At 36.7% G+C, this 72,089-nt stretch overlaps 1 pseudogene; it reads right to left on the minus strand.

The window, feature by feature from the left end:
* Positions 1 to 4,680: 4,680 nt before the first annotated feature.
* On the minus strand, positions 4,681 to 46,951 carry LOC122675204 (annotated as a pseudogene).
* Between the last annotated feature and the right edge of the window lie 25,138 nt (positions 46,952 to 72,089).

Genomic DNA, 72,089 nt, shown 5'->3' on the forward strand with positions numbered 1-72,089 from the left:
GCTCCAGTGGATACCTAAAATCAGGGATAGTACCAAACTTTATATGTCGTACAGTTTTGTCTATACATACTAACAAGGCAAGGATCCTGTACAACTTAAATACTCTGAATAAAGGGATGATTTCATCCTAGTCCTGAGCAGGAAGGAGAAGGATAATGTGAGATTCCCTCATGCTACTCAGAATGGCAGACAATTTAAAATGCATGCATTTTTTATATCTGAAATTTTTTATTCAGTAGTTTTGGATCATGGGTTGATTGTGGGTAACTGCAATCGCTGTAGTGAAATGGAGACTAAGCGGGGAACTACTACAACTTAAAATTTCTAAAAGTGGTCTGATAACATTATAATCTTTAAAGAATAAAATTCAGGTGTCTTTTCAATAATGGGGTGAGGTTTTCCACTTATGCCTTTAAATATAGTTCATCTCCTGCTCCTTTTTTTCTTCTTTCATTGTTCTATCAAATTAAGTCATGCTTTGATTGTTTCACCAAAATCTATTTTTGGCTCTTAAAAATATCCAAAAATTATTACAGGTGTATGCAGCCTCAGGGAAGACAGACCAACATATTTCTGCAAGGAAAGATGAACTTTGTATATTATAGCCACTGAGAGATAAAGTGGGCTGTCAGAGTTAGCCAAGTACTGCAAAGGGTAGTGATATCAACATTCAAGTTGATATTTCTTTAATTCCCTGAGATAAGATCTAGCTTATTTGTTTAATATACATAATGGTACTTTATGTACTCTGAAGAAATATCTTAGCTGTGGATTATTACTGGTGTCAGACACATATATTTCCATTCAAAATAATTATAATTTTTATAAGGTTGAAAGTAACTCAATATACTATTATCACCTAGAATGGGAGAATAATGTGATCAGTCTTTATTACAAGATTAGGAACCTGAATTCAGACTGGTTTTTACATTCTTCATTTGGGGAAATTAGGTCTTTAAAACAGGCAAGAGCATGTCAAAGTCTTATTTGTATGTGTGTGCCTTAGCCATGTCTGACTGTTTGCAAATCCATGGACTACAGCCCATAAGGCTCCTTTGTCCATGGTATTTCCCATGCAAGAATATTGGAGTGAGTTGCCATTTCCTCCTCCAGGGGATCGCCCCAACCCAGGGAGTAAACACAAGTTTCCTGCATGGGCATGCAGATTCTTTAACGCTTATGTGGCCACCTGGGAGCCACAAAAGTCTTATTTCTTTTAAAATAAATGTTTAACTACATCCCAGACTATAATAAAAATTTATATTTACAAATAGTTCAGTTCAGTCACTCAGTTGTGTCCAACTCTTTGTGACCCCATGGACTGCAACACTCCAGGCATCCCTGTCCATCACCAACTCCCAGAGCTTACTCAAACTCCTACTCATTGAATCGGTGATGCCATTCAACCATCTCATCCTCTTTCATCCCCTTCTTCTCACGCCTTCAGTCTTTCAAAGCATCAGAGTCTTTTCAAATGAGTCAGCTCTTCACATCACGTAGCCAAAGTATTGGAGTTTCAGCTTTAACATCAGTCCTTTCAATGAACACTCAGGACTGATCTTTAGGATGGACTGGTTGGATCTCCTTGTAGTCCAAGGGACTCTCAAGAGTCTTCTGCAACACCGCAGTTCAAAAGCATCAATTCTTTGGTGCTCAGCTTTCTTTATAGTCCAACTATTACATCCATAAATGACTATTTTAAAAACCATAGTTTTGACTGAATGGACCTTTGTTGGCAAAGTAATGTCTCTGCTTTTTAATATGCTATCCAGGTTGGTCATAACTTTTCTTCTAAGGAGCAAGTGCCTTTTAATTTCATGGCTGCAGTCACCATATGCAGTGATTTTGGAGCCCCCCAAAATAAACTCTGTCACTATTTCCCCATCTATTTGCCATGAAGTGATAGGACCAGATGCCATGATCTTAGTTTTCTGAATGTTGAGCTTTAAGCCAACTTTTTCACTCTCCTCTTTCACTTTCAAGAGGCTCTTTAGTTCTTCACTTTCTGCCATAAGGATGGTGTCATCTGCATATCTGAGGTTATTGTTATTTCTCCCAGCAATCTTGATTCTAGCTTGTGTTTCATCCAGCCCAGCATTTCTCATGATGTACTCTGCATACAAGTTAAATAAGCAGGGTGACAATACACAGCCTTGATGTATTCCTTTTCCTATTTGGAACCAGTCTGTTGTTCCACGTCCAGTTCTAACTGTTGCTTCTTGACCTGCACACAGATCTCTCAGGAGGCAAGTCAAGTGGTCTGGTATTCCCATCTCTTGAAGAATTTTCCATTGTTTGTTGTGATCCACACAGTCAAAAGCTTTGATGTAGTCAATAAAGCAGAAGTTTTTCTAGAACTCTCTTGCTTTTTCAATGATCCAATGGATGTTGGCAATGTGATCTCTGGTTTTTCTGCCTTTTCTAAGTCCTGCTTGAACATCTGGAAGTTTATGGTTCACATACTCCTATATAGAAGTATATCTGTATTGTTATATATATATATATATATATATGATCATTTCACATATTTATGTTATGCATTTATTATATAGCAAAATATTGTATACCACATATAAACATTTACATATATTTTTAACAATTATATATATTTATATAGCATTTATTCATCTGTAACTCTTGAAAATGCATTGGAGGTGACAAGTTAACTGCTTCTAAAAACTGTACCTATCTTAATAAAGAGGTTTTGATCTTTGCATGTGTGTCTTTAAACATCTTTAGGCTGGAGATCTTCTCTATTTTGTTCACTTTGGAATCCCTAGTGCCTTCAACCTAATAGACGCTTAATAAAAATCTACTGTATAAAAAGTAAATCAACAATGGGTACCTTTGTTGAACTTTGGAGGGAATAATTATTGGTTTGCCTATTATTGTAGCTTATTTATTTACACTTATTATTTTATTTGGTATTTTAACTTGGTACATCCACTAATTACATAATATTATTATTATGAAAACAAAAAGGAAGAAGTCACAAAGAGGGAGAAGGAGGAGAAAGCAATAGGAAAGAAGCAAAAGATAGATAAGGGGAATGGCTGTAAAAGGGAAGGTGGAGGAATGGTATGGACTTGAGAAGAGAAGAGAAAGTATGTAAGAAAAGGAAATAGAATAGGAAGTGGTGAAAATTTCAATAAATAGTGTTGTAATAATTAGCTATCCATATGGAAAAATAAAATTAGACTGCTTTATCACACCTCATAAAAAATAAATTCCAGATGGATTAAAGATTAAATCGTTTTTTAAAAGAACCTATGGAAGATTATTTTATAGCCTCAGAGTAGGAAAAATGTCTTTTAAAAACAAATGAACATGTTTATAAGCAAAAAGAAAATCCTTTCGTCTGTGTCAAATAAAAAATAAAACTGTAGAGCAAGGTATCACAAGAAAATTTTAAATGAAGTGAAAAACACAGAAAACATATTTGCAACATATATGATAGAGAAAAGCATTAGATATTTGATTAATTATGATACCCACACATCAACAGGAAAAAGACATTTTAAAAAATGCTCAGTGAGAAACAGGTAGAGAAAAAGAGAACATCAAACAAAGATAGATACACATATTTTCATATACAAGATACATAATGGAAAAGATCTTGATGCTGGAAAGATTGAGGGCAAGAGAAGAAGGGGACAACAGAGGATGAGATGATTGGATGGTATCACCAACTCAATGGACATGAGTTTGCACAAATTCCAGGAGATAGGAGGCTTGGTGTGCGGGGTCTCAATGTGTTGGACACAACTTAGTGACTGAACAACAACATATATAAGATACATAGGTATACATGCAAAATAAGTCTCAAAATACATAATAGGCTATATACAAATCATAATAGCTATATACAAATCACAATAGCTGGCTAAAGGAGTATAAAAGGAACTCAATTTTGCAGTCTCTTTTTATTTGTTCAAGGGGATTGATAAGATCAAATTTAAATAGAAAAAGAGTGTTATTATTGTTAGTGGTGGGTGTATGAGTGTTTATTGTATACATCTATATATGTTTTTTAAAAATTAATACTGTCCTTAAAAGGAAAAATACTTGCTTTTAGACTACACTGCTAGTAAAAGAGATTGACCTGGAATCCCAAATGATACTTTTCCAATTCTAAAATTGATGTCCATCTTGATGCTATACAATTTTGTTTCAAACTGTATTATTTGCTACATTACAGTCTAAAACAGTTGAAAATCTCTTATGTAAGTGTGTCCTACTCTTTGGTTATTTTGTGTTTACCTCTGTCTTTGCTAATTGTGAAAACTGACACAATTAAACTTGTTCAAGTTCTTCAATTTAAACATTTGCTTTAGCAGATAGAAAAAAACACATGGATGTATTTTCTAAAACTTTAATAAAGAAACTTCTAAAAGCTTCTATTTACAAGCATGCTGTGTGCTAAGTCACTTTAGTTGTGTCCGACTCTCTGTGACCCCTGGACTGTAGCCCTCCAGGCTCCTCTCTCCATGGGGTTTTCCAGGCAAGAATACTGGAGTGGGTTGCCACTTCCTCCTCCAGGGGAACCTCCCAACCCAGGGATCAAACCCACATCTCTTAGTTCTCCTGCATTGGCAGACTGATTCTTTATCACTAGCACCTCCTGGGAAGTTGAAGGCTGAGAGACTGGGAGAGCAATATGTTTTAACACCCAGGGAATGTTTACATGTTCATTTGCTTTATAGTCAGAGAATTTCCAGGGTATAAGTCATACAGCAGAAGGCAGGGTGCAGAGGAAAAGAGGCTGAGACTGGGCGCTCAAACAGAGGCTTCGCTGGATCAGCCACAGAATAAATGGCAAGCTTTCCCTCCCCGAGGTCTAGCCAGATGTCCACCACACTAGGTCTGTGTGAGCTGAGGACAGTTTCCTTGACTGTGCCCCATGCAGAGAGCTGGCTGGTCCCTTTCCACTCTATACATCAAGAGTCTGTGGTCCTTCCCAGGATCTGGCTTTGCTTCATCCCTCCACAAGGTCACCCCAACTGTCCAGTGGCTACAATGCTGAGTGTCCACTTCCCAGTACTGCTGCCCAGAAGACAGGGCCTGGAAACATAAGGCTTGGCTGGAGGCAAGCCTCTCAGGACTCCAGGGTCAGGAGTGTGGGAAGTGAGATACAGTGACTGTCCGGTGATCTGTGGACACCTTCAGATTATAAGAGACGCTCCCAAGGTCAAAGTTTGGACTGATGGTCTATCAAGCAGATGAGGAAACCCTTTTGGGTGCAAGGTGGCTCTGGTCAGGCAGTGAGCATGAGGAAGAAGATGGAGCTTCCGGGAGTTCAATCTGCATTTGTTCTTCAAGGGCCCCTTGCTGCATGAAATTTTCTTGTAACTTTCCCTGGATCTCTTCTAGGTCATAGAGAATATCTTTCATTTTTTGGCTCAGGTGGACATGAAGTCACTAGTTTGGGAGAAGCCAAGGAAAGGTCACCCCATCTGACAAAGCTCCTTTGTCTGATTCAGATTCTGGGAGGTGTCTGATCAAATAATTATTTTATTTAATCTACAAGTATAGATTAAATGATTATTCCATTATTTAAAATACTTGAGCATTTAATGACATTTATTTCAACATGCCTTATACCTAACCTGGTTTCAGACAATACCTCTTAAATCTTGTTGCCTGCATATTTTAACATTAGAGTTTGTTCATTGTTCTCTAGCATACATTCTTATCTCTTTCTTTTAAAGAAAGGTCCCTCCAAGTTTTAGCTCGGCACATGGCCTACCAGTTGGGAACACATTCTCTCAGACTCATACGCGTGTTTGCCTGTGGCCAAGCCCTGGCCAGTGGGGAAGAAATAACAACACTGATTGTATATTCCAGGCAACAAACTCAGCAGAGAAGCTGCTTACCCTCACTCTCCCTTCACCTTCCACTGACTAGAAATGATGATCACCAGCCTTAACCCTAGCCTCGCAATAGAAGCCATGTGTTAAAGTTTACAAAGCCTCCTCATCAGTCCTGGACTGTTTTCATGAGAGAGAAATAAATTTCTCACTTAAGTCATCATGTTTCTGTATCTCTTTGTGACAGCACACTAACTTTAGCTTGTTCTCTATCTAAAATAATTAACATTAACCCATACGTATCACAGAAGAATACACTTGCATTCAGAGAAATTGATGACTTTGTCCATGATGGTAGACATAGAAAGTGGCAAAGGGATGTGTGGAGAGTGGGATTTCTGACTCCAAAGCCTGTGGATTCTATGCCTGATTCCCAGGCAGGAAAAGTCTGATCCAAGTGCCCCGTTCTCAAACGTGATTATAAATGCTGACCTCAGAGTTACTGCTGATTAAAGCCTAGGGTACATATTAACACTAATTAGGGAATATTTGGCTCTTTCATATTTGTTTTAAAAAGTGGTAGATAATGTGCTAGGAAGGACATCTCTAGGGTCAAGTTTGGGACTTTAATCTTGCTCACAGGGGATGAAGGCCTTCTTTCCACCACATCCACCCTGACAAGAAACAGAAAATATTTTGTTCCCTTAATGGGAAGTTAGTTCTTAGAAGTTACAGTTAAATTTCCTCACTCTCAGCCCATAGTCCATAAAATATCACCAGAATGTTAGGAAAGAGACTGATAGAATCTATTTAATTTTCTCAGTAGCCTAATGAGAAGAGTGTCAGTGAAAGAGTTCAGCAGCCAATGTCCCAAGGAAGACTGACTATAAAATTCTTCCACATGGAGGTAGAAATACAATAAATCGAGACCAAGAAGAGCTATTTGGTTACAAAGCAATGAATTGGAACCAAGGCAGCAATTCTCACTCAATCTAAAAAAGTATTTTGTTCTTGCGGCTGATTCAATTAAAATAAAGCACATGAAAATATTACATTCTCTTCTTCTTGGCACCAGAGTTGCAGGAAGACTAAAGAGATACTTAACACAAGCAATACTTCAGTCATAGAAACTAATCTGTTCTGTTTGTGATGTGTTCAGGGGAAAATTCAAACCCACCAAGTACGTTACAGTGGCTCAAATGCATGGTAGATTCAAAAAGCACTATAAAAACAGGAGCTTTCATTAGAGATTTCCTCACTGTGAGAACCACGGTCATCAAGTAAAGACAGCAAATATTTGAGGGGAAGCCAAAGGGTGAAAAAGAAAAACTGAACACTTCTTTTTGCCATTATATTTACAAGCAAAGAATGTAGGCAAAATAAAAACTAAATAAAAACTAATTTTAAAATTTAGTTTCTTTTTGAAAATTAGATCTGTTTTGTAACATAAATGTGTGTGAATACATATATAAATGTGTGTGTGTGTGTGTGGGTGGGTGTGTGCATGCTTAATCACTCAATCATGTCTGACTCTGTATTCCCACAGACTGCAGCCCTCCAGGCTCCTCTGTCCATGGAATTCTCCAGGCAAGAATACTGGAGTGGGTTGCCATTCCCTTTTCCAGGATATACATGTGTATGTGTGTGTGTGTATAAATATATAGTAACATGTGCATATATGTGTATAGATATACAGGTGTCTATTTATATCTATATGCATATGTACATACATGTGTATATAATATGCATGTGTTTGTCCATTTGTATCTTATCTACACACAAACACACACACATATATATATACACACACAAATACATTTAAGGAAATTGGAGGTTAAGTGGAAGTTCTTTTATTTGTTAGTCATAATGATAAAGTAAAAAGAAAACAGATTTTTCTTCTTAAATTTTTAAGTTGAAAAATAATGTTTTTCAGATTCTCATTTGAAACAAAATCATGAATTTATACTTATTCACTCAATCATGGCATTTACCACATAAGGTTTTTAAATCCAAGTGAACCACAGAACAACCCAAACATAGCTCTGTCAGAGTATTGGAGCATCATGTAAGAAAACAAATTCTTTATATGTTCCGAGCTTTGGCAGAACTCTAAATATTTCTCTAGCATAGGATTTTGAAGTTAAGAAGAACTAATATGAAATAAATACTGTGGTCTCTTAATAACTTTACTGAGGTATAATCAACATACAACTAGCTGCATATATTTAAAATGCACAGTGTAAAATATGATGTATATTGTTGATGTTGTTTAATTGCTGAGTCATGGTTGGCTTTTGTGACCCCATGGACTATCGCATGCCAGGCTCCTCTGTCCATGGGATTTTCCAGGCAGTAATACTGGCGATGTGTAGTAGAGGCAGTAGACATATTAAACCTATTACTGTTTTCAAAGATTTTTTTTTCTAAACTTCCATATGAAGTTTAGAGTTAGCTTGTCAATTTAATGATGATTAAATTGAATATACTCAGAATTTTAACCATATTGCATTCAACCTTTACATAAATTTATAGAGAACTGACAAATTAGCAACATTGAATTTTGGGTCCCAAAACACACATTCTCCATTTATTGTGGTCTTTTAAATTCAAAAATATTTTGTAGTTTTCAATGTAGAGCTCTTATAAGTTTGGGTTAAATTTTATCCCTCAGTACTTATTTTTTTTTTTATTTTGGTATAAATGGTAACTTCAAAAAATTTTGATTTCTTGGGAATTTCCCTGGCAATCCAGTGTTTAAGGTTCTAATCTTCCACTGCAGGGGCCATAGTTTCAACCCCTGGTCAGGGAACTATAAATAAACAAAATACAAAAAAATTAATTTTGTATTATTCTTTGCTACTATTAACACTATTGTGTGTTGATCTTATATCCTATAACATTTGCTAAACTCACTTTAATTCTTCTGCTTCTTTGCAGCTTCCGTCATATTTGACACATATGACTGGCAATTTGCTATTAAATATAATTTTGTTTCTTCCTTCTAAATCTCTATGCCTTTCATTATTTTCCTGGCATATTACATTGGTTAAAGTTTTCAATGCAATGTTGAATAGCAGTGTGAGAGCAGAAATTCTTGCTATTTTATTTTATTTTATTTTTACTTTACAGGGAAAACATTCATTCTTTCAGTCTTAAGTATGATATTGGGCATAAGTTTTTTATAAATTACTTTTATTAAGATAGGAAAGTTCTCTTATATTTTTACTTCCTGAAAACTTTTCATTAAATATATTTTCTATATATTTGAAATTTTCATAAAACTTCTATTTTTTAATATGTTATGCAGTGAATTAGTACATTGATTTTGGAATAATTAGCCATGCATTCTTAGGATAAATCCAACTTAGTCTCATCATGTATTATCTTTCTATGCATTATTGTGCTTAGTCTGTTAATATTTGTTAAAATATTTTCTCATCTAGATTCATTATGGATATTGTTCAGTAGTTTTCTCTTAATATCCTCTTCTGGTTTTGGTATCAAAATAATACTAGACCCATAGAATGATATGAGAAGAATTTCCTCTTCTTCAACTTCTGGGAGAGCTTATTCAGTGTTAGTATTATTATTATTTTTTTTTTTCATAAATATTTGGTAGAATGTACTAATGAAGCCTTCTGGGCCTGGAGTTTTCCTTTGTGGAAGGCTTTTAACTACAAATTCTTTTTCATTTTTTAATAGATATAGGGCTTTGGGACTTTATTTCTTCTTAAGTCACCCTTGTCTTTTTCAAGAAATTTAGCCATTTAATCTTAATTGTGGGATTTTGTTACTATTGTTGTTGTTTAGTTGCTAAATCATGTCTGACTCTTTTGTGACCCCATGCACTGTATACCACAGGCTCCTCTGCCTGGGATTTCCCAGGCAAGAATACTGGAGTGGGTTGCCATTTCCTTTTCCAGAAAATCTTCTGGACCCAGGGATCGAATCTGCATCTCCTGCATTGGCAGAAGGATTCTTTACCACTGAGCCACCAGGAAAGCCCAAGTTGTGGGATATATTGGTATAAAATTGCTTATAATATTACCTTTTTTTTTTTTAGCATACATGAAATCTAGAGTGATTTTGCTTCATTCATTCCTGATACTGCTTTCTTATATATATTTTTTCCCAAATTAGTCCAGCTAGAAGTTCACCAAAATTTGTTAATCTTCCCAAAAAGTCAGCCTTTGATTTCTGTTAATTTTCACTCTTTTTTCCCCTCATTTTCTCTCTCCTTCTGATTTCTTTTTTTGTTTGTTTTCTTTCTTCTGCTTCCCTTGGATTTTATTTGTTGTACTCTTTCTGATTGCTTAATGCTGAGGTAATCAATTTGAGACTTTCTTCTTTTCTAATATAGACATCTAGTGTTATATATTTCCTGTAAGTGCTATATTAGCTGCATTCCAAAAATCTTGACACATTTAGTTTTTAAATTTTCTCAGTTCAATGTATTTTCTGATTTTTTCCCCTCAGAAGTATGCTATTTAGTTTCCAACTACTTGAGAATTTTCCAGATATATTTTTTGATTTCTAATTTCATCTCATTTTTTTAATTTTATTAAAGAAAACACATTCTATGACTAAATGCTTTTAAATGTGCTGATCTTCTTTTGAGGACAAAAAAAATGCTTTATGTTAAAAAATGATTCCTGCATATTTGAATGTTTTAATGTCATTGGGTGGAGGGTTCAAGTGCTGTCTATCCAAAGTGATTTTCTTTTTCTTTCTTTTTTTTTTTTTTTAGTGATTTTCTGTTGACCAGTCTATTAATTTGCATTAAGAATTCTTTCCTCTTTTTTCCTCTCTGGCTGCTTGTAAGATTATATCTTAAAAGTTTGATTACAGTATACCTTGGGTACTTTCATTTTTTTTTTTTTTCTTGTGTTTTAGGGATCTGTGGTTGTATAATTTATATCAGATTTGGGAAATTTTCAGAAAATATTTAAATATTTTTATGTACTACTTCTCATATTTAAGGTCTCCAGTTACATATATATTAGCATGTTTGAAATATTCCCACAGTTCACTCTTTTTCCTTTAATTGTTCTTTTTTTTATTTTTGCTGTGTCACTGACAGGTAAATTTAGTTGTTGGCAAAGAGAAAGAGAGAATGCCTGTTAGCTGTGGAGAACAGGAGAGTCAAGGGCTTAATTTGAAAACAATAAGCTCAGAAAAATCTTTTGCCTCTTGCTAGGGAGTGTCCTCTTGCTCCCTTCCTGCTGATAAAAATGTCTGAGGGGGTTAGGGGTGAAGATCCTCAGACTCTCAGGGAATCCTTTCCTCCACCTCTGTGTACTTACAAAAGACAGGGCTAGGACAAGAGCTCCTTCCTGAGGCCTGGCCAATCCTAAGGTTTAGAGAAGTCTACTATACCCATATGGAGGAGGAAATGGCAACCCACTCCAGTATTCTTGCCTGGAGAATCCCATGGACAAAGGAGCCTGGCGGGCTACAGTCCATGGGGTCTCAAAGAGGTGGACACGACTGAGCAGCTAACACTGTACCCACCAACTCATTTTCTTATCCTACGTCTAACCTGCTGTTCATCCTGTTCAGTGTCATTTTTTAGAAATTTTTATTGTCACTTCAAAAAGTTCAAATGGAGTCTATTTTTACAGCTTCAATTTGTTTACTTTTTGAACATATGGAAGTTATAACACATTTTTTCAGTGTCCTTGTCTGCTAATTCTAACATCTATATCAGTTTTCAAACAAAGGAATGATTATTCTCCTCCTTCTGAGTCATGTTTTACTGCTTCTTTGCATGCCTGATTGTCTTTCATTGGATGTACAGAACTGTGAACTTTACCTTGTTGGGTTCTGGCTGTTTTTGTATCTCTACCATTCTTTAGCTTTGTTCTGACATGTGGATACAATCTGATAGGTTTGGATCTTGCTTTTATTTTTCTTTCGACTGATTAGAAGTAGAGGTCAATCTAGGGCTAACTACCCTCCACTACTGAGGTTAGGCATTCCTGAGTACTTTACTCAATGCTCCATATTTTAATAAGTTTTTCCAGTCTGACTGGTTGAAATAGGCACTGTTCTTGGTATTTTAAAATCCTGAACAATATTCCTTCTTATAATTTAGATGGTTCTTTTCCTAGCCTTAGCTAGTTTCCTCAGACATATTCAGTAATCATTACTCTACTGAGTACTTAAAGAAGATTCTATACAGACTGCCTCTTTGATACATTGTCCTGCAAAATCCAGACATCATGATCTCCCTTGAAATTTTTGTTTGACAGAGATTTAAGAAACTTACATGATACAGGACAGGGGTTAAATAACATAAATAAAATTACTTAGACATAACAAGAAGATTAGACTTTGTTATTCCTGAATCACTAAATTCTTATGTATATTAACATTCATTATTGTTTAGCTGATTTTTCCTAATTATCCAAACTCATAAGTTGTTTTAGCACTAATTTTCTTTCTATATAGCTTTTTCATTTAATTTGTTCATTTCTACTCTCCAAACATGGCTGTTTCTTGATATGTGGAAGAAAAAGTGTAACTTTTTTTGACCCTGTATATTAATTTCCCCCACACTGAATGCCAAAATATTTTCCATAGACTTCTGCCAGAAATACTACATTGATTAAATACTACAGTGCCACTTCTGTGGGTTGACAGACATACCTCTATATATTGAATTTATCTTGTCATTTAATGAGAAACTTCTTGCTAACCAGGGGGTGTCAAATTGGTTTCAATCATGCTAAAGATGGGTAGATGTAAGACCAGTCTTTAGTTCTACAGCTCAGTCTATAGAACTGGCTAAGAAAAGAGAAATTTCCTACTGAAACCATTTGGAGTGCCTTGGCATGATTTCAGTAAAAGTTATTCAGTAAAATAATCCCGCATGTAGAAAGAATATGCTCAGGGGAAATTCTAAGTTATTAGCATAGGAATCAGGGCTGTCTCTGTGTCAAACATTCCCACTTCCTAGCAAAAATGGGGACAGAAAACAGCAGCAACATAGAAACAGCAACAACAATGAAATCTGATTGTAAGAGAGATGGTGGATATCCTTTCAAAGTGTTTTGTTTGTGTTTAAAATGCCAAGAAAATAGTGAATTTTTAAAAGATATACAGCAGAAATCAAGCCATAAGGCCCTGAAAGACAGTATGAGAACTACAAAATATATATATGTTATACACTGAATATGGATTTTCAACAAATATTTTATGAAATCTGATAACAATGGAAAGAAGAATAATTTCAGCTGAAGAGAGCAAGTGAAATGCATATAAATGGCATTTTTTTCTTGACTGGTAAGTAGAGCTTTACATAATTCATCATGAGAGCCACTTTTATAATCCACATAAATGAGTTTTATGATGATGGCAAATCAGAGGTATGTGAGAAATATAATCTGAGTCAAAATAATTTTACCATTAACGTCTGGTTTAGTTTACTGATAACATAAATTTACTGTACTGTAGATTCAGAGAGATGAGGAACATATGCCATTCAATAAACATTATGAAGAATAAAAGAAAAACTAAGCTGGAAGTCACTGGAGAATAGTTCTTTGATTGTTTGCTTGGAGTAGGTATAAAACTCAGTGTAATGAATCTCATGAGGGCAGAGAGAGAACAAAAATAAAAAGGGATCATATTTTACCAAACAGCACCTTGGGAAGTTCCAACATGAGACCTTTTTTGGTTTAATAAGGTTATCATTACTTTGAAAGTTTACAGTTTAGGGCAGGCCAGTTGATACTGAGTTATGAGAAGAAAACTGATGAGAAAATCCTAAGGAAATCAAAAGAGTAACAGCAATAATTGGATTGCTCTCATTGACTATAAAGTTAGAAGGTATTTTGAAAGCATAATAAACATATGAATTATGTTTTAAGAAATTCAGGCTGGGAGTTAAAACACAAACAGAGTTAGGTAAAAAAAATAAAAGGAGAAGAATTTGGGGTTGAAATTAGTAAAAATTGGCCAACGTTTTCTGGCCTGGTTTTTATTTTGTGTTATCAAGAATTTTCATTCACACCTTAATATTAAAGTTGATGACAGAGTTTTAATTAGGTCAAATTATATTAATCCTTAGTTTTGGTTCTTCTTATTAGTTTCTTGAATAGGAAGCAAAAGAAAACACATGAGAGTAATTGAAGGATCTGCTTTATATAGTAATCATTTTAATATTGATAATTGCATTGTGAAAACTAAGGTAATGTAATCATTAATTGTCACATTTGAACCCAAGCTATTGCAATTTGCTAATCTGAATACTTGAATTACATTTTTATAATAAGAATCTATATTGGTCTTCCATTTTTATTCATCATATCATCTTAAATTGTAAGCAACTAATGATGGGGATAAAAGAATAGCATTGAACCTTGATTGAGCAATAAATGCTAACTCTTTCCTTATGTTCATAAACAGATGCCTTAGAAGGAGTAGCTTATCTCAATCATTTTTCCAGGGGAAGGGGACAACAAACAAAGGAAGCTTCTTGAGAGAGACATGCATCACCATCCTTGTATATTACTAGCTAGCACATAATTTGAAAGTAGGGGTCAAGCCCTTAATTAAATAATTCAATAAATAAGCATTCTTCTAGACAATAATAGTATATCAGTAAAAGCATACAAAATCTGTAAGCACTTAATGGGGCTTACATTCTACCTTGCAAAAAGATTGAATAAAAAGAAAAAGAGCTGTATATAGGGATGCATATAATAAGTTGTAAGGAGCAGAACAAAATTGAAAAGAGGGCGAGAAATTGTTGACATGGGGACTTCCCTGGGGGTGCAGTAGATAAGAATCCACCTGCCCACGCAGGGGACACAAGTTTGATCCGTCATCTGGGAAGATTCCACGTGCGGTGAAGCCGCATGTCTTAGAGCCCCTGCTATGCAACAAGAGAAGCCCGGGCACTGCAGCTAGAGAGCAACCCATGCTTGCTGCAACTAGAGAGAGAGTAACCCGTGCTTGCCGCAACTAGAGAGCAACCGGTGCTTGCTGCAACTAGAGAGTAACCCGTGCTTGCCGCAACTAGAGAGAGAGTAACCCGTGCTTGCCGCAACTAGAGAGCAACCGGTGCTTGCTGCAACTGGAGAGTAACCCGTGCTTGTTGCAACTAGAGAGAGAGTAACCCGTGCTTGCCGCAACTAGAGAGAGAGTAACCCGTGCTTGCCGCAACTAGAGAGAGAGTAACCCGTGCTTGCCGCAACTAGAGAGCAACCGGTGCTTGCTGCAACTGGAGAGTAACCCGTGCTTGTTGCAACTAGAGAGAGAGTAACCCGTGCTTGCCGCAACTAGAGAGAGAGTAACCCGTGCTTGCCGCAACTAGAGAGAGAGTAACCCGTGCTTGCCGCAACTAGAGAGTAACCCATGCTTGCCGCAACTAGAGAGAGAGTAACCCGTGCTTGCCGCAACTAGAGAGTAACCCGTGCTTGCCGCAACTAGAGAGAGAGTAACCCGTGCTTGCCGCAACTAGAGAGCAACCGGTGCTTGCTGCAACTGGAGAGTAACCCGTGCTTGCCGCAACTAGAGAGAGAGCAACCCGTGCTTGCCGCAACTAGAGAGTAACCCATGCTTGTTGCAACTAGAGAGAGAGCAACCCGTGCCTGCTGCAACTAGAGAGCAACCCGTGCTTGCTGCAACTAGAGAAAGCCCACACAAAGCAATGAAGACCCTTTAATGCTTTAACCTCTGAGCCACCAGGGAAGCCCATAATGAAGACCCAGTGCAGCCAAAATTAAAAATTAATTAATTTAAAAAATTGTTGATGTGGGAATGGAGATTCTTATACAGATGAAGTAATGAGGCAGGTCTCACTGAAAAGATCACATTTACTTAAAGGAATACAATTAATGAAGGGTAGATTACACAAATATCAGAGAAGAGCATTCCCAAAAGAGACAACAGAAAATGCAAAGGTATTCTCTGAGGCAGGAGGTACCTGGGATGGTTTTTGAACAGAGACAATGAGGCCCAGACAACTAAAATGAAACAAACAAGACAGAGTGAGTAGTAGAAAATAAAATAACTCAGGTTCAAAGTTGTCAACTATATACAGCTTTACACATCACTGTGGGCTTAGATTTTCAATGTGAATGATATAAGAAGTCATTCACGGTTTTTCGAGCAGAAATATAACATGATCTAAGTTACTCTGGCAGCTGAATTAAAAATAGACTTTAGGAGGCATAGCAGAATCAGAAATGCCGGTTAGGAAGCTATTGCTTAAAAGCAAACAATATATAAGAAAAGTGTGGACTCAGGTAGAATATTGGAAGCAGTGTAGACACGATTGGATTTTGGATGTATTTTAGCAATAGAGGAAAAATTATTTAATGATAGATTGGACGTGGAGTATGTACAAAATAAAACAGTCAAGAATGGCATCAAGTTCTTCAGGCTACACATCAAGAGAAATGGAGTTGTTATTAACTAAGATGTGAAAGACTGATAGAGCAGCAGGCTGTGGGAGGGTAATCAGGTTACACTGACAAGAACACTTTTGCAGGATTGGACCAGGTTCAAAAAAAGAAAGGATGAGGAGCAGCTGGAATAGACTACTTCTTCAAGGAGTTTTGCTTTACAAGGAAGGAGATGAGCAGGACTACAACCAGAAGTAGAAAGGTAGTTGAGATTGCATTTTATCGTATTTTAAGATGGGGGTATAACTGGGTATATATCTGAAAATAGAATGTTCAGAGTTAAAAATGATCATTCAGGAGAGGAAAGGGAAACTTGCTGGAACACCATGACTGATTCAGCCTTTGGGTTAACCCACAAACTAAAGCGGCCACACACTACATTCATTACCTTTAATCTGTTACATTAAACTCTATTTTTCACAAAAACTTGGATAATAATATTAATACTCATGTAATAGTCTAATACCAATATAAAATTAACAAAGAACTCAGAGGGACTAGAAAATTTTCAATCACTACTTACCCCCCTATTAGCTTTTAGGAAGCAACCTCAGGCAAGTAACTTAGTGGCTAACTATTTGCCTAAAATCTTTCTTAGGTTCTGAGTCGAAAACAAAAACATCAACAAAAATGTTTGCCAAACAAACACGCTTTCATTTGGACTAATGGAGCCAATTTAACCTCTGGCATAAATTAGTCTGAGTAAACCTGGTTATGCTACAGTAACAACATGAATTGTTGGTCTTTTATCACAAAATTAATTCATGTTTTGCTCTCACAATATGTCTGTTATGAGTTAACAATGATAATTGTCCACTGCAGTCATTCAAGGAGCCAGGTAACTAGAAGCAGCTCCCTCTTACATATGTTTCCATGATCTGAGTTCTAACACGTATTCTAACTCCAAACAGGAGAAGGAAATGGCAACCCACTCCAGTGTTCTTGCCTGGAGAATCCCAGGGACGGGGGAGCCTGGTGGGCTGCCCTCTATGGGGTCGCACTAAGCCGGACAGGACTGAAGCGACTTAGCAGCAAAACCAGAAACTCCAAACAATATTGAATTTATGAATTGCCAATACCAAAGGCATTTTTCTCTTCTGAATTGTAATCAATTAGTAATCATTTATCCTTTCTTGGAAAAGCACCAAGAGCATAATTAGCACCTGGCAATTCATTCCTTTCTGTTCTCAATGAGAATGTGGGTCAACAGTTCACTCCCTGTGAACTGTTCCCTTGTAGCTTCCCTTGTGGCTAAGCTGGTGAAGAATCCGCCTGCAGTGCGGGAGACCTGGGTTTGATCTCTGGGTTGGGAAGATCCCCTGGAGCAGGGCATGGCAACCCACTCTAGTATTCTGGCCTGGAGAGTTCCATCAACTGTATAGTCCATGGGGTCTCAAAGAGTCAGACATGATTGAGTGACTTTCACTTTTATGTGTGTGTGTGTATGTATATATATATATATATATTCCCCCCCCCCCAAGCAGTACTCCATAACACTTTCTGCTTATTCCCTTAGCATCAGCGTGTTCTTTAACCTTGAGGCTAGTTGTTTTGAGAGTTTGCATCTGTGTGTAAATGCCCTATTTTGCAATGCAGAGGTGGTACTACAATATCTTGCTCTAAAGAGCACATTAATTTTCAGTGAAAATGACAATACTGTTTTATACCTCTCCCATAAACTCTGTGAAGGATCATATTGGATACTATAATTTCTTTCTAAAACTAGGCAGTCATCAAAGCAGAGGACATGTTTTTTAACTAAGAATCACAATGCAATTTAAAAAATTGTCTAACTATATGTTATACACACATTGGGAGAAGAAGTAGTACTTCTGTACACATCAAAAGTGCATATACATGTGGAAAAATTCTCTTTGAAAACCAACTGGAAAATGGCAAAAGGACCCCTGGACAACCAACGCTATAAGAAAAACACCCAGAAAAAAAAAAAAAAAAGAAAAGAAAAACACCCAGGTAATTGGGTAGGAAGGGAAGAAAGCTATTGGGTCAGGACTTGTGCCCCTGGGAGGGGACTCAGAGGAAAAGGGAGATAACATGGCTGGGAGGGATGGATATACACCCGCTCTGGGGAAGGAGTGGTAAAAACCACAAATTGGATGCCCCATTTCTGAGATCCTACACAGGGGACCTGCCACTAAATAAAGATCAATAAACATTGATAGAATATTTCACTAAATGATGATGATTTAAGTAATTAATATCATAGGCACTGTTCATCATTTTAGGGAAGAAAGGCACATCCATTTCACTGATTGTAAAAATCACTGTTGCTTAAAGAGATAGAAAGAGATAGAAAAATTGAGAGTGGCATGGGGAATATTCCAAATGTTTCACTTGGAATTTCTTACTTTTATGAAGAATAACAGAGACAAATGCAAACAAAGTAGAAGACATTCCAGCTTTATGGAACCAACTCTTGATAAAAGACTCAGAGATATTCGGTACATAATAAAGGAATCCTTAAGAGAAATAGAAGCTGCTCTTAAAGTGGCCTGGACAAAATGCAGAGTCACATTTGTCAGATGTGGTGAAATTTGCTGTGGTCTCAGCATCTCTGTAGTCCAGGGAACTGAAGTTTATGGAGAAATTGAAGTTAGATTGTCAGGATATTAGGGATGAGGGAAGAAGCTAGGGATGAGGAAAACCTCAGAAGAAAAAAAGAAAGGGAGAGAGAGAAAGATCTTTATTTCTCCATCTTCCTGTCTTTCTCTTTCATACTAAACTCTTATTCATTTTTTCCCAACTTTATTGAGGTATAATTGACTTAAAATTTTGTAAGTTCATGATATACAATGTGATGATCTCAAATAAAAAATACTGCAAAATGATTACCAAAATAAAGTTAACACATTCATTACCTCACTTAGTTACTTTATGGGATGGCACAAGCTGAATATATTTAAAATCTACTCTCTTAGCAAGGTATACAATGTAGTATTGTTAACTATAGTCACCAGGCTATACATTAGATCTTTTAACTTACTCATTTTATAGCTAACTGGAAGTTTGACCCCCGTCATTTTTCCCCCCACCCCTAGCTCCTGACAACCTTCAATCTATTCTCTGTTTCTAAAGATCCGTTTTTGAATTCCACATGTAAGTGAGATCATATATTATTTGTCTTTCTTCACTTAGCATAACACTCTCAAGCTTTATCCACGTTGTTACAAATGGCAGGATTTCTTTCTTTTGAATGACTAAATAATATTTCATTATATGTATATCTATCACATTTTCTTTATCCATCCATCAAAAGACACAGGTTAAGGGTTTGGCTCAAGTTAGCGGAGTAAAAGACTATGGAGCTCACCTCCAACCATGAACACATCAAAAGTACATATACATGTGGAAAAAGTACATATACATGTGGAAACTCGCAAAAGGACTCGGACAACCAAGGCTGTAAGAAAAATACACAGGCAATTGGGTAGTAAGGGGAGGAAGTGATTGGGTCAGGACCTGTGCCCCTGGGAGGGGACTCAGAAGAAAAGGGAGATAATGTGGAGTGGGGAGGGATGGATATACACCTGCTCTGGGGAAGGAGCGGTAAAAGCCACAAATTGGATGCCCCAGTCCTGAGGTCCTACACAGGGGAGACCAGCCCCTCTGCTGTTCAGAGGACAGCTGAGACCAACAGAAGGGCTGTAGGAAGCCTGGACTGTGCATGTGAGGAGAGCTCAAGTCAGGTTTGCACTTGAGGGAGGGTGCAGAGAGCTCTGCTGCAGGGTCTGCTGGGTTTCCTGTGGCTCCTTGCCCTGCTCTGCAGCCTAAGCTGAGAGACTGTGCTGGCCCTCTCATAGTGCAGCTCTGGATCTGGGGTGGCCCCAACCAGTAAAAAGACCTGACCATGCATGCAGAGGCCACCCAGTCTAGAGGAAGAGCCTCTAGAGGAAGAGCATGAGGCAGCAATGCTCTTTGAAAGAAAATCTGTATCTTAAAGAGAAGATTTTCTTAAGATTATTATTCTTGGGGTTAAATAAGGGTAGGGGGCAAGATACAAAATGGATATCACTTTCTGGAAAACAGTCCCATTTGTTCTATCTTTATCAACTAATTAGCTTTAAAATAGAAAAATGGCCCATTTACCCTCCACATGTTGCCAGGAATGTATGGGTTGAGCTAAATGAAATGGTTGTTTTATAAATCAAAAAGAGTCAAATGTCAGCCATTTCATAATTTACCTAATAGAATTAAGCCTATTGGGTTTCTCAGTTCAGTTCAGTTCAGTAGCTTAATTGTGTCTGACTCTTTGTGACCCCATGGACTACAGCTGCCAAGCCTCCCTGTCCATCACCAACTCCCAGAGTTTACTAAAACTCATGTCCATTGAGTCAGTGATGCCATCCAACCATCTCTTCCTCTGTTGTCCCCTTCTCCTCCCACCTTCAACCTTTCCCAGCATCAGGGTCATTTCAAATGAGTTGGTTCTTCCCATCAGATGGCCAAAGTATTGGAGTTTTAGCTTATATCAGTCCTTCCAGTGAATATGCAGGACTGATGTCCTTTAGGATGGACTGGCTGGATCTCCTTGCAGTCCAAGAGACTCTCAAGAGTCTTCTCTAACACCACAAAATCAAAAGCATCAATTCTTTGGTGCTCAGCATTCTTTAGAGTCCAACTCTCACAACCATACATGACTAGTGGAAAAACCACAGCTTTGACTTGGCAGACCTTTGTGGCAAAGTAATGTACTGTTTTTTAAATATGCTATCTAGGATGGTCATAGCTTTTCTTCCAGGGAGTAAGCATCTTTCAATTTCATGGCTACAGTCAACAGCTTCAGTGATTTAGGAGCCCAGAAAAATAAAGACTGTCAGTGTTTCCCCTCTTTCCCCATCTATTTGGCGTGAAGTGATGGGACCAGATGCCATGATCTTAGTTTTCTGAATGTTCAGTTTTAAGCAAACTTTTTCACTCTCCTCTTTCATTTTGTTCAAGAGTTATTTCATCTTTAGTTCTTCACTTTCTGCCATAAGTGTTGTGTCATCTGCATATCTGAGGTTACTGATATTTCTCATGGCAATCTTAATTCCAGTTTGTGCTTCATACAGCCTGGCATTTCACATGATGCCCTCTGCATGTAAGTTAAATAAGCAGGGTAAAAATATAAGACTTGATATACTCCTTTCCCATTTCAAAAACAGTCTGTTGTTCCATGTTCAGTTCTAACTGTTGCTTCCTAACCTGCATACAGATTTCTCAAGAGGCAGGTCAGGTGGTCTGGAATTCCCATCTGTTTAAGAATTCTCCACACATTGTTGTAATCCACACAGTAAGAGGCTTTAATGCTTTATTGAAATAGATATTTCTGGAAATAGATGTTTTTCTGGAAAACTCTGCATTTTCAATGAGCCATTGGATGTTGGCAATTTGATCTGTGGTTCCTCTGCCTTTTCTAAATCCAGCTTGAACATCTGGAAGTTCACAGTTAATGTACTATTGAAGCCTGGCTTGGAGAATTTTGAGCATTATTTTACTAGCATGAGAGATGAGTGCAATTGTGCAGTAGTTTGAGCATTCTTCGGCATTGCTTTTCCTTGGGATTTGAATGAAAACTGACCTTTTCCAGTCCTGTGGCCACTGCTGAATTTTCCAAGTTTGCTGGAATATTGAGTGTGGCTTTTTCACAGCATCATCTTTTAGGATTTGAAATAGCTCAGCTGGAATTCCATCACTTCCACTAACTTTGTTCGTAGTGATGCTTCCTAAGGCCCACTTGACTTCACATTCCAGGATGTCTGGCTCAAGGTGAATGATCATAACACTGTGATTATCTGGGTCATGAAGAGTTTTTAGTATAGTTACTCTGTGTATTCTTGCAACCTCTTCTTAATAACTTCTGCTTCTGTTAGGTTGATAACATTTCTGTCCTTTATTGTCCTCATCTTTGCATGAAATGTTCTTGGTATCTCTAATTTTCCTGAAGAGATCTCTAGTCTGAAGAAGCTGAAGTTGAACAGTTCTATGAAGACCTACAAGACCTTCTAGAACCAACATCCAAAAAAGATGCCCTTTTCACTATAAGGGACTGGAATGCAAAAGTAGGAAGTCAAGAAACACCTGGAGTAACAGGCAAATTTGGGCTTGGGGTAGAGAATGAAGCAGGGAAAAGGCTAATAGAGTTCTGCCAAGAGAATGCAGTGGTCATAGCAAACACCCTCTTCCAACAACACAAGAGAAGACTCTACACATGGACATCACCAGATGGTCAACACCAAAATCAGATCGATTATATTATTTGCACCCAAAGATGGAGAAGTTCTATACAGTCACCAAAAACAAAACCAGGAGTTGACTGTGGCTCAGATTATGAACTCCTTATTGCCAAATTTAGACTGAAGTTGAAGAAAGTGTAGAAAACCACAGGACCATTTAGGTATGACCTAAATCAAATCCATTATGACAATACAGTGGAAGTGTGAAGTAGATTTAAGACACTAGATCAGATAGACAGAGTGCCTGATGAACTATGAACGGAGGTTCCTGACAATGTACAGGAGACAGGAATCAAGAACATCCCTAAGAATAAGAAATGGAAAAAAGCAAAATGGTTGTCTGAGGAGGCCTTACAAATAGCTATGAAAAGAAGAGAAGTGAAAAGCAAAGGAGAAAAGGAAAGATATTCCCATTTGAATGCAGAATTCCAAAGAATAGCAAGGAGAGATAAGAAAGCCTTCCTCATCAATCAGTGCAAAGAAAGAGAGGAAAACAATAGAATGGGAAAGACTAGAGATCTCTTCAAGAAAATTAGAGATTCCAAGGGAACATTTTATCTAAAAATGGATTCAATAAAGAACAGAAATGGTATGGACCTAACAGAACCAGAAGATATTAGGAAGAGGTGGCAAGAATACACAGAAGAACTGTACAAAAAAGATCTTCATGACCCAGATAAACACGATGGTGTGATGACTCACCTAGAACCAGACATCAAGGATAGTGAAGTCAAGTGGGCCTTAGGAAACATCACTACGAACAAAGCTATTGGAGGTGGTGGATTTCCAGCTGAGCTATTTCAAATCCTAAAAGATGATGCTGTGAAAGTACTGCGCTCAATATGCCAGCAAATTTGGAAAACTCAGCAGTAGCCACAAGACTGGAAAAGGTCAGTTTTCATTCCAATCCCAAAGAAAGGCAATGCCAAAGAATGCTTAAACTACCGCACAATTGCACTCATCTCACACGCTAGTAAAATAATGCTCAAAATTCTCCAAGCCAGTCCTCAGAAATAAGTGAACTGAGAACTTCCAGATGTTCAAGCTGGTTTTAGAAAAGGCAGAGGAACCACAGATCAAATTGCCAACATCTGCTGGATCATTGAAAAAGCAAGAGAGTTCCAGAAAAACATCTATTTCTGCTTTATTGACTATGCCAATGCCTTTGACTTTGTGGACCACAATAAACTGGAAAATTCTGAAAGAGATGGGAATACCAGAACCCTGACCTGCCTCTTGAGAAACCTATATGCAGGTCAGGAAGCAACAGTTAGAACTGGACATGGAACAACAGACTGGTTCCAAATAGGAAAAGGAGTACATCAAGGCTGTATATTGTCACCCTGCTTATTTAACTTATATTCAGAGTACATCATGAGAAACCCTGGGCTGGAAGAAACACAAGCTGGAATCAAGATTGCTGGGAGAATTATCAATACCCTCAGATATGCAGATGACATCACACTTATGGCAGAAAGTGAAGAGGAACTAAAAAGCCTCTTGATGAAAGTGAAAGAGGAGAGTGAAAAAGTTGGCTTAAAGCTCAACATTCAGAAAACTAAGATCATGGCAATTGGTCCCATCACCTCATGGGAAATAGACGGGGAAACAGTGGAAGCAGTGTCAGACTTTATTTTTTGGGGCTCCAAAATCACTGCAGATGGTGATTGTAGCCTTGAAATTAAAAGATGCTTACTCCTTGGAAGGAAAGTTATGACCAACCTGGATAGCATATTAAAAAGCAGAGACATCACTTTGCCAACAAAGGTCGATCTAGTCAAGGCTATGGTTTTTCCAGTGGTCATGTATGGATGTGAGAGTTGGACTAGAAAGAAAGCTGAGCACAGACCAATTGATGCTTTTGAACTGTGGTGTTGGAGAAGACTGTTGAGATCCCTTGGACTGCAAGGGGATCCAGCCAGTCCATCCTAAAGGAGATCAGTCCTGGGTATTCATTGGAAGGGCTGATGTTAAAGCTGAAACTCCAATACTTTCGCCACCTGATGTGAAGAGTTGACTCATTGGAAAAAACCCTGATGCTGGGAGGGATTGAGGGCATGAGGAGAAGGGGACGACTGAGGATGAGATGGCTGGATGACATTACCGACTCGATGGACATGAGTCTGAGTAAACTCCGGGAGTTGGTGATGGACAGGGAGGCCTGGCGTGCTGCGATTCATGGGGTCTCAAAGAGTCAGACATGACTGAGCGACTGGACTGAACTGAACTGAACTGAAACTATGGTGCAGGTAATGAAGACAATGGTGACCTCCTTCAAAAGATCCCATGCACGTACTGCTATACTCAGCACCCGCAGCCCTGCAGTAGGCCCTGCCCGACCCACACCTCCTGCTGGAGACTCCTGGACACTCCCAGGCAAATCTTGGTCGGTCTCTTGTTGGGTCACTGCTCCTTTTTCCTGGGTCCTGGTGTGCTCAAGGTTCTGTTTGTGTCCTCCAAGAGACACTCAAACACAGTTCTGTCTCGGGCTCTATGGAGTCCCTGGGTCCTGGTGCACACAAGGTTTGTTTGAGCCCTCTGAGTGTCTCTGGCGGGAATGGGGTTTGATTAAACGCTAATTTTCCCCTCTTACTGTCAGTCTGGGACTTTTCCTTTGCCCTTGGACTTGGGACATCTCCTCAAAGTTGCTCCAGCACTGCCCAGGTGACACTCCAGCACAGCGCAGCCACCGTTCCAGCGGCTTCTCACATTGTACCATATATGGAGCGTTTTCTCTCTTGACTTGCCTTCCCTACTCGTCCCCTCAGTCCTGTCCAGTCTCCCCCTGGCTCCACTGGCTTCTCTTTTCTAAGAAATCCTTACTTAATGCTTGTAGCCAAGAGAGACATTTTCTGATGTACTCCAGATTGTTGCTCACTGAGGTAGAGGTTCTTCACCCTAGGCCTACTCCATTAAACTGGTAGACGCATGGGATTTCATTAACCAGTAAGTGGAATCATAGCTATATTCCCAATAGCAGGAGTTTGAAGCTCTTGGTAGGTTTTGTAATAAGTTATTTCTAGGTGTGAATCCTACTTTTAATTTCATAAACACTGCACCTCTGGTAAATGAATTAAGTTCCCCAAGCCTCAATTTTCTTACCTGAAAATGGGAATAATATTACTTACTTTAAGGGGAAACTGAGAAGCTTTCATCATATAGCAGTAGAAAAAGAAAAACATAATTAATACTGCTATACATGTAAAATAAAATGAACTTTCAAGCAAATGGAGTGGGATCGAGGTTTCTAATTATTGGAGTGGGAGTTTACAGATATATAAGGAGAGAAGATTAGAATTATCTGTACAGTAATGGATTAGAGTTAGAGGCTACTGTAAATTCATATGTCACTTAATATAGATACAAATGGTTTGCTGCTTTTGTTCAGTCACTCAGTTGTGTCCAACTCTTTGTGATCCCATGGAGTGCAGCACACCAGACTTTTCTGTCCTTCACTATCTCCCAGAGTTTGTGCAAACTTGTGTCCTTTGAGTCAATGATGGTTACATACAGAAATATTACAGATATGTGCACAACCACAAATTAGTACAAAAACATACATTTCTTTGTCAACTGTGAGTGCCTAGAAAGCATAATACCCTAGTAGCATTGAGTCCTCCTGGCAAGCAAGTCATGATCTCTAATACTACTTTTAAATAAAAGGCACTATGGTTCCTTGGAGTAATAGTTTATTTTAGGACTGAGAAAGGAGATATGCAGATTATCCTGCAATACATCGCAAGGTCATAAAGTAAGAGAGTATTTAAACTATTACTGCTGTCACCACTATCAACAACCCCTACAATGATGGAATTTGTCAAGGGGACACAACAGTTAACTAAAGAACTCCCAAAGGCCAAGGATGAAACACTTTGAATAACAAAAGTAGTACAGGATTATAACAAAGTATATATAAATATTCATGAGTCCATCCTGATAAACTATTTAATAAATAAATAAATGGCAAAGAAGAGACAAATATTCCATGTAGAAAAATTCCAAATAATTTATGCAAATACTTTGACCTCAAGGATATGGAGCAATACTCCCATTTAAATGTGAGCTGCACATGATAACCTCATTTCAAGAAGTAAAGTACAGAAAGACAAAAAAAGAGTAACTTTACAGTAGAAAAACCTGACAACCTCAGCAAGATGATGAAGGTCAACACCAAGAGTGATAAGCAATGTTGATAGTATGGATCTTTGATATGATGGGATGAAAACTATGTACTACTTCTCTCATCTTCCTTTCAAAATCACAGGAACACAATTTAATAATAATAATCAGACAGTTTCCACTAGAAGAACATTTTACAAAATGTCAAATAATCTTCAATTTGTCCAGGTCATCAAAAATAAGGAAAGTCTGAGAAATTGTGAAAACAAAGAGTAACCTAGAATATATGAGAAATATAATGTTACATTCTTGATGGGGTCCTGGAACAGCAGAAAAATTAGGTAAAAACTAAGGAAACTTTAATAAAGTATGTACTTAGTTACCAATAATGCATCACACTTGGTTCACTAATTTTGACAAATGTACCATACTAATGTAAGATACTAATAATATAAAAAGCGGGGGTGGAGTATTTGGGAACTCTATACTATCTTTACATTCTTTTCTATAAATATAAAAAGCTTCTTTAAAATGTTCATCAAAATAAAAAAGAGTAACAAAATTTTAAAAATCATTAAATGAGTTAACAATTACACTAGAACATATTATCATGTGAAAGAAGGTAGTAAAGAAGGAATAGAAATACAAAAAATGATAGGAGACATAAAGGACAAAAATCAAAATGATAGACATATATAAACATATTAATAATATTAAATATGAATGGATTATATAAATCAAAAAGCAGAGATTGTCAAAGTTATTACACTAAAAAAGAAATAAGATCCAAATTGATGTTGTCTATGAGAGACATTTTAAAGAAATAGGTTGAAGATAAACAATAGAAAAATTGATTGTACCATATGACTAATGATGATTAAACAGGTGGGGTGACTAATATCACATAAAAGACTGTAACAGAGAAAGTGCTATTAGAAATAATGAGGTGAATTTTATAATGATAAAATAATCAGTGTATCATGAAGATCTATCAGTTATACATGTGTGTGCATATAATAAGACTATATGAATGAAAAACTAAAGAAACTGTAGGAAATATAGATAATTTGGCTTCCCGAGTGGCTCAGTGGTAAAGAATATGCCTGCAATGCAGGAGATGCAGGTATGATCCCTGAGTCAGGAAGATCCCCTGGAGAAGGAAATGGCAACCCACTCCAGTATTCTTGCCTGGGAGATCCCATGGATGGAGGAGCCTGGCGGGCTACAGTCCATGGGGTTACAAGAGTTGGACACGACTTAGGCACTAAACCACCATAGATAATTTAACAACAGCAAGTTGAAGACTTCAATATCTTATTTTTAAAAAAAACAAAGGAAATACTAATAAATGGAACAGAAATGTGTAGATAATAGAAAAAAAAAATTGAGAAAAATAAAGCCAAAAGTTGTCTCTTTGTAAAAACTAAAAAAAATTCACAAATCTTTAGCAACAATGAGAAGGTGGGTGGTCAATTAGTGAAATAAGGAATGAAAGAGGGAAAGTCACTACCAAACTTACAAAAATGAACAAACTTTACAAGGCAACACTATGAACATTTGTTTACCAAAAAATTAGGCCGCTTAGATGAAGGGGATAAATTCCTAGAAAAATGCAAATTTACTAAAAGTTACTATAGAGGAAAAATTAAAAAAAAAAAAAAAAAAACAAAAACAAAAGCATTGACACTAGAGGGAAAAAACCAAAGAATAAATACATAAAATGAAAAGAGATTGAATTCATAATTTAAAAATTCTCACTAAGAAAAATTCAGACTCAGGTGGCTTCACTTAGGACTTTTACCAAAAAGTTAAAGAATAAACACAAATCCTTCACCACTTCTTTCCCAAAAATAGAAGAGAAAATATTTTCCAACTTACTCTATAAGGCCTGCATTAACCTGATTCCAAAATCAAAGAAAACAAAACTACAAACCAATATCTCTTATGATGATGGATAAAAAATCCTCAATAAATAGTAGGAATCCAAATCTATAAGCATATTAAAAAGAATTATATGCCATAACCAAGTAGGGCTTAGCTCAGGAGTGCAAGGCTGTTTTTAACATCCAAAAATCCATTAATGCAAAATGCCATAGAAATGGAATGATGACAAATTCAAAACTACAATGGAGTAATCATAATTAGGCATACAAAACGTCATCGGGTGGCCATTGAACATCTGGTCTCAGAAATGTTTCTGCACCACTAAGAATGTGAATTTTCTGAACTGCATCAAACAATGACCTCCCAAAGACATCACCAGTCATTTAGAACAACATCTCCTAGCTGCAACCTTGTGGTCTCAGAGTTACCCTTCCCACCCTCCACTGCATCTACATAAGTTTTTAGACCTTAAACCATCCTCTATTTAATAAGCACCCTTACTTCATGCCGGTTGCAATCATAATTCCTGGCAAAGACTTTATGTAACTAACTGTGGCTTTGCAGGCTTTGTCTTTATAAGCTTCCTCTATTTTGTAGTCTGACACCTGGTGGCTCAGATGGTAAAGAATCTGTCTGAAATGTGGGAGACCTGGGTTTGATCCCTAGGTTGGGAAGATCCCTGGAGAAGGAATGGCTACCGACTCCAATATTCTTGCCTGGAGAATTCCATGAACAGAGGAGCCCGGCTGGCTACAGTCCATGGGGTTGCAAAGAGTTGGACACAACTGAGCAACTGACACATTCACGCTTTCCCACATGACACAATTTATGTGCTTCTTGAATCTGTGTCTCTGAGGCTGCAGTACTAACAAATCCTAAGTAAATGCCTCTTTATCTCAATTAGATCTTCATTTCTGAAAATTTTGGTTAACAGAAATAAAGAACAACAACATGATCATATCAGTAGATACCTAGAAAGCATGTGATAAACTAATGCCTTTTATAGAAAGAGGAAAACTTGGCACACTTGAAATAGAAGAGAACTTTTTCAACCATATTTCTATAAAGTGACCAGAATAAGAAAATCTATATAGATAGAAAGTAGATTGGTGGTTGATGAGCTGAGGATGGGAAGAATGGTGATAGACTGCTAGTGAGTACCTGGTTTGTTTTGGAGATGACTCAAATAAATCTAAAATCACTGAACACCTCTGTGAATATACTAAAAACCACTCCCTGGATAACTCAGTTGGTAAAGAATCTGCCTGCAGTGCAGGAGACCATGGTTCAATCCCTGGGTTGGGAAGATCCCCAGGAGAAGGTAAAGGCTACCCGCTCCAGTATTCTGGCCTGGAGAATTCCATGGACTGTTTAGTTCATGGGATCACAAAGAGTGGGACACAACTGAGCAATTTTCACTTCACTTCACATGTTTTAAATGGTTGAATAATGGCTCAGTGTTATATCTCAATAAGGCTCTTTAAAAAAATATTGATCAAGGTAAAAGGGCTCAGTCACTTTCCTCTTAATTGCTATTACTCTTTCCTTGTTAAAATAAGCAAGCCTTGAAAGAGTGGCTAACCCTCTCATAAACATCAGAAAGCCAGCAATGGTTTAGAAGAAAAGCCATATATGTAAAGGATAGACTTTCTTAATACCTAAGTCCTAAAGTGTCCTCAGTTTAATAAAATATTATTAACTTTTAGCAATACATGCCTCCTCAGTTTCCTGGTACATATCAAAACAGTAAAGCTGGACCCCTTATTTCCTTTGACTTTATGAAATCCATTCTGGCCATTGCTACACACCAATTTATGTGGCTGGCATTAAAAATCCCACTTTGCCTTAGTTATATCATTGGGCTTTCCTGTGCTCCTGACCTGAGCCTCAAGGTCTTACTCCTTATTTTTCTGTCTTTTCATGACATTAAATATCAAGGATCCTCAGACTTGTTGCTTCTGCTCGCTTTATTATATTAACATGATTTCCTAAGCCTTTCTGCTCCTTAAGCATACAGAGGTAGAAATAATAATCCTTTTTCCATTTTACGGTTTTGTGAAGTCTGTAACTAAGTAAATTTAGAAATTCAGTTTAAAATGTAGTCAATCTAGTTCTTGGTCAATTAAAATAACCTAATGTTTTAGTGATATATATACAGAGCCTAAGTGTGCTTAGGCCTTTATATACAGCCTTTAGTGTGCTGAAACACTAAACATGATTTAAAATCAGAATCATTCTCTCCAAATGGTACCTTAATATTTTCTAACTCTTATATGTTTTGCGGACAACCAAATTTATTCCTTGTATACTGTTGTTTAATGTTTATATCGTTGTGTTAGTTGGATTTGCATTGAATTTCATAAATATTAAATGTTGTAGATTTCTTATCTATAGTTATACAGAACTAAAGTTTGCACATGCAAAGTCCATTGCCAATGTGTTTGTATATAATGTGACTTTTTCACAAGTTACATTTGTTTTTACTTCTGCACATCTTTAGGAATTGCATGCTGCTCTCAGTCACTAACATATAGCTGAGACCAGTGCATTTTTAAGCCATTTAAGTGCAATTATCAAAACATTTCTTAAATGAAGGTCAATTCGTTAGCTTTATTTCAAATGTGTCCTCTCACTATATAAACTTAATTGCTTCTATTGTGACTTTTTTTGAACTATAGGAAATGAACTCCACAGACCTTCCTGTCTGTTGTTTTCAATTATGAAAATCATTGCTATTCATACTAAATGATTTTTATTCACTTAATACTTGACAAAAGAAGAAAAGAAAACACAAGACACACAGATACAATTACAGTACAGTCATTACCAGAGATCTATAGCTTCAGTCCTTCCTTGTTGCAATCATCAAGTCGACTGATCACTGCTTCTAATTCCTTGAATATTTTAGCACCTATCTACTGTTATTCTCTTCAACACCTCTCTAACTATTAGCAATTTCAATATCCATGTTACCTATCCCAGTAGTGTTTGAGCTCCTCCTGCTTTCTGGATGCCCTCTCCCTCTGATCTTATCCGCCACGCTTCCTCAATCCTCGCTGCCGCAAGCACAGATACCACAATTACTGTCAACAGACCTCTCCCACCATCTCACTTTCAACATCTCATCTGAATACAACTCTTTATCTTTCCCGTTTACTAGCTCTTCTTCCCCAAGTAGTACAATCCTTTGCCCTCACTATACCCTAAATAAAATTTCATTTGATTCTACTAGCTTGTTACTATTTATCACTCTTCTATAGCCTCCAATCCCTTACTACTCAGCATTGTTTCTGTGGCCCATTTTTAGACTAATTTATTTTGCATGAACTCTAGCTCTATATGATCCTGTCTCCTGATAACCACTTAGTGAAACCGCAAACCTTGTTAATCAATTATCTCTCTCTCTTATATTTGCATTTTGGCAGTTGACTTGGGTGGGGAAAAATTCAAAATTATATTGATGCTATGTTCTTTAAAAATAGACCAATTACTTGGCACTTAATGCAGCCTAGATTCTATCTACATTTTTTTTGTTGTTGTTGTCTAAATATACTTCTGCCCTCAGAGAAAATCTTTAATACCATTTTCTCATGCCTTTAACAATGCTCCATTCTCCTCATTATGACCCTGTTACCTGGTGTGCTAAGCAAGTAAATGTCTACAAAATGATTTTGTAATATATTCCAGGGATGCAAGGATAATTCAATATCAGCAAATCAAAAAATGTGGTATACCACATTAACAAATAAAACAAAAAAAAAATCATAGGATCATTTGAATACATATAGAAAAAGCATTTTATAAAATAAAATATCCTTTCATAATAAAAACTCTCACAGAACTGAGTTTAGATAGAATGTATCTAAATATAACAGAGGCAACATATGATAAGCCCACAGTTAACATAATATTAAATGGTGAAAAGCTGAAGCCTTTCCTTCTAAGGTTAGGACCAAAGACAAGTATGCCTACTCTCATCACTTTTACTTGGCATAGTACTGGAAATCTTATCCAGAACAATTAGTATAGGTAAAGAAAAAAAAAAAAGGCATTCAAATCAGAAAGGAAGAAGACAAATTTTCTCTATCTGCAGATGACATAATCTTATATACAAAAACCCTAAAGATACCACCAAAAATCTTAGAACTAATAAACAATTTCAATAAATTGTAGGACATAAAATCAACATGCAAAACAACAAATTATCAAAAAGCAAAATTAAGAAAAACATTCTCATTTACAATAACATCAAAGAGAATAAAATAGTTAGGAAACAATCTAACCAAGGAAGTGAAAGATATGCATACTGAAAACTATCAAATACTGATGAAATAAATTGAAGAAACAAAGGAAAAGATATTGTGTTCATGGATTAGGAGAATTACTATTTTTAAAATGTCCATCCTAACTGAAGCAATCTACAGATTCAATGCAATTTCTACAAAAACTCCAAGGACATTTCTCATAGGAATATGAAGAAATCCTAAAATTTCATGTCACCACAAAATTTCCAAATAGCCAAAACAATCTTGAGAAAGAGGAACAAATTTGAAGGCATCGAACTTTCTGATTTCAAACTCTGCTAAAAGCTATAGTAAATGAAACAGTAAGTAAAGGCAGGAAAAATGTACACAAACAATAACAACAACAACAGCAACAACAAAAAAATCAAAACAAAGCAAAAGATTAAGACATTGGCCTAAAAACAGATGTATAGATCAATGTAACATAATAGAGAGCCCAGAAATAAATTCATGCATATATAATCAATAATTTCTGAAAAAGGAGCTAAGAACATAAAATCAGGATAGAACAGTCTCTTCAATAGACAATGTTGGGGAAAACTGGATACATACATGTAAAAAAATGTATTATACCCTATCATACACCATATTAAAAAAGCAACTCAAATTGGAATAAAGACTTGAATGAAAGCTCTGAAACTGAAAAATTCCTAGTAAAAAATATAGTAAATAATCTCCTTGACTTTAGTTTTAGCGATGAATTTTTGAATTTGCCACCAGAAATGAAAGCAGAAAAGGAGAAAATAAAAAGGAGAAAATAAACAAGTGGGACTTCAACAAACTAAAAAGCTTCTTCATAGCAAAGAAGATGATTAATGGAATTAAAATGCAACCTACAGAATGAGAGGTAATATTTGCAACCATATATCTGATAAGGAGTTAACATTTTTAAATATACAAGGATCTCATGCAACTCAATAGCAAAAAACTAATCAATGAAATAAATGGCAAAGGATCTAAATATGGCATTTTTCCTATGAAGACATACAAATGACCAAAAGGTAATGGGAAATGCTTAATTTTACTAATTATCAAGGAAACAAAAATCAAAACCAGAGCAACATATTATTTCATATCTGTTACAATGTCTATTATCAAAACAAAAAAAGAGATAACAAATGTTGGCAAGCAAATGAAAAGGAACCCTTGTACACTGTTGGTGGGAATGTAAATGGGTACAGCAATATGAAAAATAGTATGAGGCTTCCTCAATAAATTAAAATAGAACCAACATATGATTAATTAAATCTACTTCTGGGTACATAGCCAAAGGAAATAAAATCATTATCTTGAAGAGAAATCTGTACCCCCACGTTTATAGTAGCATTATTCACAATAGCCCAGGTATGGAAAAAAACTAGGTGTCCATCAATGAATAAGGGCTTCCCAGGTGGCTCAGTTGGAGAAGGCAATGGCACCCCACTCCAGTGCTCTTGCCTGGAAAATCCCATGGACGGAGGAGCCTGGTAGGCTGGAGTCCATGGGGTCGCTAAGAGTCGGACACGACTGAGCAACTTCACTTTCACTTCTCACTTTCATGCATTGGAGAAGGAAATGGCAACCCACTCCATTGTTCTTGCCTGGAGAATCCCAGGGATGGGGGAGCCTGGTGGGCTGCCGTATATGGGGTTGCACAGAGTTGGACACAACAGAAGTGACTTAGCAGCAGCAGCAGCAGATGGCTCAGTGGTAAAGAATCCATCTGCCATGCAGGAGACCCGGGTTCCGTCCCTGGGTCAGGAAGATCCTCTGCAGAGAGGAATGGTAACCCACCCCAGCATTCTTGCCTGAAGAATCCCCATGAATAGAGGAGCCTGACAGGCTACAGTTCATGAGGTCACAAAGTGTCAGACATGACTGAAGCGACTGAGCATGCATGCATGTATCTATCAATGAATAAATGGTTAAAGGAACACTGTATCACTCCCACACAAACACACACAGGGGAATACACTCAACTCTAAAACAAGAAGGAATTCTATAATTGCAACAACATGAATAAAACTGGAAGGCATTACATTGTGTAAAAAGGCCATACAGAGAAAGACAAGTATGCCATGGTATCAGTTACACATGGAATATTAAACACACACACACACACACACACACACACACACAGGGTGTTTTCAGTAGTAGAGAAGCCGCCAGCCATTGCAGTAGACATGGGTTCAATCCCTGGGTCTGGAAGACCCCCTGGAAAAGGAAATGGCAACTCATTCCAGTATTCTTGCTTGGGAAATGCCATGGACAGAGTAGCCTGGCAGACAAGTCACAAAAGAGTCAGACACGACTTTGTGACTTAACAAGAAAAGCAATTGCCAGGGAATGAGGGATAAGGGAAATATAAAGAGGTTGGTGAAAAGGCACAAACTTTCAGTTATAAGATGAATAAGGCCTTGAGGATCTAATGCATAACATGGTGACTATAATTGATAATGTAGGTGTGTCTGTGCCTGTGAAAGTCACTCAGTGGTGTCTGAGTCTTTGTGACCCCATGGACTGTAGTCCATGGAATTCTCCAGGCCAGAATACTTGAGTGACTAGCCTTTCCCTTCTCCAGGGGATCTACCCAATCCAGGGATCAAACCCAGGTCTCCAGCATGGCAGGCAGATTCTTTACCAGCTGAGCTGTAATGGAAGCCCATAATTAATAATACTCATATAATTGAAATTTCCTGAGAGTAGAACTTAAATGTTTTTACCAAAATAAATAAGAAATAATAGATAACTTAATGGAGTGAATTCTTTCATGATGAAATAATCAAGTTGTACACTTTAAAGATCTTACAATTTTGTCAGTTGTACTTCTAAAAAAGCTAGATAAAAGTAAAAGCTACTAGAAGGGAACTTTTTTATGCTACCACCACCAGACACCACACCCTATTAACCTTCCTACATCTAAAATTCACGTACTTTCTCCTGCTTGCAACCATATATATAATATATATATATATATATACACACACACACACACACACATACATACATATATATATATATATATATATATATACATATTTGCATGTCTATCTATGGTCAAGATGTATATATATATATATACACACATACATACATACATATTTGCATGTCTATCTATGGTCAAGATGTGCTTATGGACTTAATCACAACCTACTCGCCAATTCAAGAAGGAATTCCTCTGGAATTACCTTTCTCTACTCCGTTGCCATTATTATTTACCTTCCTAATAGGTCAACCCAGTCAACACGCAAATATGCTATAACACCACCTATCTTTTAAAAATTGCAAACATTCTTGTTTCATTGGTGTCCTTTTTCTGTGCTCATTGTTTGGTGTAGCGAAAGTATGCAATCAGAAAGATCTGGTTTCATTTTTGGTCTGCCATCTATTAGATATGTGATATTAAACAAAGTACTCAAAATTGAACCTCTGTTTATCAATCTATTAAATAGAAATTAATATTATCTCTAGTGATGTAACAATCACTTCATGGCAAATAGATGAGAAAACAATGGAAACAGTGACAGACTTTATTTTCTTGGGCTCCAAAATCACTGCAGGTGGTGACTGCAGCCATGAAATTTAAAGAAACTTTCTTCTTTGAAGAAAAGCTATGACCAACCTAGACAGCATATTAAAAAGCAGAGGCATTACTCTACTGAAAAAGGTCCATGTAGTCAAAGCTATGGTTTTTCCAGTAGTCAGGTATGGATGTGAGAGTTTCTTTATACATATACATATATATACATATATATATACATATATATATATATATAATGTATTTCTGAAAGCTGAGCACTAAAGAATTGATGCTTTTGAACTGTGGTGCTAAAGAAGACTCTTGAAAGTCCCTTGGACTGCAAGGAGATCCAACCTGTCAACCCGAAAGGAAATCAGTCCTGAATATTCATTGGAAGGACCGATGCTGAAGCCGAAACTCCCATAATTTGGCTACCTGATCCGAAGAACTGACTCACTGGAAAAGACCCTGAAGCTGGGAAAGACTGAAGGCAGGAGGAGAAAGGGACAGAGGATGAGAAGGTTGGATGGCATCACTGACTTGACGGACATGAGGTTGAGCAAGTTCCAGGAGTTGGTGAAGGACAGGGAAGCCTGGCATGCTGTGGTCCATGGGGTGGCAAAGAGTCAGACACGACTGAGTGACAGTAATTTGAAGCATTGTTTCAAAGCATTCAAAATTCTTTAAATGTGGTGACATTTACTCTTCACCATAAATCTATGAGTGGGTTCTATTATTTACCCCAGTTTATGAACAAGCATATAAAAAAGTTACATAAATATTACAGCAGTAGGGTGCAAAGCTAACACTGGAACTCAGGCAATTAGGCTTTCCTCGGGTGACAGAGGCTATTAGGACCCCACCAAATTTCATTCCACTTTCTCCACACCAATAGAATTGCAGGAGGAACAAATCTACTCAACATTACATTGTTTTAGCTTTCACTGCAACTACATATGACTGATTTCCTCCAGTTCAATATGAGGAGAAGCGATATGTGCTACTTCTAGCAATGGTCCATAGGACAGTTCCCATTCTCATTTTATCCATCCTTCCAACTGGCAAATACCCCAAAAGTAGGAGCAACCCAGCTTCAGCTATGACCATAATGCCCTAAGGCAAGGTTCAGAAAACTATGGTCTGTGGGCTAAATATGTTCCATCTCCTGTTTCTATAAAAAAATGTATTGGAACATAGGGACATCCGTTTGTTTACATGTTTTCTATAGTTGCTTTTATACTAAGATAACAGAACTGTCATCATTGATATAAGTGTCACAATATTAGGTTTTTCTGTTTTATTAATATACAAGACATAGTTTTTGACAATCACATCCTTTTAAATTTTAATATTGTTCACAACCATTTCAGTCAACTTAAACTATGGGAAGATGATACATCTTAGCTACCATTATGAATAACATCTTCTAAAATATGTATTCTGTTATTTAAAAGCTTATGTGCTTTATATAGATTTATATTACACATGAATTTTCAGGGTCCATTCATGTCCCAGCCTAAGTTTCTATAAGGACCACTGCTTATATTCTCCTAACTTTGGGTAAAATAAAGAGTTTCTTGGTACTTCATTTTAAAACTCTAATAATATAAAATGATAAACATTGCAAGAGGCAACAAAACTCATTCAATGATATTCTAGTTTTTCTTCTGTGGTTTAAAGACTATTGGGCTTTCCAGGTGCTGCTAGCAGTAAAGAAACGGCCTGCCAATTAAGTCTTTAACAAAAAATGTTTATATTTGCAGTAAATTAGGCAAATAAATAAGATAATTACTAGATCATTATTTATAGGATTTTCCTTCCTAATTCATGCACACTTGAAATTGATGAAATTTTCTAACAAATACAAAGGGAATTTTCTAAGATATTGTGGTCTAATAACAAATTCCTCTATTTCCTTATTTCTTTAAGCTTTCTTTTCCTGTGACTCCATTTGTTTATTCTTATCCTTGAACATATCTTTTATTCATATCCTTGGACTTTGGTTTGCATATATAAAAGGTGATATCTATAAAGTTTTTATTTTTAATATACCATATATTGAGCAATATTGTATGACAAGAACTATAAATTAAACTTATCTCTAATCCTTAGCAAAATCTTTTAAGGTAGGCATTATTATCACCAATTCATTAATGTCTAAATGCCTCCTTGCTTAAAATCATATTGCTAAAAAAAGTTTTGAAATTAGGATTCTTTCCTAGGTATGTTTAACTCTTAAGCTATGACCTTCCATGAAGTTATTCTGCCTCTTTATTGCCTAAAGACTAAAGACTACCAAAAAATTGTGTTTCTTTATGTGTGGGTTTGACCTCATGATCATGGATAATTCTAATATTTCTTAATATCCACCCAAAATGAAATTTTCTACTAGGTTTATTTTCCCTGAAATACCATTTTGCTACTTGATGTTTTATTTCACTTTTAGCTTTTTTATTGAAGTATAAATTACACGCAGAAAAGTATATAAATCATAAGCTCAGTAACACTTCATGATATGAACACACTTATGTAACTAGCCCCCGGATCAAGAAACAGTCTCACTAACATACATACATGTTCTCTTTGTGCCTAGCTTCTTTTAGTCAATGCTATGTTTGTAAAAGTCATCCATACTTTATGTGGAGCAATAGTTTTGCATTTCATTGTTTGAATAAAACCAAACATTTACCTATTCTTATTTTGATAGACATTTATGACTATCATGAAGAATAATACTATTGACAGTTTCAAACATCATTTTTTACATATGTGAATGAACTTCTTTTGGTTATATGAGTGGAACTGCTAAGTCATTTAGTATACTCCAGTAGAGAGAGACAGTCATTTTTCTAAAGTGTTGCCCAGTTCGTATTTCTACTAGCCTTATATGTGTTCCAGTTACTCACCAATAGGTGGAACTGTCTGTGATTCTGTGGTTTTCAATTTCATTTCCCTGATAGCTAGTGAACATCTTTTAATGTTTATTGACCATTTGGGTATCCTTTTGTATGAAGTGCCGATTCAAGTATTCTGTGCTTTTAATTTTAACTGTGTCATATTTTTTCCTTGTTGACTTGAATGAATTCTTCAACTGTTCAAGTATAAAGTACTTTGTACATCTTACCATGTCCTTACATAAATCTTCTCCTACTCTTTATTTTCACATATTAATGGTGTCTTCTGATGAAACATTTTTAATTTTAATGTATCTAATTACATTTGGAGGAAACTAAGACATATTTCTTTCCTTTTTCTTTGATTTTTTTACTTTGCTTTCTATTATAGATGACAGTATCTTGTTTTTAAAATATCTAGAAGACAAATCACCTCACATTTTAATTTTGTCATTATACACTGTTTTGGAAGGGCCCTTGGAAAATATATAACATTGAAATTTTATCAATAAAATGCTTTATCTAGAAACAATTTTAACAACAAAAATATACCATGCCATAGAAGTATTAACATTAATGCTTAATATTTTAAGATCCTTAATTTATTAAACTGTCATGTCTCCAAAATGGATACATATAACTGAAAATATGAATGAAAGATAGCAAGTATTTGTATAATTTAAGGAAATGATGTTTTGTACAGCACTACTTAAATTTCTCATCAGCAAAGCTGGTTTTATTTTCTTGATTTAACAGTTAATTACACTGGAGCTAATTATTAAGCCTCATAATAAGTGAGGCAAGAGAAACTGCAGCATATTCCCTCAGAAAATGCAAATAAGCAATAAACATTTTTTTCTAATTTACTCCTCTTTAAAATTTTCATATGATAGTTAACAACTCTCTGATCTCTGTCCATTATGCTTATTTACATAACTAAACTTTAAGTAGAAATGAAATCTCTCCTGATGTACTGATTAACTGTACAGAAATGCTTAAAAAGAAAGGCTGATTATTATAAACTTTGTGGAAACTGCTCAACTTGGGTTTAACCACAATGAAAAGTGGTATCTCTGTTTCTAGACTGTTCAGTCATTTTCAAAATGAAAACGATCTTGTACTTATTTATGGAAAATTTGAAATTGTTCTTAAAAAAACACATTCAGAGACAGTGGTGCCTACTCTGAGTTAAAGCCAGTATCTCTTGCACCGTTTAAGCTTTAGCCACTATATAATAGCTTAAAAACAATTTGCTAAGATATATGAAGTTGGATATAATTAATCTCTTTTTAAAAATGGCTGCACATTTTTGTATTTCTCTTTTTGGCTCACAGACTATGCCGTTTTTCTCTCTAAGAGTGTGTTGTTCCAATATGGTTTCAGTCTGAATATAGTTGTCAGTATCATTCCCCAGCCCCCCCCCCAAGATGATGTGGTCAATATGCAATTTAAGTGTCATCAAAAGAATAATATAGGGACTTTTAGCATATGCTTAAAATTAACTTTCCAGCTTGAATTTGCCATTTAGCAATAAACATATTTTGGAGTTACATAAATTTGCTGTAGAATTCACAAAGAGAGCCAAGTGTGAAAAGAAAGGACTTCTAATGCTCAAATTTGTTGAATTATTCCTTTTCAAAAGATTCATGATAGGTAAAAAGCTTGAGGACCATTTTTATGGTAATATCGTTGCTATTGCTTGGCATTTGCTGTCCCTATTGTTTTAATATTAGTGTCTTTCTCAGTTCCAAGGATCAGAATTGGAAAGGAAATAGGCTTGAGAGTTTGTAGACATGAATGACTCAGGAGACAGTAAAATTCTCATTCACATTTGATTCTAATGAGGAGGGACATGTCTTGCTAGCAATGAGGATGAGAAATAAATAAGTGGAAAAATGAGCAAAAAATTTTACAGTGGAAAAGTCTGCCCAGTAGCTGGCATGAGAGAACCAAAGGAGAACAAAATCAAGAGACCATAGAACAAAGTAAGTAAGAAGGCCATAGAAACAAAGGATGGTGTCCTTCCTAGCACAGGTTTGGAGATGTAATAGAAGTGTCGAGAAAAGGGCTGTGAATTGCTGCTGTCTTGGGCTTAAATGCCCACCTTGCCATTTTCTACATCTGGGATTTAGATGCCCTGATGACAGCAACACCTGTAGCTGCCTCAGGAGTTTGCTGCAAGGTTTAAGCATAACTCATGACCAATACCTAACACAGTACCTTGCACATGATGAGTCAATAATATTTACTCTTGTTAATATAATTCAATATTTATCCTCACTTCTGGTCTTTATCCTATTTCAATGCTTGTGGGGAGATTTCCTCCTATGTAACTTAAAGTTTTCAAGTAGTTCTGACAATCTTCAAGTCAAATGGTGGCAATATTAAAGTTCTCAAATTTTTCCTTTCTTCTTCCTTCCTTCCTCGCCTTTCTCCTCTATCCTTTTCCTTCTTGTTTTACTCCCCACTTCTCTTATTTTTCTTCAAACACTCATTGATTGCCTCTGGATATATGGAAGTAATATAGCTCATGTCAAGGAGAAGTTGTAACTATTTTCTAGAAAGAATATGTAAAGAAATATAACTTATTGCAATACACTATAAATATTATTGACTCTGAATAAATTTCAGCTTACTTAAGTGGGTAAACTTGAGAAGTAAAAAAAAAAAAACATTATTTTTGTCTGGATGGGAAGGTTATTAAGAGCAATCTCCATAGGTTCCGATCCATGACAGACAAAAGGTTACAGAACGCACTCTTAGATCCCCAGGGCTGCTGTTATGAAATACTACAAACTCGGAGACTAAAAACAACAGATATTTTTACTTTCATAGTTCTGGAAACTGAAAGTCGGAAATCAATGTGTCAACAGACACCAAACTCCCTACTGAAGGCCTTAGGTAAGGATCCTTTCCTCCTTCTTCCTAGCTTCTGAAAATCTTGGCCAACATTTGACTAGTATCTGCATCGTTTCCTTCTCTGCCTCCATCTTTACATGGCTTTTGTCTATGACGGAGTGCCTTTCCTCTTTTTTTATAAGGAGATCAGCCATTTGATTTAGGATCCACCTAATCCAGTGTAGCTTCATCCAAACTTAACTACATCTATAAAGACCCTATTTTCAAATAAGATTGCACTTTGTGGTTCTGGATAGAAAGGAGTTTTGGGAGAACATTATTCAAGCATTGCACATATATTGACCCATGCTGCTCATACATAAAAGATATATTCTCCACTCACACTCAATGTGTCATAGGTATGTAAATAACACAGGTAGGGCTAAAACAATCTTCTATCATCCAAAAAGACCAGCTAAGAAATATATCAAAGACTTCGCATTTCACATTTTTTCCTTTGAGTACATATTTATTTATTTTTCCTAAAGGTAGGAGGAGAGGTTAGATGTGCTAGAAACAGTATTAATCTTTTAAAGTCAAGATTCCAAAACTATCTAAAATGTTGATTTTATAACTTACTTTTAGATCCTGAGAGAAAGTCTCTGTTCTATTTAGAGCTGAGAACCTTAGATTTTCCAGAAAAAAAAGGAAAACCACAGACAAAAAAATAAAGCATAACTAACTTAAGGGAGAGATCTTTGAGTAAAAGAAATACAACTACTTGGTCCTGGAATTGAGAACCATTAACCTAAATGTTTATTAAGCTGACTCATTTGAAAAGACCCTGATGCTGGGAAAGATTGAGGGCAGGAGAAGAAGGGGACGACAGAGGATGAGATGGTTGGATGGCATCACCGACTCAATGGACGTGGGTTTGTGTGAACTCTGGGAGTTGGTGATGGACAGGGAGACCTGGCGTGCTGAGGTTCATGGGGTCACAAAGAGTCAGACACAACTGAGTGACTGAACTGAACAACAAATTATTATTTCAAGATCTGGTTGAAAGAATATGAAATAAGAAAATTGATAGGAAATAAATTTTAGTCAAAGGGGAATGATGTCATCAAGGTGGCAAAATAGGTAATTCCTGGCTTCAGTCTCCCTCACAGGAAGACCAACAAACGATTATCCACAGATAACACACCTTTGTGCAAATCCCAGTACCTGAGGTGAAGCAGAAGCCTCTTTTGGAGCAAAGAGACAGAGAAGGACCACATTAGAAGTATAATAAGTGTAATTTCATTCTGAATGTCCTCTCCCAGACTGGAATAACTCACATCAAGCCTATGTATTTTCCAGTGGAAGAAAGAGAGCCCAAGACATGCATCTAGCTTACCCATTATTGCAGGATTCTTCCTGGAAAAGACCTGCTGGGTCTTGCACCTTGGAGTTAGTTCACTGGGGAAATCTGAGAGCTGGATAACTGCAGATCAGACTGAGACAGAAGAGGGGAGACAGGGCTCAGAGAAACCGGCACTTGGATCTTGGCCAACTGCATTTCTACTAGCAGCATCAAAGCAGAGATCCTAGCCAGAATTTTGTCAATTTCTAGAGTTTAACTGGTAGCTCCATCTGGCCAAGGAGCTCAGTTGGCAGGTATGCCTGACGTGGGATCAAGCCAACAGGCCACACTGGCAATGGAGCCTATTCTATGACCCCACCTGGGCCAGAAGGCAAGTTTGAAGCCTTGCCCAACTATGTAGCATATCTTCTAGTTCCACACTTGCCCCATCCACCCATCTCCAAGAAGTGTGGCCTGAGGTGCCAGGCAGGCTCAGAACCTACCTTCTGGCCCACCTGAGCAGGGAAGCAAGTCAGCATTCCTATCAAACAGCAGCCACTGGAGACCCAAAAATCTAAATAGAGAACCTCAGTTAGCCACAAAACCCATTCTACAGCCCGGCTTAGGCACAGCAAAGCCAGCAGCCCTGCCCAACTGTTGAACATAGCCACTGATCCTGCCTAGCCAGAGAGCTCAAACAGTGACACTGAACAACCTCAATCCCCAGACTATGGTACCATATTGCAGCAAAGTCCAGACTATGGCCCTGCCTGTCTGCTGAGCACAGATTATGGCCCAGGCAAGAAGATGAGATAGCAACCCTATTAAACCTAGAAGCATAGCATCCAGCATCACCCAAATGGGAAGAAAGCTACAGATCAGTATTGATAATTAAAATAGAATAAAAAATTCTCAACAAAATATTAGCAAATTAAATTCAAAAGCCCATTAAAGGATTATACAACATGATCAAGTGAAATTTATTCCCAGAATGTGAAGATATTTTAACATATGCAAATTAATAGATGTTATATCACATTAAGAAAATGAAGTCTAAAAATATGATATCAGAATAGATGAAAAAATATTTAATAAGATTTGATATACTTTTATGATAAAAACTCTCAATAGTTCAGTTCAGTCACTCAGTCGTGTCCGACTCTTTGTGACCCCATGGAGTGCAGCATGCCAGGCCTCCCTCTCCATCACCAGCTCCTGGAGTTTACCCAAACTCATGTCCATTGAGTTGGTGAAGCCATACAACCATCTCATCTTCTGTTATCCCCGTCTCCTCGCACCTTTAATCTTTCCCAGCATAAGAGTCTTTTCAAATGAGTCCACTCTTCATATCAGGTGGCCAAAGTATTGGAGTTTCAGCTTCAGCACCAGTCCTTCCAATGAACATAGGACTGATTTCCTTAGGACGGACAGGTTGGATCTCCTTGCAGTCCAAGGGACTCTCAAGAGTCTTCTCCAACACCACAGGTCAAAAGCATCAATTCTTTGGTGCTCAGCTTTCTTTATTGTCCAGCTCTCACATCCATACATGACCACTGGAAAAACCATAGCCTTGACTAGATAGACCTTTGTTGGCAAAGTAATGTCTCTGCTTTTTAATATGCTATCTAGGTTGGTCATAACTTTTTTTTAAGGAGTAAGCATCTTTTAATTTCATGGCTGCAATCACCATCTGCAGTGATTTTGGAGCCCCCCAAAATAAAGTCTGCCACTATTTCCACTGCTTCTCCATATATTTCCCATGAAGTGATGGGACCAGATATCATGATCTTAGTTTTCTGAATGTTAAGCTTTAAACCAACTTTTTCACTCTCCTCTTTCACTTTCATCAAGAGGCTTTTTAGTTCCTCTTCACTTTCTGCCATAAGGGTGGTGTCATCTGCATATCTGAGGTTATTGATATTTCTCCCAGCAATCTTGTTTCCAGCTTGTGCTTCATCCAGTCCAGCATTCTCATGATGTACTCTGCATATAAGTTAAATAAGTACGGTGACAATACAGTCTTAATGTACTTATTTTCCTATTTAGCCAGTCTGTTGTTCTATGTCCAGTTCTAACTGTTGCTTTCTGACCTGCATACAGATTTCTTAGAGGCAGATCAGGTGGTCTGGTATTCCCATCTCTTTCAGATTTTTCCACAGTTTTTTGTGATCTGCACAGTCAAAGGCTTTGGCATAGTCATTAAAGTAGAAATAGATGTTTTTCTGGAACTCTTGTGCTTTTTCGATGATCCACAGGATGTTGGCAATTTGATCTCTGGTTCCTCTGCCTTTTCTAAAACCAGCTTGGACATCTGGAAGTTAATGGTTCACATGTTGCTGAAGCTTGGCTTGGAGAATTTTGAGCATTACTTTACTAACGTGTGAGATGAGTGCAACTGCGCAGTAGTTTGAACATTCTTTGGCATTGCCTTTCTTAGGGATTGGAATGAAAACTGACCTTTTCCAATATTGTGGCCACTGCTGAGTTTTTGGCATAAAATGAGCATGTGAAAGTGAAAGTCGCTCAGTCATGTCTGACTCTTTGCGACCACATGTACTATACAATCCTTGGAATTCTCCAAGTTAGAATATTGGAGTGGCTAGCCTTTTCCTTCTCCAGGGGATCTTTCCAACCCAGGGCTTAAACCAAGGTCTCCCACACTGCAGGCAGATTTTTTACCATCTGAGCCACCAGGGAAACCCAAGAACACTGGAGTGGGTAGCCTTTCCCTTCTCCAGCGGATCTTACCGACCCAGGAATCAAAACAAGGTCTCCTGCATTGCAGGTGAATTCTTTACCAACTGAGCCATCAGGGAAGCCTAAAATGAACATACCTCATTGTAATAAAAGCCATATATGACAAGCTCACACTTAACTAATATAATACAGACAGTATAAACATAAAAGCTTTTCTCTAAGATCAGGGACACTTATGTGTTCTTCCATATTGCTTAGCCTGCTATTCATTCCACTTGTTTTGTTTTGTTTTTTGTTATTGAATTCTACATCTCTGATTGGCTCTTTTTCATATTTTCTACTTCCTTATTAAAGTGTTCAGTGTGTATATCCATTATTTTTCCTGAGTTAGTTAACCTATTTATTAACAATGCTTTGAATTATTTATCTGGTAAATTATTTCTGATTCAACCTTTTTTTTCCAGAGCTTTTCTCTTGCTCTTTCAATTGACAATAGCCTTCTTGTTTTGTTTAATTTTCTGTGCCTCTATGCCTGTAGGTGAAAAGTTGCCTACTGCAGTCCTGAAAGGGTGATCTTATATGGAAGCATCCCTGTGTGGGCTGTGTTCATTTCCCCCGGTGGGAGAGCTGGATTAGAAGTGGAGACAAGTCGCATCTTTCCCAGGATGCACTGGCGGCTCTCAGCTTGGTGGGTGGAGTCTACCAGGTGGGGTAAATGGCCTAAAGGAGGCACCGGGTGTGAGGTAGGACTTCCTCTCCACTCAGTTGCTGTCACCCACCTCACAGGCAAGGAGCAGACGTCCTGAGGGTCAGCTGAGCTGGCTTTGCTCCCTTTGAGTATGTGTATTTCCCTCTACCCACACCAGGATCCTTGCTTCGCCATGAGGGAGTGCTGAAGAACCTCCACTACTGGGCTCATGTCAGCCACAGACAGAGGTCCAATGTCCTGCTGGTGCAGGCCTCCATGACTCCACTCCAACAGGCTTGGGCGCAAGTTCCTTCATTTTCTTAGTGTCAGTCCTTGCCCTCAGTTTCTGCTGCCCCTGCTCTGCTGTGGAATCACTCGACAGGCAGGTAGACCCCACATGGATTCTTGGCATGCTCTGGGGCCTGAGCTGTGATGGAGCAGCCACAGTCAGATATTTGGGCTGCTTCTGAGGTGCTGCTTGAGTAAACTCCCACATCTTAATTAATGATGGTGATGAATTTTGAAACTCAAACTTTCCCATTCATGATAATCTTTTGTCTTGAGTGCTATTGCTATTATCATCATTATTAGAGGAACATTATTAGCTACGGTTGTTGACCTTTGACACCATCAGTGTCTTTGTTATCAAAATAGCATTTTTTCTTCACCAAGACTGGCATCAGATAGTATAAAATTTATCTTGGCTATGCTTGGTGTCATTTTTCTTTATACTATGATTTTAACCTCTTGGTTGTTTAGTTCCTTTAGCAGAAAAGTATGGACTGTGCCAATTTTACAAGGTTACAAGGAAGGTAAACAGTTGCAACTTTTAATGCTTCTTCAGTAAGAGGCTCAGAGAAGGAAAAGTATCATTCTGCACTATTTGGGATCTTCTGTCACAGAGCTAAGCTATGAATTTAGAATCTGATTAAAACATTATTTTTCTTTTCGCCTGTCAATTGCCCTCTTGTTGACTAAATAAATTGGATATCGAAGTCAGCATTTACTTAAAAATTTCATCAGATTTAGCCTCTTTTCACTGCCTGTTTCAATTTCATTTGTTTAAAAAAATGTGTTATTAGTGTGTCTGGACTGAAAAATACTGAATAAAATTACCATGAAAGGTAAGTACTGTCTGCATTAGATTGATGAAGTAATTGAATGATTACAGTGAGCATAAAATATCTTCTGATGAGCATATACTTATGGTTATCATGAAAACAAAATTTAAAAAAGAACTTTGCAAGTTGAAACTAAAATGTAATTTAAAAAATTTGACATTAATAACTTTATATTTCCTCCACTGGGATAGAGGAAGTGACACCTTGACTTACTCTAAGTAACTTAAAAGAATATTTAACTGGACCCAAGCCAGTTTCATTCTACAACCAAACATTTTCTCTTGAAGTTGAAAGTATCTTTGGTTCGTTGAAGGTTCTAAACAGTTTTCAAAAGTATTTGTAAATCTCTCAGATATTGAAATCAGATTGTTCTTTCTATAAAATGGAAACTGCTAAGATTCATTTCATTTGAATATGGTTTATTCACATATATGTCCACATATCTGAGAATGGTTTAAAAATTATGGTATATTCAGATAATAAAATGTAACACTAGCATTTTAAAAATCACATTTTACAGAGACATTTAAAATGTACTTAGAAAAACATTATCACAGAATAACTGTAACTAAAAATTTTTACATACAACATAATCCAAATCCTGTTATTGTATCATATGTATTGAAAAAATATATCTATATATGACTGGAAAAAAAGACACAATGATCTGGTAATTTTATTTAGCATTGGCTGGTAGTAATGTATATTGTTTTATGTTTCATTGTATGTATTTTTTACACTAAATGTTTAAAATTAGAAATACTAAATAATATATGTATATATATATTTTATATATATGTACAATTATTAACACAACAATCATGTATTCCCAAATTCTGCAGAATTTTACAAGGGAAGGGAAGCAGATAGGGCTCATTTTGGTAAAAAAAAAAAAAGGCAGCAAACATTAAAGTCTACTTCTCCCAGAAATGAGCTGCTGAGAGCTCCATAGGTTAACATAATGTTGGCTGTGAGGATGCGTCATGGGTATGATTAGGTGTTCTGATGGGGACAAAAGTGATCAAGAAAATGAAATTATCTGAGAAAAATAAAAAATGGCATGAATATGAAGATTTGCTTGTGGATTAAGAATTTTAGAGGGCTTTAGGGAACTAAAGAATCAAGGGGAAAAGAAATGAAGGAGTTTTAACTATGTTAATTGTATCTTTTGAATCCTCTTTTAACTTATTCAAGAATAAAAGTAAAGACTTTGAGTTATTTTAATATTACTTTCAGAGACCGACCTATGATTAAATAAGTGCGACACTACTCTGAACTGGAACACATGGATCTCCAATTTCCAGAGATGCAGTGGAGATCTGAGTGGATATAGATGTACACTTGTGTATCTATTCCACAATTATAAATATGATTCATAGCTGTGTGATTAGCTAAAATGAATTAGCTTACAAAGACTTTTTCTAAGTCAAGCAGGCCACCAATTACTTCATTTCAAGGCCACCTCTGGCACTGGTAAAAGTCACAATCATTTCTTTATATACTACCATACACTCCAAGTAGCCCTTTGGTCCTAATGAATGGCTCACACTTCCCCTTGGGTGGACATCTCATAAGATGACTTAGGACAGCACACTTACAATCCAAACAAAGGAGGAGTGGTATGTTTTGGGAAAAGACTGATCAGAGATTTTCCAACATACAATCCAGAAAGAAGAAAAAAGGTCCATCCCAGTGGTCTTCCAATGAAAACACATTCTGTGGGCAATTATGGGTCATTATGTGTTTGAATATTGAATAAGAAGCATGATATGACAGGTCCTATGGGATTCTGATGATCATACTAGTATGTGAAACAATGTGTTAAGTGATGAAGAATGAGCAAGCATTTGAGAATGAGGAAAACCATATTCAGATGATCTGAAGGATGGTCTGCAAAGGGATGAAATCTGGATAATTCTCTCTGCCCAACCAGTGTTAAATACTCATATATTTTGAAACATTTTAGCATCCTGTAACATGCATTAGACACAGTTAGCCTAGAAAAACAGTCTGTGGTTTTAATTTTTTTGGTTTTTTTTTTTTTTTTTTTTTGCGAATTTTGGTGTCTTCAACTCTCTTTTGGTTCTTGCAACTTCATCTATAAAATAAAACAGGTAATCTCAGTCACCACCAACACATCTCTCAGGCTTCAAATTCTCAGAAATAACAAAACTAAATGGTTATTTATTTTTTCTTTAATGAAGTACTAAAGGTTTGTTGCAATAGAACACCTACTTCTTAGTTCATGAGAGAAAAAAAAAATTGCTATTCCTACTTCAGTTCAGTTCAGTTCAGTCACTCAGTCATGTCCGACTATTTGCAACCCCATGGACTGTAGCACTCCAGGCTTCCCTGTCCATCACCAACTCCTAGAGCTTACTCAAACTCATGTCCATAAAGTCAGTGATGCCATTCAACCATCTCATCCTCTGTCGTCCCCTTCTCCTCTTGCCTTCAATCTTTCCCAACATCTGGGTCTTTTCAAATGAGTTAGTTCTTTGCATCAGGTGGCCAAAGTATTGGAGTTTCAGCTTCAACATCAGTCTTTCCAATGAATATTCAGGACTGATTTCCTTTAGGATGGACTCTCAAGAGTCTTCTTTAGCACCACAGTTCAAAAGCATCTACTCTTCTTACTTAGACACACATTAAAAATATATTCAAAACCTAGATGACTTCTTTTGGTTTTCGTCTCACTTTTTCTGGTCTCCTAATAATTTAAGATTGTATTAACAAATGGATGGAGAAAGAAAGAAATGATAACAATTTGACACAACTCCTCAGAGTAAGAAAGCTCAATGCTTTAGTTGCCATAAAAGTTAAAGAGGATGTCAAGTTACTTTGAGGTTCAACCCCCAAAGGACATTCTTGAGTCTTCCAAAAAAGCAAAAGCTATGCATGATAATGAGCATCTCTGAGGGAATAAAACCATGATGATGGTAGAAGATGCATGGCTCAATTATGTGTAGAATAACAATAAGCCTTGCATCCTGTATACTTTCCTAATTGGGAAACAGTGCAATCCTGTGTGCTACAAATGGTGTAGAGCACTCATTAAAGCAGAGAGAAAAACAAAAGTATCTCATCTCGGTTATAACTCAAACACCAAGAATTTAGAAGAAAAGGCATGTCTAGTATAAATAGCTTTACATATTTTTATCATAAAGATTTCTCTCATCCTGACAAGCCATCAGACCTTAGCTGAGTTTAATTAGTGCAATGTATCATGGTAAATTTTTTAAAAAGTAATAAAACGAAGGGAGGAAAAAGTAGAAATCACTAGAAATTCTATCATACAAGTCTATCTGTAAGGCACTGTATTGAAATGCAGAAAGAACAAGAACCTTGCCTTTTCATAGTGCCCTAGAAGCCTAACAATATGTGAAAGTGCTGAGAAAGGAGTTACCAAGTTTTCTTTCAAATGTGTTTCCTTGTCTCATATCGTTTTCTGTCACCCAATCTTATATCTCTGACCTGAATTTGATCAGGTGTCTGTCATGCAATTTTCCTAAAATAGGATAAGCATTGCCTCAAAGACTCCCACTGCTCCCTAGTAGAAGCTAGATTAGTTTTGTGGGTTTATTGTTTTTTAAAAGTCTGAAAATTATTTAAGACTCAAAAAATTACTTGGCACTATCAAAGTCATATACATAGATGGGCCATGAATATCCCACGGAGGTCCTACACTCACCATAATATATAAATGGGTTTCACGATTTAAGAAGTAGGTTTATATCAAAGCCTTAACCAATAATTTACTGTTTTACAGTTGGGTGAGATTTCTTACACTACCAGGTAACTTCAGAATTGATTTCACATTTCTGACACAGCGGAGCAGAAAGTGGCTGACCGTTACCACTGTGATTACTCTCTCACTGTTACTTAAACACTCCACCAGTTTACTCCCTACCCTGCCTTTCTGTATATCAGGTCCTTCTCAACCTATTCCACTTTAGAACCAAAGCATCAGGAATACCTGGACTTTAGCTATACAATTGCTTTCCTTTAGCCATGGGACTATGAGCATGCTTCTATTTTGGTTCTGACTCCTAGAAAACTCAGTCAAACTTGTGAGCCTCTTCTAACAAAACTTTATGACCATTTTGTTCCCTCCTGAAATGACTTTATGTGGAAACTCATCATTTTGCCCATGTTATTTTTTCCATTCACCCCCTTAAACTATTTATAATATTGTTTTACGTATCTGTATGCTCCTAAGTCTCTTCTGAGCCAGAGGCTAATGTATTGTATAGGTTGCATTCAGCTGCAGGCTACAAAAAACTTCCTAATCTGTTATTCAAATTAGGGTATATATTTTTCATATAAAATAAGTCTAGAAGTAAACAGTACTGGTCTAGAATTTTGGATCCATTTTTGGCTTCTTCAGGAACTCGGGGCCTTTTTACTTTGGCTTCTGTCCCTCACACATGAAGAATGACTGGTATTCCACCAGGAGGCAAAAAGCAGAAGGACAGAGGCACATGTTGGCTGGTTATATCTTTTTTTTTAAATTAATAATAATAGTTCATCCATAATGCTTCTTTTTATCTTATTTGTTAGAATTGACTTGCATGAGGACCATGAGTTGCAAGACATTCTGGGAATACAAGTTTTAGTTTTTCCTCAGACAACTTGGGCCTCTGAAAGAATTATTTTTGTTAGCTGTAGAAGATAGGGAGAATAGATATTGGGTAGGCAACTAACAGTGTCTGCTGTCATGGATATATCAAACAAGAAATTTTTTAAATATACATGTGCAGATATACAGATAGATTCACACATATATCTATATATTATGCAACTGTTTAATTTCTTACTTTTCTTCTTTTCCCCCTCCTAATAGACCCATACCTAAGATCACAAAAGTACTTCTCCCTCCAGGAAGAATCTAACAACTTTTAAGTATCTGTGTGTAGCACTCAGTTTGCATTTATGAGAGAATAAACTAAATAAAACAAAGAGTCTGCTACATTTTAATCAAACCAATATTTATTTCACATTATTACATGTAAGTCCTGTGCTAGTGATGAGAGGAAATTAAGACTGGATTCAATTCAAGCTCTTCAGGGGCTCAAAATCTAAAGATGGGATCAGACTCAAAGTATTTGTTCCACTTGTGATTTTTATAGAATTCTAACTTCTAAAACAGAATTTCTAAATTAACTTTTATCTGGTATCTTAAGGAATGTTTAAAGAAAAAAAAAACTTTCAGTCATATAGGCTGCCATAGCACCCAGAGGACTTCAAACAGCTATTCTAAAAATGTTATAAATATTGTATTTTGTGAAAATTAGGGTCTGAAACACAGAAAATTAGTTTTTCCACCTATCATGTCCCCCTTTGACATATACCTTTCCTCTTTACTGAGTGAATTGACATTACATCATTCCAAACATAAGTCAGTCAACATCTCTTTGAATACATGGGTAGAAAATACAGGTGCTCTAAATGCATTAATGGGGAAGAGTATCTTGTTAGTATTTCTGGTTACTGTGATACACATTAGTTTGTTAGTTCCCTACCATCTTTATAATAGAACTATGTTTACTTTCCCTCTACTGAATCCCATCAACCATCTATTTTGATAATTTTATATTAAGTCATTTTCATTGCTATCTAAAATTCATTTTTTAATGATGCAAGAAAGAGCAAGATGAGAAAGAGAATGAATAAAAGAAAGACAGAAAGGAGATGATGGAGCATGAAAGAGAGATTTGTTAGCTTTAGTCTCTTCTACATCCACAAAAAGAAGTGCTCATCTCTAGTGATACTCTGATTCTAGCTTTTATGTGCAGAGAACCTCTCCTTTTGAATCAAATAATAAAGAGTTTTTTTATACTAGTATACTGTTAAGAGAGAATATTGAATTTCTACATTTGCTTTGGCAGGCAAATGCCTCAAGCATGACCATACATATGACTCCCACATATGCTAAAAATGACTAATTCTGACTTCTACATGACATATGAAAACACTATTTACACCCTATACCTAGAAACAGAGAGAACAGAATAGAAATCAGAAAGTGTATATAATCATCATGGTTTCATGTGTAACTGGTGAAATAAACAAGGCATGTTTTCTGGATTTTATTTCATAATTCTTATCCATTGATAAAATTATTTACATTTGCCTTAATCTCTATTTTCTGAAGGAGTCCATTATTTCAAATTGAGCATTATCTCCTCAATTTTTATCAACAAGTATGGGGTTAATATGAATGAAAACTATATTCATCTATATGAATTTATATTCATATAAACTTGTTCCACTAGGAGATGATCCATCAAAACAAACATTTAAAAGAATAAATTTGAGTCAACAATTTCAAGACTTATCAAGTGCTAGAATATTTCAATCAACAGTTATGAGTGGTAACTGCCTTTCAGAGAGAAAATTCATTCAATATTTAATATTAAATCCTTCATTTAACTCCAATATTCTCTTCCAACGTAAAGTTTAAAACAGTTAACTTGAACACAACAAATATTTTACCTCCTTGTCTAGGGCTTAGAACATTCCATTTTAGTTCTTTGGGAAAAAAAAAAAAAATGATGGTGTACTAACAAGACCCTCCATTACTTGCCTGTTTTAATTCACTGCTTTGGCTTCCTAATCACGTTGTTTCTACACTTAACAAGTGACTTTACTGTTATAACTGTGGTATTAGCAATAACATTCAATTAACACTCACACTGTGAGCTACAATTATACCTCACTAACACCTAACTTCTACCTTCTGCTCTCCTGCTAAACGGTCGCTAATGTAACAGTTAATCTCCTCTTTGCACTTAATAATATTCCCAAACTGAAAGAAAATTAACATCTGTTAAAAGAAGCATGGAATATTTTGGGGATAATCATAGTATGTAAAGCAAATTAACCCAACTAAAAGTATCTAGTGATCATCAATATCAGTATAGGATTATATTAGGTAAGTTAGTGGACAATGAGAAGCATACATTAAGTTTTCCTATTCTCAAGAAACTCACCAACTAACAGAGATCAAAACACACATAGAAACACTCAGGGAAGGAATCATAAGAAATAGAATTTGTAAAACTATTGTTCATATTTTGCTCTGGAAATATTGTATTTTTACATTTAATCACTAGATGAACTATCCATCTTAAGTAGTGTTCTAAGATTTTGTATAAGTGAAACCCTATCACATCTTCTGTTTTATGTCTGACCCTTTTTACTAAGCAAGACGATTTTGAGATTCACATGTGTTGTTTACATACCAGTAATTGCTTTTTTCCTGGGTAACATTTAACTGCATTAATACATTCTTAATACAGTCACTGAATGAACATTTACATTGTTCCTCGTTTTGGATTTTGAGAATAAAGATGTCATAAATATTCATGCACAAGTATTTGTTTGAAACACGTTTTTGCTTCTCTTGTTTAAACAAGTAGAAGATAAGTACTGGCTCTGTTACAAGTACATATAACAAAATTTCCAAAGTGTTTTTGAAAGTGCTTTATTTTTTTTAAGTTGTATATTTTATTTTATTTATTTTTGTTTGTTTTTTTCTAATTGAAATATTGCTTTTTTTAACTTTACAACTACTTCATAATTTCTCCAATATAAAATGTAGTTCCAAATGCTCCACATCCTATCAACTTTTGACATCATTAGCCTTTTAATTTGAGCCATTCTGATGAATGTTCTGTGATAACTAATTTGCATTTTTCTGATGAAATATTATGCTTAATATATTTTATATGTTTATTCAACAAGTATATCTTTCTTTTTGAAAGATTTGTTTAAATCTTTTACCCATTTATTTATTGCAGTTTGCTTTCTTAGTATCAAATTGCAAGCATTCATTTTGTATTCATATATCAGATTCTTTGTCAGATATAACTGTTGTAAATATATGTCTTTGTTGCTTGCCTTTTCATCTTAGGATTACATATTTTAAAGAACAGATATTCTTAGTTTTTATAATGTTTAATTTTATTTTATGATTTGTGCTTTTTATGCTTTATGTAAGAAATCTTGCTTCGCTAAACATTATAAAGGTGTCACATATTTTCTTTAGAGATTTTGTAGATCTAGACTTTATGTTTAAGTTTATGATTCATTTTGAGTTAATTTTGTATGTGTTATCAAGTAATGGCTACAGTTTCCCTGGAGTATCTGATGAAAAACCTTTCTCAAATTAAATCGCTTTAGTAACTATGTTAAATATGAATTGACCACTTTAGCCCTGTTCAGTTCTACTCCTAAGTAGGACTGCAGTGCAGCAGCAGTTCACTTTCTGCTGTGTTTAACTGAACCAACTAATCTATTAACCGATTTCCACTTTCTTCCTCCTCCATCAGCTGGTTATGAGTAGTTCCCCTCGTGGCCATAGAATGAACTGAGGAAGAGGTACAGAAGAATAGTGTTGGGTAGCATAGGGTTTGGAATATCTGTGCAGCTCATTGTTCTAATGCTTTTTGACCCCACATGTATCTCATCTCAGTCAAATCTCATAATTTTGTGGACCTGTCACACCCAGAACAAGAGAAGTTTTGGGTGCATGGTGGTTTGATTTTTTTTAGTTATTTTTTTAAATTTTATTTATTTTCAATTGAAAGATAATTTCTTTACAGTGTTGTGTGGTTTCTGTCATATATCAACATGAATGTTGATCATCATGATATTTACTGCTTAGAGTCTTTTTCAGCAGGGGTCTCTTTTAAATGATGTATATCTCTGCTGCAGACAGCACGTCTTCATACTCAACCCCCACAGGTCTTTCTTATGATTTGATGTTTGTCTTAAACCCACATAGTGCTTTTCCCCATTACAGATAGCTCTAGAGCTATGGTTCTCAATCAGGGAAAATTCTGCCTTCCAGCAGACATTGGGCCATGTCTGAAGACATGTTTGATTGTCTTGACTGGGGTGGGAAGGAAAAGGAGCTATATCCTCAAATTCTGAAGTATGGCATAGGCTACTTCCAGAATTTGATGTGGACTTCCAAGTGTTTTACTTCCCTCTTAGGTGTGGAAAATATGAATTGTGATAATTTTGTCCTTTTGGGGGGAGGTTTTCCTGGAATGCCCCAGGCCTTTATACCCTTCAGGCCCTTGAAACAATACAGGGTTCTCTCACTTCTGGGGCATACACAAACTTACCAAAATCTCTAATATACTTTCCATGTCTTGCTCATCTTGTTTAATTAACTTAATGTCATCAAAATAGTAGACGAGCTTTGTCTCCTAAGAAAAGTCCAGATGGTCCAGGCCTCTTCTGAGTTAAGGCATAAGACTTAACATAACCTTGGAGCAGAAGCTAAATACAGTTTCTTGTTTGTTCCACATAAATATAAATATAAAATTTTTGATCATTTCTCTTGAAAAGGATGAATAAAACATTTTTACTTGATCATGACTGCATTCCTGAGTTAATCTTCTCTCACAAAGGTACCATATTTGGCATAGTAGCTACAAGCAGGGCTACTATTTGGTTGAGGTTGTGATAGTCAGCTATCAGCTTGTCATTTGCCAAGATCCATTTTCTTCTGTAGATGCTAGATTATGAATTGAATGAGAATAGTATGAGGATCAACCCTTTGCATCCTTTAGATAATTTAGGATGGAACTAATCTCTGCTATGTCCCCTGGAAATTGATATTGATTTATACTATCTTGGCCAGGAGAAGGGATTGTTTCAGCTGCCTCCTCTTGGCTCATCACACTATAACAACTCTTAAAAGCTAATGGACCATTGCAAGGGTTCTGCCAACTACCAAGTATATTCACTGAATTACATATTTGAAGACCAGGAAATTACTTCCACATGAGTTCACAGACCCCAGTACAATCATTGAGAACCAGACAAGAGTCAGGACTCCATTTATTACCTATACTCCATCCAACTTCACTCTAATGGAGGTAAAAGGAGATCATACTGATGCCTCAAGTCCAGGTATTAATGTCAACTTAGATGCTGTACACATCAGTCCTTGACCTCTATTATACAGTTATCTGCATGCACTGTCGTAAGTACTTTTGAAAAGGCCTTGGGGAATTATTACTATATATTCTTTGGGTATCCTGGAGTCCTTTCTCAAGGGGATTCTGCCTCTTCTTTGGACAGTGGTCTCTGAGTCACAGAATCACATTAGGTCAAGAAACTGAAAAAAGTCTTATGTATTTCTATTGTTCGGAATTCTGAACACCCAATATTCTTACTGGCTGTCCATCTATTCTGCTCTTAAGAGCATTGTGTCCTATTAACTACATTTGTATCCATAGCCTTCTGAAAATCAGTACACCTTCACTAGATGCCATTTTGTCACCCTTTACAATAATTATGATCACATTTCTTCTGATGATTCAGCAACTCAATATGGTGCCTATTATTTCCAAATGCTATTAATCCCATTGCTATTACTATTATGAAAAGGTGCTCAACATCACTCATTATTAGAGAAATGCAAATCAAAACCACAATGAGGTACCATTACACACCAGTCAGGATGGCTGCTATCCAAAAGTCTACAAGCAATAAATGCTGGAGAGGCTGTGGAGAAAAGGGAACCCTCTTACACTGTTGGTGGGAATGCAAACTAGTACAGCCACTATGGAAAACAGTGTGGAGATTCCTTAAAAAACTGGAAATAGAACTGCCATATGACCCAGCAATACCACTTCTGGGCATACACACTGAGGAAACCAGATCTGAAAGAGACACATGCACCCCAATGTTCATCGCAGCACTGTTTATAATAGCCAGGACATGGAAGCAACCTAGATGCCCATCAGCAGATGAATGGATAAGGAAGCTGTGGTACATATACACTATGGAATTTTACTCAGCCGCCAAAAAGAATTCATTTGAACCAGTCCTAATGAGATGGATGAAACTGGAGCCCCTTATACAGAGTGAAGTAAGCCAAAAAGATAAAGAACATTACAGCATACTAACACATATATATGGAATTTAGAAAGATGGTAACGATAACCCTATATGCAAAACAGAAAAAGAGACACAGAAATACAGAACAGACTTTTGAACTCTGTGGGAGAAGGTGAGGGTGGGATGTTTCAAAAGAACAGCATGTATACTATCTATGGTGAAACAGATCACCAGCCCAGGTGGGATGCATGAGACAAGTGCTTGGGCCTGGTGCACTGGGAAGACCCAGAGGAATCGGGTGGAGAGGGAGATGGGAGGGGGGATCGGGATGGGGAATAAGTGTAAATCTATGGCTGATTCATATCAATGTATGACAAAACCCACTGAAATGTTGTGAAGTAATTAGCCTCCAACTAATAAAAAAATTAAAAAAAAAAAAAAAGAAAAGAAAAGGATAAGGGGAAATGCAAAAAAAAAAAAAAAGAAAGCCCAGTTGTGTAACAGTATTTCTTATGGTCAGTTCTGACCTGAACAGTTCCTCATGTGCATCTCAACAGTGCTCGTTCTCTTATCACATTGGTAAATGAAGGATCCTTTGGTTCTTCACTGATATAAGAAGCCAATGATGACTTCTCCAATCTTAACAGTATATCGACTCTAGCCTACCCACTACTCTGAGCCTTTTGATCTCTTCATCTTTGTCTATCACACAACACTACTTCACTTAATTTGGGCCATCTCTTTTACCAAGCTTTTAAGGGATATCTTAGTAACATATTAGCACCATTTCCTAAGGTCCTTTGGAAATAAAGTTATTAACTTTTATATCATGAAAGGGTGTTCTCATTTTAACACTCTCTTCCCTATTCAACTTTAAGTTTTACCTGTCTTAATCTAAAGTCTTCGCAATCCAGACTCATTCATACTTTCCTGGTTCTCATCATATGTGTTTGCTATCACATTTAGCAAATTTAGTAGGTTTTCCATTTATTCCCTTGACAGACCAGCACTTCTCCAGCCATGTTACATTTTAACTTCACCCCAGTTATTTGTATTATGCCTGGGAGATGAGGTGAGGAGTAGAGAAGGGCTATAACACGGGGGCAGAGACTAGAAAGCTGAGGAGACATCTGTACTGTCTTCAAACCAGGGGGAACACTAACCTTTAATATGGGTTAAGCATTTTGACTGGTCTAGGGAGTTTAGAGATAACTGGAATTATAAGATTTTTTAGTTCATCTACCCAAATATGATGAGATGGTTGGATGGCATCACTGACTCAATGGACTTGAGTTTGAGTAAACTCCGGGAGTTAGCGATGGACAGGGAGGCATGGCGTGCTGCAGTCCATGGGGTCGCAAAGAGTTGGACACGACTGAGTGACTGAACTGAATTGATTTAAATGTATTCGTCCCAAGACTCAGGATTTATTCGGAACCTGGCCTTGGCGTAACAGAACTGATACAGCTGAGAATTAGAATTTCATAGGATTTCTACTTTCCTTACATATTTAAGTCCTGGGCCCAATCCTCAGATTGTTCTGTCTTCTTGCTAGAGAAGCTGAAAAACTCTATATATTCTGGTAAGGAGAATCTGTGAGTTTTAACATCACCTTAAATTGATAAGTAGTTGCCCTCAGATTTTTACTGTCTTTTCTCTAATGCACTTTTCTCCAGTGACTGTCAATGATTCCACAGTCCTTAAAATTTCTTCTTTTCCAAAACTTCTCAAAAGTATGATACATTGCACTTTTCAGTCATTCCTTTCTAAGAATGTGCCATTTCAGTTCTTCTCAGAGGAAATGCAGCATTTCAGTGGTACCAATAGAGCAGGTCACAGGCTAGTGGTACTCCACTTTCTGTCCACATGAGGCCCTCATGCCTGTCATGCTGATGAACCAGCTAAGACCAATCCTGGTATCAACTCTCTTCGACTTGGTTCTTGGAAACATCTCTGTGACAGAGATTCACATGCACAGGTTTACTGAGTGCTTTCAAAGAAAATACCTAGCAGGAAGTGAGAAATTCAGGATTGTATAGTAGGAGAATCTTCATTGAAATGAAGCTGCAACAGTGGCCTAAGTCCACCCCACCGTGGAATTTGGGAGCCTGGATGGTGTGACAGAGTTGTCCAGAATTGAAGCATCTGGCAGATCTTTTTACCTCTACAGTGACTAATGATCAGACATGCACTGTCAACAGAGCCAGAGATCTAACTGTGGATGAGGCAACTCCATTAGTCAAAGAAAAGCCCCAAAGAAGGACTTGGCTGCAAGCAATCCATAGACAACAGATTCCTACTGCTTGGGGAAATAAGTTCCTGGGTCCTAAAGTGGTCCCTGAGTGGCATACATCCTATCTTCCATGCACACTTTCACCCTACTATGGTGGAGGGGCCTTGAAAGAGATTGTTTTCATAGAATCAAAATCTATTCTAAAGTGCTTTGCTTACCCTTAATTTCAAATCCTACTTTGGCTTGCTATGCTGAATTTTCTGGGACAAAGACCCCTAGCTGCTGATGTTAGCAACTATTTTCTTTCTCAAAGAATTCTCATTTTCTTTGGCCTGGACATCTTATTATTTGCAATAAAGACTACATTTTCCAACTTTTCTTATTGTGCTGTGGGCATGAAGTCAAATACTTGAAAACTAAAGGCAAGTAGAAGTTCCATTAGGCAGAAAGTATTCTTTTCTTCCATCCTGCTGAATATAATGACTAGAATTTCATTGTGGATCATGCATTAACAGCTGTTCCCTAAATACAGAAGATAGAAATTGACAAGTAGTTTGGATCCCAGAGACCTTGTAGTTGTCATAGGCGCTTTGTTGCTCAGTTGTGTCCAATTCTTTGCAATCCTGTGGACTGTAGCCCCACTAGGCTCCTCTGTCCATGGGGATTCTCCAGGCAAGAATACTGGAGTGGGTTGCCATGCCCTCCTCCAGGGTATCTTACCAGTCCAGGGATCAAACCCAGGTCTTCCACATTGCAGGCAGATTCTTAACCATCTGAGCCACCCTGGAAGCCCAAGCATACTGGGACAGGTAGCCTATCCCTTCTCCAGGAGAACTTTCCAACCCAGGAATCAAACCAGGGTCTCCTGCGCTGCAGGCAGATTCTTTTCCAGCTGAGCTACCAAGGAAGCCCAGTTGTCATATATCCCTATATTTATAGGAGAAAGAAATGAATGATGATACTATTTAAGCAACTATATTCTGGGTCTCTGTAACTCAACTAATCCTGTTTCTAAATATTGCAGCTACCTGTGATTGTATTCAGGAGTTATTTAACTATGAGGCATAATATTTCTGAAGAATATTGCATACTGTGGACTGCCTGGGCAGAAGTAGGAGAATGAATCACAGGAAAAAAACCACTGATGGGAATTTAAATATCCAAATGGAACAGATAGTATTTACATCCAGAAATCTGAAAAGAGCTAGTATCTGGTTGAAAAGGGGGATAAAATCACCATATGAAAGCAAAGTTTGAAATTCAGGTTCATCCATAAACATATTGTCTCTGAACAGTTTATACATTATCTTTCTTTCTAGGAACAGATTATACTCTTCTTGTTTTACATGGTAATTCCTTTTAGAAATTTCAAATAAATCCACTTTGGTTTTTTTTGAGGGGGGAAGGATGGATAAAGTAGTCTTTCTATATATCACCATGGTACTAAGGAAAGCTTGGCATTTACAAGAGGTAACCTTGAAATTTAAGACAATACCAAGAAACTAAATAAGCAGAGGCCCAACAATTTAGAGCATTATGAAGAGCAGCTGAGATATGGACGGATTTAGAAGCAGATTTTCTCCAAATTCATGCTGTACATTAGAACCATCTGGGCTGGGGGAGGAATTTTAAAAATACTAATGTCTAGGCCCTATGGTAGACCAATTAAATGAGAAGTCTGGTCTAGAATTTTTGTTTTGTTCCTAAATTCCCAAGGGGATGCTAATATTCAGCCTTAGAGAAAGCTAACACTTAAAGGGTGCTAGGGAGGTATCAGGTGGGTAATTATTTGAATTGCATGTCCTATACAAAATGACCATGTTTTTTAAAAATATATCCTTTAAAAAATCTGTTATTTTAATATCATATTTAATGTAAAGTTTATAAAATTCTAACAACTAAGGAATAAAATTTGGAAGAAGACGTAAATAGACATTTCTCCAAGAAGACATACAGATGATCAATAGGCACATAGTAAGATGTTCAATATAACTCAATTTTTAGAGAAGTGCAAATCAAAACTACAATGAGGTATCACCTCACATTGGTCAGACTGGCCATCATCAAAAAATCTAAAAATAATAAATACTCCAGAGACGGTGGACAAAAAGAAAACATCCTACACTGTAGGTAGGAATGTTGGTACGGCCATTATGGAGAACAGTATGGAGATTGCTTAAAAAAGTAAAAATGTAACTACCATCTGATCCAGTAATCCCACTCCTGGGTATATATTGAGAAAAAACTCTATATTCAAAAGATACATGCACTCCAATGCTCATAATAATACTATTTACAATAGCCAAGACATGAAAGCAATCTAAATGTCCAGTGAGAGATGAATGGATCAAGATATAGTATATGTGTGTGTGTGTGTGTGTGTGTGTGTGTGTGTAGAATATTACTCAGCCATAAAAAAGAATGAACTAATGTCATTTGCAACAACATGGATGGACCTACATTCATAAATGGAAATAAGTCAGACAAGGAAAGACAAATATATGACTTTACTTACATGTGAAATCTAAAAATATGATACAAAATAGCTTATTTACAAAACAGAAACAGACTCATAGACATAGAAGACAAATGCTCAAAATCCTTCAAGATAGGTTTCAACAGTACGTGAACTGAGAACTTCCAGATGTACAAGTTGGATTTAGAAAAGGTAGAGGAACCAGAGGTCAAATTGCAAACATCCATTGGATCATAGGAGAAGCAAGATAATCTGAGAAACACATCTACTTCTGCTTCATTAACTGCACTAAAGCCTTTCACTGTGTTCAGTACAGTTCAGTCGCTCAGTCATGTCCGACTCTTTGCAACCCCACAAATTGCAGCACTCCAGGCCTCCCTGTCCATCACCAACTCCTGGAGCCTACACAAACCCATGCCCATCAAGTCGGTGATGCCATCCAGCCATCTCATCCTCTGTCGTCCCCTTCTCCTCCTGCCCCCAATCCCTCCCAGCATCAGGGTCTTTTCCAATGAGTCAACTCTTTGCATGAGGTGGCCAAAGTCCTGGAGTTTCAGCTTCAGCATCAGTCCTTCCAATGAACACCCAGGACTGATCTCCTTTAGGGTGGACTGGTTGGATCTCCTTGCAGTCCAAGGGACTCTCAAGAGTCTTCTCCAACACAACAGCTCAAAAGCATCAATTTTTCGGTGCTCAGCTTTCTTCACAGTCCAATTTTCACATCCATACATGACCACTGGAAAAACCATAGCCTTGACTTGATGAATCTTTGTTGGCAATGTCTCTGTTTTTAAACATGCTATCTAGGTTGGTCATAACTTTCCTTCCAAGGAGTAAGTGTCTTTTAATTTCATGGTTGCAATCACCATCTGCCATGATTTTGGAGCCCAAAAAAATAAACACTGTTTCCACTGTTTTCCCATCTATTTCCCATGAAGTGATGGGACCAGATGCAGTGGTCTTAGTTTTCTGAATGTTGAGCTTTAAGCCAACTTTTTCACTCTTCTCCTTCTCTTTCATCAAGAGGCTTTCTAGTTCCTCTTCACTTTCTGCCATAAGGGTGGTGTCATTTGTATATCTGAGGTTATTGATATTTCTCCCAGCAATCTTGATTCCAGCTTGTGCTTCTTCCAGCCTAGGGTTTCTCATGATGTATTCTGCATATAAGTTAAATAAGTATACAGCCTTGGCGTACTCCTTTTCCTATTTGGAACCATGTAGATCATAATAAACTGTGGAAAAGTCTTAGAGATGGTATTATCAGACCACCTTACCTGCCTTCTAAGAAACCTGTATGCAAGTCAACAAGCAACAATTAGAACCAGACGTAGACCAAGAGACTGGTTGAAAATCAGGAAAGGAGTAAGTCAGGCTGTATATTTTCACCCTGCTTATTTAACTTATATGCAGAGTACATCAGGCAAAATGCCTGAATGTAGCTCAAGTTAGAATCAAGATTGCTGGGGTTAATATAAATAAACTCAAATATGCAGATAATATCACCTTACTGGCAGATAGCAAAGAGAAATTAAGAACCTCTTAATTAAGGTGGAAAAGCTGGCTTAAAACTCAGCATTCAAAAAACTAAGATCATGGCATCTGGTCCCATCACTTCATGGCACATAGATGGGGAAACAATGGAAACAGTGACAGACTTTATTTTGGGGGGCTCCAAATCACTGCAGATGGTGATTGCCACCATGAAATTAAAGACGTTTCCTCCTTGGAAAAAATCTATGAGCAACCTAGACAGCTTATTAAAAAACAGAGACATTACTTTGCCAACAAAGGTCCATACAGTCAAAGCTATGGTTTTTCCAGTAGTCATGTATGGATGTGAGAGTTGGACCATAAAACTGACTGCGCGCTGAAGAACTGATGCTTTTGAACTGTGGTGTTGGAGAAGACTCTTGAGAGTCCTGTGGACTGCAAGGAGATCCTAGCAGTCCATCCTAAAGGAAATCAGTCCTGAATATTCATTGGAAGGACTGGTGCTGAAGCTGCAGCTCCAATATGTTGACCACCTGAGGTGAAGAGCTGACTCATTTGAAAAGACCCTGATGCTGGGAAAGATTGAAGGCAGGAGGAAAAGGGGATGACAGAGGATGAGATGGTTGGATGGCATCACCAATTCAATGGACATGAGTTTGAGCAAACTTTGGGAAGCAGTGGAGGACAGGGAAGCCTGGTGTGCTGCAGTCCATGGGGCTGCAGAGTCATACACAACTGAATAACTGAGCAACAAGGGTGTAGCAAGGGGAAGAGGAGAGATAAATTAGGAGTTTGAGATTAACATATATACAGTATTATATATGAAATAGATAAATAAGAATACACTGTATAGCACAGGGAACTAAAATTAATGTCTTATAATAACAGATAATGGAAAATTACTTGAAAAAAGAATATATAATATATATATAAATGAATCATTTTGTTGTATACCTGAAACTAACACAACGTTATACATTAAATATACTTCAATTTTAAAAGTGGTTATAAAAAAGAATAATATTATTTCATCTAGACTTTTTATCTAAAGGAAACCTCTGTTTTCTTTCTTTTTAAAAAGAAAAAACAAAAATAATAGACATAAAATTAATCTATACCATAGAAGGAATTAAAAGTGTGATAATTTGAAATTCTCTCTGAATTTTGTTTTAGGCCTTAACCTTTAGCCACCACAGTTATCCTCAGTATAGTTTGTGATAGAATGTCTCATGTTAAATACAAATGTCCTACTTATCCAGTTTGGAATGGGTTATGCTTTTACTCTCAATGTCATTCTTGCTCTGACCTGTCTCATTTTCAGCATCTGGGTTGTGGACAAAGTATTTTATTGTTTTTCTTTCATCAGCTCACATTTAAGACAATTACAGCACAGCTGGGCAAATATGCTGCCATGCAAGTATCTTTCCATTTCAAAGCTCCATTGTGAAGCAACCCAGAGTCAACAGGAAAAATTAATTACAATTGAAGAGAACAATCTAATAATATTCAAGCACTATTTTCAAACTTTGACAAAATTAAGGCATTCTTGTTTAATTACTTATAATTGTTAGGTTTATTTGAATAATTTTCTATAGGACTGTAGACCTATAGCCTATAGATTCATTATTCTAAGCAAAACCCCCTCAGTCCTGATGCTAGTTAAAACTTTAAGAGAATTGAATGTTAAAAAGCCATAGTAGAAACGTGTGCATGTGTGTCTGTGTGTGTGTGTTTAATCTGAGGACATAATATTTTGCCTGACATTTCCCATTTCCATAAACAAGGAATGTTGCTGGTCATCAAGTCATCAGACACTGCAGCTGCCCCTATTGGTGTTCCCTGAAGGGAATTCAGGATGGAGAATAAAACGGACACCGGCCATAGATAGTTAAGATACATTTCAAAGGAATAATTTAAATGAGGCCAGATTCATCAACAACCTCAGATATGCAGATGATACTACTTTAGTAGCGGAAAGCTGAGGGAACTAAGAGCCTCTTGATGAAGGTGAAAGAGGAGTGTGAAAAAGCTGGATTAAAACTCAACATTCAAAAAACTAAGATCATAGCATCCAGTCCCATTACTTCATGGCAAATAAATGTGGAAACAGTGGAAACAGTGACAGATTTTATTTTATTGGGCTCCAAAATCTCTGTGGATGGTGACTGCAGCCATGAAATTAAAATACGCTTGCTCCTTGGAAGAAAAACTATAACAAACCTAGACAGCATATTAAGAAAAGCAAAGACATAACTTTGCCAACAAAGGTTTGCATAGTCAAAGCTATTGTTTTTCCAGTAGTTATGTACCAATGTCAGCATTGGACCATAAAAAACGCTGAGTGCCAAAGAACTGATGATTTCAAACTGTAGTGCTAAAGAAGACTCTTGAAAGTCCCTTGGACAGCAAGAAAATGAAACAGGCAATCCTAAGAGAAACCATCTTTCAATATTCATTGGAAGGACTGAGGCTGAAGCTGAATTTCCAATACTTTGGCCAGCTGATGCGAAGAGTCAACTCATTGGAAAACACCCTGATGCTGGGAATGATTGAGGGCAAGAGGAGAAGGAGGCAACAGAGGAGGAGATGGTTGGATGGCATCAATGACTTCAATGGACGAGTTTCAGCAAACTTCAGGAGATAGCGAAACAGGGAAGCATGATATGCTATAGTTCATGGGGTCGCAAAGAGTCGGATATGACTTAGTGACTGAGCAACAAACAAAGATTCTTGCATCTCCCCACATATACAAAAGCAGTAAAATCTTTAACTTGCGATGTCTGTTTTTTGTCACTTACAGTAACCTTTTGATGTTGGACTATATGTTTGTTTGGTTTTTTTTTTTTTTTTTCAGCAAAAAACCCTATATCCTCATTCCTTCCTTACCATTCTGGAATCATTCCTCAGAGCTATGTGAGGGGCTTCTAAAAACATAACTTTATAAAAAAATAAAGGATATAACAAAGTAATAGTTCCAGTAGAAAAACAGGAGGACTTTTATGAGTGGTATAACACCATGTCTATCCATTTACCTTCAACTGTGCCCGTAATCTGTACCTTTCATTCTATTACTATGAATGCCCTATTCCTATACTCACTAAGGTCAACTCCTGTAACTGTGCCCGAGACAGCATCATCTGTCTCCCTTTCAATGCTTAAATAATTTTTCCTCTTTCCACTACAATATCAAAAGATTTCTTATTCATTATCTATTAAACTGATTCAAATAAATATTTCTCACTTCTCCACTGACACTTTTGTTAGCAGGCTCAACGAAATCCTCCACATTGCTATATTCAGAGTTTAATTTTCAACTCTTATCTTAAATGACTTACCAGCAACATTTAACACAACTAGTCACTCTCCTCTTTAAATACATTTTTTCCTCTGGCTTCCAGCAAACCTACTTTGCTTTTAGGTCATGATCTTTCGATCATTTTTGCTAGTGTCTCTTATCTCCTTGATCTCCAAATGTTTAAGGTTCTCAGGACTTAGTCCTTGGATCTCTTCTCTTTGCTTTCTACAATCATTCCTAGGTTAACTTAAGTCACCATTATCACCTATGCTGATGACTCCCAAATTCATGTCTTCCATAATGGGTATTTTGGAGAGTGGCATAAGATCAGGAAAATAGGAAAGTGACAGATTAAACAGTTTATGTGCCATGGTAAGAGTTTCAGATTTTACTCCTCAGTGAGATTGGAAATTGTTCACCAAGAAGTTGTTACTATGGTATATCTGAACAATGGAAAACTACCTAACAATATCTTGCTTAATTAATGTGATCTTTACATATTGGATTGAGTTTATGAAGCAATACCTGTTAAGCCCTAGCTCATCAAATAAACATATCTGATGAATAATTTCAGATGATGACAATATAACAATAAAGGTGTTATAATTGCCTAGAATCAGTTCATGTCACATCCACTTCACTCATATCCTAACTCTATATGCCTAGATTACAGGTTAACTATAATAATTAAATTAGTTAGCAAGTTTGTGTTTCAAACACAAGCATATAAACAACTGATTAATGTTCTCTAAGTGTTTTACAAACAATCAGATCGATTATTCGTATGTGCAATATTTGGGGTGAAAAGATATTTTAATGTTGTATTAAAGCTACAGGAGATGGGTACAAAATCATAATCTGTGCAACTACCATAAATATGCCTCTTTTTTCAGTTTCACAAGTAAAATAATATTATCTGAATAAATAACCCAATCATAAATTATCTGTTGATGAATATTTCAGATCAACATTATTATTTAAATATGGAATGAATTTCTAAAAGAAAATAAGATAGTTCTCAAGAGTTAAATTTGTTCCTCTATAAATATTCTTTACATAAGATTTTGTCTTAATTTTTATGCAAATAACCTCACATAACTTTCTATTCTGTGAGACTCACCAGAATAATTTTTAGCCAAATTTATTTTGGCATCTTCCTGTCTGCTTTAAAATTTCTATGTATAAACTTTCCTTTGAGCACTATAATCTATACTTAAATTAGACATATTTAATAGTTGTATATGAGACCAATTTAATTAAGATTTAGGTGGTATTATCAGAAAGTAGTTTGGGCTAAACATGCCAGTCATACAGGTAGTCAAAGAAATCAATAAATGAAAATGTTAATATTCTCATATGCTATCGATAACTTACTAAACTGTTATCTGATGTATCCATTACTTAGCTTCTACCATCTCCATTACACTTTCCTAGATTACTTTCATTTTTGTTTATTAGTTCAGGCTTAAATGTTGCTGAATGTCTAACCTTATAGAGGTCTGTTTAGTACTGAAGCCATAAACATTTTCTCCATGATTCCTTGTTGTCTTTCAAAACAGATTCAGTTCAGTTCAGTCATAAACGGAAGTAAGTCAGACAAGGAAAGACAAATATATGACTTTACTTACATGTGAAATCTAAAAATATGATACAAAATAGCTTATTTACAAAACAGAAACAGACTCATAGACATAGAAGACAAATGCTCAAAATCCTTCAAGATAGGTTTCAACAGTACGTGAACTGAGAACTTCCAGATGTACAAGTTGGATTTAGAAAAGGTAGAGGAACCAGAGGTCAAATTGCAAACATCCATTGGATCATAGGAGAAGCAAGATAATCTGAGAAACACATCTGCTTCTGCTTCATTAACTGCACTAAAGCCTTTCACTGTGTTCAGTACAGTTCAGTCGCTCAGTCATGTCCGACTCTTTGCAACCCCACAAATTGCAGCACTCCAGGCCTCCCTGTCCATCACCAACTCCTGGAGCCTACACAAACCCATGCCCATCAAGTCGGTGATGCCATCCAGCCATCTCATCCTCTGTCGTCCCCTTCTCCCCCTGCCCCCAATCCCTCCCAGCATCAGGGTCTTTTCCAATGAGTCAATTCTTCGCATGAGGTAGCCAAAGTATTGGAGTTTCAGCTTCAGCATCAGTCCTTCCAATGAACACCCAGGACTGATCTCCTTTAGGGTGGACTGGTTGGATCTCCTTGCAGTCCAAGGGACTCTCAAGAGTCTTCTCCAACACCACAGTTCAAAAGCATCAATTTTTTGGTGCTCAGTTTTCTTCACAGTCTGAAGAGTTGCAGTCCAACTCTCACATCGATACATGACCACTGGAAAAACCATAGCCTTGACTAGATGGACCTTTGTTGGCAAAGTAATGTCTCTGCTTTTTAATATGCTATCTAGATTGGTAAAAACAGATTACTATCATCTAAAATGGTATAGAATTGGTTGATGGGACAAGTTTTTATTTTGGAAATTTTAAAATACAAGCAGAAGCATGTGAGTCCCGAAGTACTTTCTATCATTTTTTAAATTGTCAACGTTTGCCATTCTTGTCTTAGGAATACTTTCATTCTTATACTTGGTCCATTCTTGAGTTTTGTAAAGTATATTATAGGCAAACTGATTCAATTTAGTTATCAAAATCAGTGGCTAAATAAGGCATGTTAAAGATTCTGGTGACCTGTGGACTACTAAGAATTTCTTGTGATTTTTTTTTTTTTTTTTGGTTATTTAAAAGTGCATAATTTTACTGTGGTACCTTACTCAGCAACTTCTACAGTACTATAATAGTAGGTAAAAATGAGCACAAACACACATATGGGGACACACACACACGCAGTTTCTATCTGTCTGAGTTAGCAGTGTGGTAATTTGTATCACGGTGTGCTCATAATGTTGTTAAATGAGATTATGCAAGATTATCTTTGTGTCTAAAGTTTGAGAGTTGCATTTGGAAAAAAATATACATTTAGTTCAAGATTTTTCCTTTTTGTTTATGACAATAAAAATATGCTGTTATTGATATAAATATGTGGAGAAAAAGCTTGGTTATTTATTCACCAGATGATAGCTTGGAACAGAAAACGTACTTGCTTTTGAAACAAAAATAATATTATAACACAAAAATCCTGGAGGGAATGTGAGCAAAGTCCACATTAGATATTGAGGGTTCACAAGTTAACCACTTTTGCAGCAGCAAGAACTTTGTGGAGATGATGAAATCTACTCAACCAGATTTCATGGTGAATGGCATGATGGATAAAGGGACTTTCACATTGGCCACTGTGCACATCTTTGAGAATGTGGCTGGAAAGCTCACCAGCTCCTCTCATAGGCTACTGTCACAGCTTTCAGAAGTTCACTGTGTAATAGGCATTAGAGTTCTTTAATATAGGTTTTCAAAACAAACAAACAAACAAACAAAAAATATATAGGTTTTCACCAACACACAACTCCTCTTCAGTAGGGTGGCTTGCCTCATTAGAATGCAGGCAAAGTAACATAAAATTGCCGACCAATTTTAATAATCAAATGACAAAAGTGGTATAATGGATTTATTTATCTTCCAAAACAATGGATATCTGGGGGCCTAACCAACTATTAGGGGGAGCCATGGCTTTGTAAATTGATTAAAGTTACCCTTTGCTTAATATACTATTGAACAATATACTATTTGCCAATGTATCTGTCATTATGATAAAAATGTAAGTTTACTTTAAAACTGCTGAATTTATTGTGGAGTTCTCTTGGGTATGTCTCAATCAAGCAATATGAAAGTATTAACATTATTGTTGCACAAGTTGGAATCAAGATTGCCAGGACAAATCTCAATAATCTCAGATAGGCAAATGACACCACCCTTAGAGCAGAAAGCAAA

Source organism: Cervus elaphus, chromosome 19 (genome assembly GCF_910594005.1).
Source record: "Cervus elaphus chromosome 19, mCerEla1.1, whole genome shotgun sequence".
NCBI classification, from domain to species: Eukaryota; Metazoa; Chordata; class Mammalia; order Artiodactyla; family Cervidae; genus Cervus; species Cervus elaphus.